We start from the raw sequence: 72,089 nt of genomic DNA on the forward strand, positions 1-72,089 counted from the left end.
AAACAAGAATCAGACAATTCCTAAGGAAAGATATGAATAATGACCACTATTAAGATGATATAAGACATCACGTAAAATCATTTTAAGGTTCAAAGTAAATTTTTAAGAGAGATTCAAACCTGTTCCTGTTTCCCTCTTTCCCCTGCTGAAAATCCCGATACTCTGTTCCCCGAGTAGCTTAGTTTTGTTGCAATGGAGATAGTTGGCTTCAAAAGGGACCAAACACTAAGCAGGAAACCACTGAATGAGTATTAAGTGCTTTGCTGCAAAAGTGACAGAAAATTAATATAAAATATAGTAGTCGAGCACTATTTTATCTTCTTTCTCATGTTTTCTGTAACTGGAGGAATAAGCTATTCTTTCCTACCAGGCTATGAAAAAAATTGAATGAAGAGATTTAGCGCATCCACTGAACAGACTGCCATCAGCAAAATAGTCAGTAGCCAACGTTACACTATTTTTGATACTGAAACAACTCAATTTCAAAATGCTTACAGTAACTGTACTACAACACAATTGCACTTTATTTTACTATTTTAATCATGACCACAATTATTTTACAAACACCTGAAATGTAAGGAAAGGAAGCTGAAAGCGATAGCAGGAGTGCATAGTAAAACTTTTATTGCACACTACATCTTGCTTGACTTGCTAATAAAAACCATGAAAATCACCCACAAAGGTTGTGGCCACATAAATCCTCCTTATTCAGTTTATAATCCTGACGATTTTTCTTTTTTTTTTTCTTCTTTAATAAAATAAACATGAAGATAATATGTAATAGGTAGTAAAAGTCTGATTAATTAAAAAAAGCAATGGCAAAACTGTTTTGACTTCATGTTCGGGGCTAGTGTATTCATGCAGCTCTTCAGACAGTTCGTGAACTGGTGCTAACAGTAAATTTAAACTCAAAACTCCTCTTGACAATGTCAGTTTTAAGGATCTGCCAAATGAAATCTTCCTAGCGCCGTTGCCTATGCAATAAAGAACTAGAAAGCAGCGCTAGTATAAATGCATAACTATATCACAGACACTTGATATCTTTTTGACCAGAGCTCTTGTTAGTACTTATTGGTAAATTTACAGAAATTATTTGTCTACAATAAGATGGATAAGTTTGAAGATGGAAAGCTGCTGCACTTCACTAGTGTTTTGTTTCTTTTATTGTGACTATTGAAACCATATTTCTCAATGGTTAATAATCGGAGAGACTTGAAGAATAAGAGGAAGCTAGCAATTATAAAAATAACCATCACTGAAAAGCAGTATCATCCAGTTTTTAGCACCACAGCTTCTTTTCTTGCCACTATTTCAGAAGGTAAAGGTATAAAAGGAAAAAATTCTATGAAAACCATATTGCCCAACCCTACAGAAAGAAAACAACTGTAACGTTTTCGCTTCTACTAGAACTTAAAAACTTCTCAGCAAACAGCGGAATAAAGCACGTTTACCAGTTCAAAGCAACAACATTGAGGATGATGCCATTAAGGATAAACATGCCACTCAAATGTGGAGACTACAGCATAATCTGTACACTAGAGACGCATGCCCGACAAGCTGCGGAGCTGCTCAGAGGACGGAGAGTGTGGAGTCTCAGGGCCAAGAGCTGAGAGCCACAGAAAGGCTCCTCGAGCTCGCTCAAGATTGACCACGGAACGATTAGGAGACTTAAGGTGCTCTGCACCCACACTGAAAGCAAAACAAATATTTAAGCTTTATAAAGATGAACAGATTGTTCTTCCAGAGAAGGAACAGTCCTCAAAATAAATTATTCATTGAAACCCTGTTCTGTCTTAGAAAGGATATCCATGCTGTGCAGAAATACCACATACAGCTTCTTCTGTCACTTCTACATCCCAGCTACCTCATCAAATGTATTTTTAACTCCTTCTTTTGATTAATCTAGTCTGTTACAGAGTGTACATAGCACGACCAATGATCTCTGTTGAGTCAATAAGGCGAGGAGTCACAGTGAAATATTCTAGTATGTGAACGTAGTAATAATTCTGAGTGATAAATTCAGTTACAGTCTCAATAAAGTGATATAATGATCATCCAACTTTTAATTTACTACTCCTTGATGGTGGGAATTTAACTTAATACATGCAATTAAAATTAATTTCTTAAATTAAAATTATGCAATTCGATATTACAACTCTAAGACACAATGTCTGTACCGGTACCGATATGCCTGGATTTTAAATATCTACTTCTGATTACCATTAAGAGGAATCATGAATGTAAAATCATGACACGTAAAAGAATAAACTCAGTACTACCTTACTGGTAGCAATTCTGAATGTGTTGACCCGATTCCTGTCATCACAGCATCACCACAGAATAACAATAGAATATGCTCCTGTTTGTTTTGCAAAATAGTATTATATGTCATGGAGATAATCAACCTTTTACAAGGCACAAAACAAAATCTATATTCATACAATACAGCCGTACAGCACAGCTACACATATAACTTATGCTTCCATAAACAAGTGAAAACACTGTTACAAAACTCAGCTTGATCATTTGCCAAGGAGAAGTAAAATAACATTAATGAAAATGCTGCAATAAATTATGATGATACAAGGCTTGCATTTGGTTGCCTGGATTTTCGTAGCAGTTCTCTAAGTCACAAATAACCATTTGCTGTTCCCAGAGATGTGCCCCATCCCTTCCTTTAAAAGGCCTATTCTTGAAAAAGCTACTATGTTTATGATAAATGTTAAAACAAACAATGATGCAATAAAACTTAGAACCTTCTATCAATTATAATTTTATTTTGTAGACTTAAATTTTTATTATGGTGCAATTAAACTTCAGCAATATTTTCAGTTACAGCAGCGCATGCTGCATATGCCATACAATTCAATTAGGCACGTTAAAGAGGTAACGCTGATTATATGATAGACATCAAAAATATGATGCAGTATCATCTTTTTCTATATATTTTTTTTAAATTGTTCATAGTGGATTAATATCAATTTTCTCTACTACAGATGTATCCATAGTAGAGTCAATTAACAAATTTAAATGCTTCCTTCAAACAAGTTGTCCAATTTCTGTTTGCTTCCTTGAAGCAGCCAAGTGAATACAGAGGTTAGTTATTAAATATCACATATTCAGATCTAAATGTATAGAGTCCCCTAGATCATACACACTGATGCACGGTATGGGATCATGGACGCCATTGTATCGTTTTTATTAAATCGCAACCTATATCAAATCCGTACTTCATGTCTGATTCTTCCCGTTGCAGTACTCAAACTGATTTAAGGCCGGAGTTAGTAACAGCTAGGTTGCTGCCCACTGTTTGGGAACATTAAAAGAATAAAAATATTCAACAAACGTGAATAAAGACACACTCAAATTCAGTACACATTAGGCAATAAGTTACCATCAAACATTTGTATTGCTAACCTGAGGTCCAAGTGAAAAAGAAAACATACCTAACAAAAACAGCCTTCTCACATGCTTAAAGGAACTGTGTTCCATCCCAGCTCTGTATTTGAAAAACACTTTTTTGCATGCCATTCTAGCACAGCATAGCTTTGCTATGAAAACAAAACGTATCCAACATCACCACCAAAACAAAGCACGCCCTTACCTTTCCTGGGAATGGGTTGCATTACAAGCCACATGGGCTGTCTGTCCCCCATGATACAGCCCTGGCAGCAGTGCTTGGCTGCATTACGTTTACGGTCGGATTCGATGATCTTGGAGCTCTTTTTCAACCTAAATTATGATTCTATGATAACTACATACCTGCCTTCTTGCTGACACTGTTCAAGAAAGGCCTTTGTCTCTGGTGGGGAAGTAAGGAGGCTTCACATGTGTAACCTGTTAAGGAGGCTTCACATGTGTAAGAAGCCCCTCACACACCCATCACCAACGAGCACCAGGTGCCAGGCTGCTGCCGCCTTGTCTCCCATGCCGTGGGAGATAATGTTGCTGCTCAGCCCTCAGCCCCGGTGCCATCATCCTCTCTCAGCAGCGGACATTGTTTTTTCCCCTTTGATATCACACGAAACGGGGGCTGTGGCTATGCCCTGGGCTGAGGCAAGGACGGGTTTGGCCCACTCAGAGAGCGCAGAAGGTACAAGCTCCCCATGGCCTGAATCATGGCTACGGACGGCGACGGCAAACACACCAGCTTGCAGAAGTAAACAACACAAATAAGCTGTTTTCTTCTTAAGGTATAGTGTTAACAAGTAGCTATCACATCCATAAACCATCTTCAGGAGAGAGACTTTGGCCGAAATTTTGCCTTAATGATTCTTAATTAAACTAGGTGTTTTTAAACAGCTTTAGGAGTTTAGCTTGCATCTATCTCCGTTACAAGTACTAAGCAACAAAGTAATTTTAAACTTTTAATAGTTTAAAGACATAAAATTACTATTTTTACACAGTATAATATAAATGTCAGCATGACGTTTCTATGGAATTACCAGGTTATTTCTTCCATATTGCCTTTCCACTCAAATATTTAATTTTGAAAAGTTCGTCCCGACTGTTACCAGTTCTGTTTGGGGTTTTTTTTTCTGGTTGGTTGGTTTGGGTGAGGTTTCTTTTGGGAAGGGGTTCCCCTTTCTACTGGTTGAGAAATATACAGGACCTCTGAATACCTGATAATATGAAATCTACCTCCATGTCTACAGGATCCCAATGCGCGTTAGAAAAACAATTCTGTCATTGCACAGTAGGCTGGAAGACGAGAGATTTACATAGGCAAACTTGGTCTTTTAAACATTGCAAGACCACACTAAAGTATCTCTGAATGCAGTTTATAGAAATAGGCTCATTTGTTGTAACAGTAGGACTAATGCATTGCTCTATAATAAATATCAAATGTTTTAATTGTCTCATAGCTACTAAAGACTATATGTGTTGCACACATACAGAATATAGGTATATCATTTCATACACACATGTACCTTTATGTCCATATATAAAACCAGGGTGCAAGATGCAAAGCAGGAGGAAGAATGTGAATTTACCAATTATAAGTATGGCTGCATGTAGTGGATGTTGTTTTTCGTCAAACTAGAAAATCAAAACAATTTATTCTCTGAAAAAAAACCTGTTGCTACTTGACATAAGCACTGATTAAAAGAAACAGAAAATGAAAAGACTCCTACCCATACAGGTCCTGTCACGCTTGAGGCTGGTGTGTCAAATACTGATTTATAATTATTAAAATTAACTTATCATATTTTCCCAACACAGGCTTGTTAAATCATTATGAAGTTTAGTCCAAAAGATCATCGTTAAAACGAACATCAGTTTTATGAGCTATCAAAATGTTTTGATGCTACAAAATACTGCCAAGTGTTTCTTCACTAATTCCTTCCGCCAGCATGTGCTTTGTCTTTTGTAAAAAGTGTCTTCCCATTGATCAAGACAGCAAACTCACAAGCCTACGACTTCTGAAATAATAGTGAGATCTTCATCAGGATGATTTTCCTAGCATGTAAACTGTTGGACAGATTTGCCATGAAACTGAAACCCCGTGCAAACAAAGATAGCTACGTTCTTCTATTTTACATGCAGTTTTCCCAGGGTCACCCGCAATTTTAGAGAGACTTTTTACATAGATTGTCTGTTTAAGCGAAGCAGCAGCAATTACACACGGTCCCAGAACTGTAAGCACCATCCCTACAAATTCTGTGCAAAATAAGGAGGATGAAAAAGCGCCAGGTAAACCCCCCCAAAACATCATGTGTGTGCAAGTGGAAAACTTTACGGGAACAGCAGTGCTGAAATAGAGGACAACATTCCTTAGAAACTGGTACAAGATCATACATTCATTTATGGATGTTCCAAAGTACAGTTCATCTGAACTAATTTTGATTTTATTTCTAACACATGCACTGTAAAAAAGTGTGGAAATACTCTATCATTTTTTGGATTGTTTAGTTTGAGACGATCCTATCTTGCATTTGTAATAAGAGAAAAAGGTATCTTCTCCTAAAGATTCTCTTACCACTACTCATGTTCAAATATTGATGCCAGAGGTTCAAGTAAGTTTCAAATTTTGCCCACTTTTATTACATTTCCAAATATTAACAAATAAGTTTTTTTTTTCCTCAAATGAATACTCCACTTCTAAGGCGTTTTCAGGAACCTCAAAAATTGCATTTATATTCTCAGTATCCAGTATACACGAATTTCTCATATGACTAAAGTACATGTTGTCATCATCTCAATAACTGTTATAAGGCACACAGGGTTTACAGAGGTCCATCTATCACTACAATGAACTAGTGAACACATTCAGGGACCGTTAGTTATTGATTTATTTGCAATTATCCTTTATTTGCAATATGTCCCTATTACTCCCCTTTGCATTTAATCATACTGATTCAGTTTCAGGACAGGTAGTGACCATCATTCCCAGCTCCACATAATGATAAATAATGAAAACAAACCTGTAAGAGTACTTTGACATGCAGGTACAAAGCACTCCACTTGCCAATGCTGGAGAGTAATGGATTCTGTATAATAAAAAGCTAATTAATGGATTACAGTAGTTGCTAGCAATAAGTACTATATCCAATAGTGATATTATTGATTATTTATCACTGTAAATCAGCATAAATATTTTCAGCACTGCAGGAAGCGGATCCTACAGAATGTGGGAGTGAGGTGCTGCCGGACTGGCTTCCCCGGCATGCCGGTGGTGAAACAGCCATCTCCAGGAAAGTCAGGCTCCATCACGTGTAACGGCCACTTGGGAAGACAAACGCCATAACTCTGGACGTCCCCCATTCCTTCTTCTTCCCCCAGCTTTATACACTGAGCATGACATGATATGGCATGGAACATCCCTTTGGTCAGTTGGGGTCAGCTGTCCCGGCTGTGTCTCCTCCCAGTGTTTTATGTGCTCCCAGCCCACTCGCTGGCGGCGCGGTGTGAGGAGCAGAAGAGGCCTTGACTGCTTAGCAACGACCAGGAACCCCAGTGCACTAACAGGAGTATTCCTACCCCAAACAAAACATAGGACTATACCAGCTGAACCACAACAAAGTCCTACTCCAATTGGCATTTATTTCAAAGTGTTCTTACAGTGAAAACAACAACATAAGGACAGGAGCAGTTTCAGAAAAACAGCATTTCTGGAAAATGGCTTTGGGATCTTGGTATAAAATCCATTTCTGCTGGCGGGTCTTCTTCAGTTTCTCATTTCTGATCTGGAGTGCATGATTGCAAACTTCCGTTTGTTGGTATTGAAGCAAACGTAGAATGGTTACAGCTCACCTTTCATCTGCAACACAAGATTCACAGTCACTTGTTTGCCTCTGTGCTTCCCCAAGTTTACATTAATTTCTGCATTACGTTGCGAATTGCCTTTTATTTCCAACTCCCCAAAGATCTAGTCATCTTACTCGTACGGCTGCCTTGTCTTCCTCATGTCGTTTCATTCTTTTAACTTTCATTTCTACCCTCAGCTGTCACACCAACACCTTAAATTGTTTTATTTTTTGTTGTGCTTCTGCCTTCAATCTGCATGCACTGAAGGCAATATTTGGCAAGAGCTTTCACACAGTAAAACTGGAAAAAAACCAACACAATTTTTACTCAAAGGAACTGCAGTTACTAAAGGCATTTAATATGTTTTTAAAGATCTTTTTTTCTATGTGATCAGAGCCATTGCTGCACATCAGATAAAAGGCCTGTAATGTTTCAGCCATAAACTGTATCTCTGGACCCCTTTGTATTTGCCCTGAAGGAAATCCTAACAAAATCTCCAACTTCCAGCCCTTAACTGATGAAAAATTCTGTAATACTCTGCCTCCTGATCAGACTCAGAAATTTAGCGGAATCACACTGGCAATTTTTTAGCTATTATAGAGATCATTTTTCTATGCTATGGAGAAAAACAAAGGACACGTTCAGGACTGCAGTTCAATTACGTAAAGTAATGCTCACTGAGACGTATCAAACGTCATTCCTCTCTCAATTTCTCTCATTCCCACAATTAAACACATACTCATCCTTTTTCTGGAGTCGAAAAAACGTTATGTTAAATATATATATATATAGGTGATAAATTTCAATAAAAAGATAAGGGCATCCCTGATTCTGTTCTCTCAGGATTATCAGGATTATAGCTTGTTAAAAGAATATCTTATTTATTCAGAACAGAAACATTTAAAAGAAAACTCATTTTAAAATTAAGAGACATCTTACACAAACACCTACTCTACATTCAATTATCAATACACCATCCAGAAAGGCTGGCAAGTCGAAAATAGTTCCAGTCCTTTCACTGGTGCCAAGTCTCCTACTGGAACCCAGACGCATTAGTGCCCTGAGGGGACCCTGTAGAGAAATTCAAGTTTTTTGATGCCTCATCTTTTGAGTCAGGTCATAGTACTCCCTTCTCCATCCTGTCAGTGAAGTGAAAACTCAACTTGATGCCTGAAGCATTTCAGTATTGTCATCAATGTCTAGGATACACAGTGAGGACAGCTTCCATGGGAAATACCTTCTATGGCAGACAACCACATTTTCATGAAAAGAGGAAGAAAAAAATGTGCTGCAGGAGCATAATTAAAACAGGCTACATAATCATGTTTGAGAAGCAGGATCCTAACTCTACATTTCCATGACTAAATTAAGTTCTGTGGGATTTTTTTTCATCCAAGGTTTTACTGCTAATACAAACTCACACTATTTGTATGTGTCTGTGACCTTAATACTGCCTTAATCACATTTTTTGGAGGCTTCTATCAAATTCATGAGTACATTATCACAAAAAATTTCCTTTTCTGGCTCGGAATCTAAAGAGAATGTAAAGAACAAAGCTGAAGATAAATTGCTATCACTACAGAAACTCAAAAGAGTAAAACTTAAATATTTCAGGTTTTTTTTCTTTTTAATGTAAGACTTAAAATTTTTAAGTTATAATACTACATAAAGGACAGGGGGATAAACCAGCACAGAATTACCTGGCTATTCCTCAGGGGGTGGGGGAAAAGAGGGGGGAAGGGGAAGAAACAACCACGAAAAGCAGCCTTCAAAGTAACAGCTGAAAGCAGAGCTTATATGTATTGGGTGTGCAGCTAAAGTATATTAAGATGATATAAACACAAGTAGATCAACCTTTCATTCCTAAAACAGAGGCATGCTCTTGTGTAGCTAAAAATAATAGCCAAATCAGAGTTGATGCAGACTCATCAAAAAGATAGCACTAATAAAATCAAAGCTCAGCTGTGTCATTAATATACTGACTAGAACAATCCAATGACATACTGAAGCGATACTCATACGTGTTTGACTGGGAAGAGAAACAAAAAGGTTACCCTTTTGTTTCCTCTCATTACTTTTTTTTACAGTAACTTACTTCTGACACCAAATTCATGATGAATGAATTCAATTAGTAAAAAGAGTTTTAAAAGTAATAAAACCAGGATTTGTAACATTAGGAACAACATTTATAGCTCCAGAGTCTCCGATTTAAAAGCTGTCCCGATGTTCATAAATTATTTAAGAAAACAAACTTTCTATTCCAAAGGAACAGAAAGGGATTGTTTCAAAAGGTATTAAATTTAAGACAACCTAAAGCACCGCTGAGTGGCTGATGTAGCTGAATACGAACCGTCTCCTGCAGAGGTTGGCGTGTTGGGACTAAGCTCCCCACCATGCTGTCTCACTGCTGCCGAGGCTGCCCGCTTGTACTGATTACCAGATGCTGGCTAGAAGCTTACTCTGTGCGTATTCTGATGAAAATGGAAATAAACTACACAGAGATTGTTAAGAGCTCCTTGCTATGATTCTCAGACCCCAAATCAGTTAAATTAGCACCAAGGTTAAGAACAGATCTGAGTACATTAGTTGGGTTGGTTGTGTTTTTGGAGAGAAAACAGGAGTTATGGAATACAACACAGGATATCTCCAATTAACCTTAAATGTATTCCAAATATTGTCAGCCTTCCCCTCTCATTCTTTTTATGTTTACACAGTTTCTAAAATACTTAATTTGTACATAATAGGCTGTTTTCCATTAAAATAAAACAAAACTCTACAAATAAACAATAGTGCCAACAAAGCCCTCTCAGCTCCTCTTCATTGTTATTTCCAAAACTATTTTAGCCCATGCAGATATTTGAGACGAAAGTAAGTCTACATACCCTGGTTGTTATAAGCTTTGGTGGCAGGCAAAAATTGGCCATGAACTATCAGTTTGCAAAACAGAAGAGAAGCTGGAGTCGCAAAACCAGAAGAGGGGAAGTTTAGTCAACATCAGAGAACAGGAGCAGCAGAAGAAAAAGCTGCCAAAGCCTCATATCCTGGAACTCAAGAGAACATCTTTTGCAAATTACTACCAACCAAATGGTTGGACAAAACCAACCATTTCATGACTATATATCAAAAATTCCAAATACGATGCACGTAAAATGAGTATTTTTTTTTCCAAAGGATCATCTTTAAAAGTAAAGAGATTAAACAGCAGCTATCTATCTTCATTACTGTTTTTCTTGTTTGTAATAATGCAAAACTAAGGACTACATCTTGACGTTAACCAACCCTATGATCTATGCTGAAATACGTAACCGGTATTTTCCTTAACTATTACATTAACACGGATATGTGCTGCTCTTTCTGATTATTTTATCTGCCAGGTTCGAGCTAGGGCATGTAGACCCTACAGCAGAGCAACAATTTTTTGAATGAAGTGTGAAGAAGGAGGCTTATGAATTTCTTTACTCTTTCCAGCTTCCTTTTACATCCATTTGCTTAGGCTATGGGCATGAAAAATGCAGACATAAACAGCTGAGACCGACGTCACAGCTACGTGCATTGTTCCTAAATTATCTACAAGAGTTAAGTATTCTAAACAAAATTTTAAAAAATAATAATCATTATACCTCAGAAGTGTGGAAATACAGCACACACAAAGAATTCTCACATTAACAGGTACCACTGCTACAGATGACTAAATTTTTTAAAAAATTATGTATAGTGATTTTTTTTCTTGTTTATTTGTTCTCTTACTTTTTAACCTATAAAAATCAGTAGAAATTTCTCTTGACAGATTTAAAATCACAGCAAACAATCTCAGTTTTGCTTCAAGAGAACAATTTCTTTACAGGTGCTACAGAAATTGGGTAGGTTTGCTTTCTACCATGAGTGAAGCATTCCTGCAAAAATAAAAGCAGCTTCAGATGTGTAGTAAATTTAATGTCTGATTGGCTGGCCCGCTTTGGATGAGGTACAATACATAGCCTTCTACACTAGCCTTTCAGACTTGTGGAAATAACTTTTTAATTCAGTACCTTAGTCGAAAGAATTTAGAATTTTTACAGAGAGAGCAGAAGGAGGGAAGAGAAGGGTAGCTGTTAGGGAGGAGAAAGGAGGGCAAAGGAAAGAGGAAGAAAAGCATTCTTTTAGATGAGATATAAAACCACTTGAGTACAAAAAAAATACATTGTGCTTGTTCCCCCAAAGACAAAGCTCTGAGAGATCACGGCCAAACTCCACAGTAAGACATTAGGCTGCACTAATATAAAAACAAATACTTTTGCAACATAATATGAAAACATCGTTAAGGCGCCTACAAAATTGTTTCCTGTTGTAGAGTGCGTGATGTTTAACAGCTGTGGTTTGGACAAGTGATTGCCTTTAGCAGCAGCAGATTTGATCCACCTTTATTGTCTGATCATCACTCTGACATTACTTCTGTTCCCCTGGCGTAAACCCCCCACCTGTATATCCATCATTACAGGTTGGTTTCCAGCCGAAATCCGGGAGTGAAGGTGTTGCCATTTGACAAGGGCTCAGTGATCTGTATAAAATGAGCTGGTGTTAAGGACAAAGAAAGTAGGAATGGGGGTGGAGGGCAGCAATCCCAAAGGATCTCAGACAATGCAGAAAGGCCAACAATAGCTCCTCTCCATCCCAGCCATGTTTCTCCTGAAAACTGAGGAGATTATAAATTTTCAGTACTCCATCAGACCTCAGTCTCCCTGCTGACAGATTGCACTTTGGTTATTGCATGTAAGAGAAGGTAAGATCAACAAGTCCACCATTATACAACAACTAGTTTTAATCATGATCAAAGCTGTCAGGCCTAGATTTGAACCGGAAATCCAATTATGAAAAGTCCTGTGCCCTATTAACATCATCTTCATAGTATGTGACACTCCAATGAAAAACAATTACATTTTCCGGAGGAAATAGTCTGATTATTAATTCATAAACTGTTTGGAATACAGTCTTAGCATTTTATTTCATTTAATTGAATTCAAGCAAAAACAATTAAGACTTTACTTTCTACTCCCAGAAGTACTGTTGGAATATGCAAGACAAACAAGCCTGAGCACGATGAGCAGTGTGTGTTCCTGCCCGCGTACTTACGGCGTCTTAGAGAGATCCGTTACCATGAAAACTAAATGCTAATGTTGAATTTCATTTTCCTTAAAGTGATGTTTACATATGCAAAGGCTTTGTTTAAATATTGGAAAAAAAGACTGAAACTCCAAAATCCGTAACTTAGTATAGGATAGTTAATTTAAAATACAAATACCACAGTTAGCGAGCACCTGAGCCCTTCCTTCCAGATTTTAGGGGTCTGAGTGATTACTTCGTATTTCAATCACATTTCAGTAATTGGAAAGGGATCCAGTTTCATGCATGAGTAGTTTAAGATGAACTACACCAAAAATGGAAAACCAAAAAACAATTAGTATTGTTAACTTTGGGCTCATTCAATCTACTGGGTTTTGCGTAAGTACATCACGCGGTAGTTCACATATCGCCCTGCCTTTTACCCACACCCCTGAACACCAGCGTAAGTGAACAGCTAAATTTTTTATTGCAAACGTTTCTTCTGGAAGTATATTTCGTTAAAAATAAAGTGGTGATTATTCCCCCAGTTCGAATACATTTACCAGTCTGAACATTTCGACTTGCAATTGTATATCAATTACAAGTAACTAATTAATATTTTACATGTATTTTATCAATACCCAAAAATACCAAACCAGATGATTGCTCTGTTGTACTGGAAACTAAAACTATGTATATAGGGTTCCAAAGTTATTACATAACTCTTTCCATTTCTTACATGATAAATTTTTTATTATGAAACTGACCTTAAGTAACAGAAGAATTATAATCTGAAATAGACTTCCATGGAATTTAGTTTTCACACACACACACACACACACAAAAAATCCCTTCTTAAAAATAATCGACGTTTTTCAAGTGTAATGAACTTTGCATCAATGACATCGTACCCAAGCAAGGGTGGACTGCTATATAAAAGGAAATAGGTTCTGTTTTACCTCAAACCAGGACAGTCTTGTGCAGTGCATTGCAATGATACTTGGTGATTTCTCTTTCCTTTAAAAGAACAGACACCTTGGCAAAAGCTAAACATTCAAAAGAGAATTATGATTGCGCAGTTCCAGCAAGAAGTTGTACTGGCAGAATCCCTCGTGGTGGGATTTCCCCTGAGCTTGTTTCAAAAACTGTGCTGTACGCACCGTATACATTTCATAGTGAAGGACGAAGCACAACTGAACCATTCTCCTCCTTGACCCCTCCAAAATACACAGATGATTTCCAAGACAAATTTTAAGGCCTTGACACTTTAATGAAAGGGAAAACAAAGCGTTAGTCCAGAGTTAATGAAATTACTCAATTATGGTCTCAAATGCCAAACAATGCTGATGTTACTGATAGTTGTACAGGCATCATTCCACCACCTGCTGTGTGTGCTTCGTATGGAGGCTCTTGTTCTGTTGTCAAGTTGCCTCTTAAATCAGACAAATCAATATTTATAGAAATTCTTTTTTTTTTTTTTTTTACATTTTCTCAGCAACATTCAAAGGTTTCTTCTTAGATTAAATATAATTTCAGTAGCTCCCTTTTCCAGGAAATCGAAGCACATGCATATAAAAAATTAACAATTTTATTATCAGCAGTTTTTGCAAATAATTGTAGCAAGAGTGAGATTCAGTCTCACAGAAGACGGGCTATTATTCTAAAATCTGTTATTATTTACACTCAACTACAGAAAGAAATATATGAATATGCAAAGCATATCTACAATTAGAATTGGATCAAATGCATCTTACTTTCCAACATTCTTCTTTGTTTTGTTTTCAGTCTCAGGGGCCTCTTATTTTATTATTCTTAGCAGCATGTAATGACTCAAAATAAGCAATGTTCTTTAGCACACAGAAACCCTTTGGACGCTCTGCAAAGTAATTTTATCAAGGACTAACGCCTTCAAATATCAAACAACTTATTTCTAAAAATGCACAGCTTTGGGTGTCTTGATTTAACAAAGCTGCAGTGATGGATGGAAAATTATATCTATGTTGTCCTTTATAAATTTTTGTTACAGATGTATGAATATTTTTTTACAGATAGCTTGATTTGTAGCTAACATTCTTAAACAGTTTCCTGTTTTCTCCATGCAGGTCTGTCATTTAAAAACACATTTTTAGGCAAAGCCTAAAACTAACGCCATCACCACATGATGTATTACATACAGAATATCACGCACATATCAAAAATAAAGTGCAGATTTCATCTAAAATGTTTTTTCTTTCTACCATTTTCAAGTCTATAGTAGTTTTTAAAAAACAGTATCGTCTAACAAAATGTAATTCTTTTAAATTAAATTGCACCAAAATCAACTAGAGAACACTTTTTAGCTTACATTCAGTTAAGCTTGGATCACGTTCTTAACATTTGAGTTGCAGAACATTAATTCCATAAGCAGAAGAGGCATCATATTGTACAGATACATATTCTTTGCTGGTTAACACCCACTATCACCCCAGTAAGACCCAGCTCCCACTGTGGATCTGATGACAGTCCCACCAGAGCAACAGCTGCTTGTACTTGTTCTAGAGCTATAGCCACGCTCATCAGCGCACAAATACACATTTGCTGGCTGGCAGATCTTCCGAATGCTTTTCCAAGCACTAATGTTGAGTCTTTCCCCTTTCCCCAGTCATCTAGTCTAACGGGAATTATAACAACTTATTTAGATATTACTATTCTTCAATAGAAAGTTGGAAGTGGGCTGCTATTTTAGGACAAGGCAGAAAGTTTCTTCCCTTAAGTACAACTTTTTTTTGGGAAATCAGACTAATAATGAGAGCTAGAGAGCTAAACAGATCCTGTGCTTGTCAATCGGTACAGCTCCTTTCCCAAGGGGACAACTGCACCTATGTTATTCCTCAGAAAAATCTGTCTATCCTATTCCAGTAACACAAACTCCCTAAGCAATCTACTCCAGTCTTCACTATATTTACCACCATAAATTTTGTTTAATATATAATCCGAACCTTTCTTATTGGATTTCTACTTTATTACTTCTCGTTTTAACAGGCTGTTTTGTTGGGTTTTTTTAAAACAGAATTCTTTTAGCTTTTAAGGATGCATCCTCTCTCCCGACAGTGTTCTTTGCTGTAGACCACACAATTTCACTTTTCACCTTTTTGTTGACAGTTGTGTTTCATAGCCTTCTCATCATTCTTATTGTTCTATTGTAGATGCTCCGCTTGTCTCCTGAAGAGCTGTGATCAAACCGAACACAATACTGCAGCCAAAGCTACATGCCACCCGAACAAAGCAAGAATATTCCACATCCCCCATACAATATTCCTGTTTACACTGCAGTATGGCGTTCAGCTATTCTGCAATATCATGTCCTCGTTGACTCATGCTAAGCTTGTTTTATACAACAAACCCTAGAGCCTATTCTAAATAAAAGCTATTTTATCAAAAATATTTTATCAACTGTTTCTTATCTTCTTGTTCTGTATTTGTACATTTGATCATTTCTTAAAGTAGAGTGTTGTAACTTTTTCTTGCATTGCATGTTATTTCTTCAGATCAGTTCTCCAATAGGTCAAGTTTGGGATTGTACTCCTGTCCTCAACTGCGCTTGAAGTTCCAGCCCCACCAAACCCAGTTCACTTGGTCTGCAAATTTAGTCAGCATATTTTCTGTTTCATTTTTCAGATCATCAGTGACAACATATCCTGGCAAAAGCCTATTCAATATACCTGTGAATTTACAATCTGTTTTCCATTAATTTAGGAAAGTTTCCATCAGGCTAGATTTCATCTCATTTGAAATACAGACAACGTATTTTCTTTTCCCTTCTCTAAACTGCAGTCTTATATCTTTGTAACTGGTATTAATTTTCTTAGCTACCTGTCTGGAGTTTTACTATACTAGTGAGGGACCACAGAAATAAGTATTCCCAGTATTATCTGTCAGTCATCTTCTCTCTACTGAATATCTGATCAGTGCTGCTTTCTTAGTAACCTTACTACAAACACAGAATGATTGCCTATTTCATTTATGACCCTTCCTAACTATTTTGGGACCTCATCTTTCCAATTCTGTCCAAATATGCCTGTCCTCATTTATATTCAAGCTCAATAATCTGATTAAGTAATCATTTGGGTTTAGCTTCCCTTCTGTTTGAGAGCACAGAACCAGCAGCTCTTCTGAATTTGCAGGGTTCCTTCCATAGAACTGAGGAGAAACACGGGTTTTTATGCATGTATAAATGGGATACTTCGACCCAAAGTCTTACTAGTTACAAAAGCTATTATGTTTGTACCAGCATTGGATTTTACTTTTGTATTTTTTTTAATATACCATTGGTGATAATTTCAAAATCTGTTCCACAGGAACAGACAGTGCGTTCAAGTCCAGAAATGTCCAATGCACCTTTTGATAAAGTTTTACACCAAATAAAACTTCAGAAAATGAAATAGGGTTGTAATACATTATATGTGGAAATAGACTTTACTCTACATAAAGAAGCTGCAATCACCCAGCTAATAACTAATAAAAGCAATCAAACATTGAATGTACTCTGTGAGTACCTGAGAGAATAAAAATATAAAAATAGGAAAAGTATATTTCAACAGGATAATGGAAGTCACATTATCAAAGGTCCCCTACAATTTTAATGACCTCTGTGTGCATTTTAATTAATTTAAGTGTTTAAAGCAGTACTCCATGCACATTTTTAAGAATATTTAAGCTATTGATACTGGCTTACTAAGAGCTAGATTTGTAAACAGTTTAGCCTAATTGACTGTTACTGTATAATTTAATTGAGTCTTGTACCAAAGATTTTAAAATCAAGAGAATACATTCTCTCTCAGAAAAATTCCAGTTGCTTTTTCACTGTTCCAGTGATAAACTTCATACCAAAGGGACCTTAGGTTTTAAATTACGTGTCAGCTTTTACAGGATATTACAATAACACAATATATGTCTGCCCTTGAAGTAAATGTTCTAGCTCAGCTATGAGTCATATTTGCACCTACTTAAAAGTAAGCACAGGCATTTGTTAGATCACTATTTAGCTACAAGACACAGAAAAGATTTTAAATCATTTTCATCACCATAGTTCACTCCTCTGTAACATTACAGTTAATACAAACATTTATAATTTTGTCCCAAGGATACAATTTCATGACAATATATTTGCTTTTTACTGAACCTGATGTAATCCAAATGCCTGAATTTTAAAACTGTTCACTCTGAACTTTTGGAAGTTTGAAACGTTCACTTACATTTACTGAAAAGAGCTAAGCAATACTTTTTCTCTTACTTTTTCATAAATGCCCTGTTTGAATACAGGATTTTTATTTCTTCTGTATATTCCTCACCTGAACTCCATGGAACTGATCAATTTATGCTCTGACTCTTACTTCTTTTGTGGTACAAAGAGAATTTAAATGAACCGCAATATTAATCCAAATAAGGGGTAAGTCAATTTTACTCCCTCCTCCCCCCCTACCCCCCCCCCCCCCAAAAAAAAAAGTAAAGTGTTATTCCAATTATTGTAAATGAGAACAAGACTATTATTTATGGTATGCTCTTCAATAAAGATATTGCCATGTTGAATCATTGTATGGAAGAATGTAAGTCACACAAGACATGGCAGATTTAAAAGATCTTTTCATACAGGTCAAAGGAGATGAGGCACCACACGGAAGTTTGATTCCAAGTATCACATAAAGTGATCTAAGGAAAGCAAGGCACTCATTTATACTTAATTCTTTTGACTGGAACAATACTCAGACAACTACATTGTTGAGTAAGAATGCACTATTTTTAAAAAATAACCTAGATTCGAAATGTAGTTCAACAGATGCGCAATACAGGACAGAGTATCTTTGTTTAAAACACAATTTTAACTCACCCCTTCGCCCTCTACAGACTCATCATTCCCTCTGCCATTTATTTCTAACAGCTTAAGAAACAAGACAATTCACACGCAGTATCCAAGGTAATATCCTTTGTTAGGAGAAAGGCAATATTTAGAAATAATTGATCCAGGAAATTTGAAGTGAAAAAAAGTTATTTTTTCCACTGAAGTGAAAAAAAGTTATCTTTTCCATTGTTAGGTGTCTCACACCTAAAGTTTTAGATTATTGCTTAGCCATAGCAAAATCTAGCATATTCAAACATGCTCAGATTTTCCGATGTCTTATTTCTGGAGCTACTCCAGTTTTCTAATCCATTGATTAAATAAAGACATCAGGGCCGCCGGCAGGACTCATTTGGGAAACATAAGATCCACAGAAACACAGATGCTTGCCAGAACCAGTCAACTAACAGTGCTCATGAATTTCAAAGAACAAGAAAGAGCCAGACAGGCTGCATACGACCTGCACAGAGTTTATGTATTCTGGGGGTGAAACATAACTCCACTGAAGTTTACTATAAAAATCCTGATGACTTCAGTAGAAACAGGATTAAAAAAATAAGATTTCATAAGCCCAGAAATACTTACCTGTAAACAAGTCAAAATAAAGAGATACCTATAAGAGTCTAAGATGGAACTTTCTAAACACTGAATGACAAACACGGAAAGTGGAGCTGGACTGACTGGCAGGTGCCTCAGTAATTGGTCAGATACCAATAGGTGGGGAGACAGCACAAAGAATTATTTCCAATATGTGGTGAGAAGTGTTTTAGAAAGCAACACAATATTTATTTATTTATTTATTTATTTATTTATTTATTTATTGGGAGGTTCAGGAGAATGAGAAGGGATGAAAACAGAACTAAAATGGTATGTTTGTCAGAGAGGTACACTGCCAGAGTCAGACAGAAGAAATGCCTTTGCAAAAACAGACAGAAACATATGAAAGAATAAATAACCATGGACATATTCTTGTGGAGACAGGGAAAGGAAAGACTGTAGCCAATTCCGATTACATCAAGGTAAACTAAAGCTTTTTTTTCTTCTCAAAAAACACAGTTTAAACTCTAACTGTGGTTCCCAGACAAAAATAGGCCAGTATAACAGTTTTAAGAGGTTAACAAATTTTAAATATTACAATGTTTACCTTCATTTGGAAAAATAAAAAGCATTGTTATATAGTCCCAAAATGCAACCTCAATAAACAAACCAAGTACAATAAAGTAAGTAAACAAATTCCTTTCAAAAATTAAAAAAAAAAAATCAATCAGTAATTAATTTTGATTTTGCACAACTTCTAAACTGAAACAGCAACACACTTTGAGTATGCTCAAGTTTAGAAACTTTCACTGACTGCTAAGAAATCACCAATTTTTTGCCCTTAGTCTCCCAGATGTTATAACTTTTAGACCCAGCTGAAACAGACAGGTTGAAATGCTGGAGAAGTTTGCAAGCACTACAGAATAGGTCAGGATTTCTCCAGTTACAAAAAAACATAACAGAGAACCAAGGATTTATAGCCAGTGCTCCTCCTCTGCAGGGTGATTACATCAGGCTCTTGAAAACTAGCTTGCCAGCTTCAACTAATCAAAGTCCCCATTATTCCCTGAAAAATTAGTTGCAACAGGAACTCATATTAAAAATAAAAAAGTCTCTTACCTACCTGTCCTATTTACTTTTACTAAGCATTTGTCACTACGTGACAGACTTCTTTCAGTCGTGTTGGACAAGTGTTTCACCACAGATTAGTAAAAATTTAAAGTATACTTTGCATTAGACACTGAAGAGCTGCAAAGAATGCTGCATACCTTTGGGTATCTCTTGCCTACCTTCTTTGCATCTTTGACTGGATCATATGAAGAGCTTTCACCATCAAGGATTTTTTGCTGCCTGGTTGCCTGAAGAGCCTTCTGGGTGGGACCTTCCAACCCTTTCTTTCTTTGACATTCGTGGCCTGCTATAAAATAAAACCAACAAAAATATCATCCAAATGCATTTTTCACTTACTCTTCTGGAATATATATCTCTTAATATTAGCTACACATGTGAAATTCTAAAAGAAACACCACTTCAAATAAAAAGTTATTCAGGTTACTGTGCCATCCATATAAAGTATTCCAAGACTACATATAACTCTGCCCCACAAATTATTTTAGTGTGATCTATTTCAGCTTATCTAACAGTACCCTAGATTTTGCCTCCAAAATGCAGCAATGATTTTAAATCCTGCAGTACATGACAGAGTCACAGCAAAACGGATGCAATTCTTCACTTCCCTCAGAGACAGAGGAAACATCATCTCACTGCATCCTATCCTATCTACCACCAATGCATTACTCTCATTTACAGCTTGCATTCCTTTTTCATAGGATGGCTAGAGTTGGAAGGGACCTTAGAGATCATCTAGTTCCACCCCCCTGCCCTGGGCAGGGACAACTCCCACCAGACCAGGTTGCTCCAAGCCCCGTCCAACCTGGCCTTGAACCCCTCCAGGGATGGGGCAGCCACAGCTTCTCTGGGCAACCTGGGCCAGGGGCTCACCACCTTCAAAGTGCCTCCCTGCACTTCCCCCAACCCACCTTTCAAACTATGAATTACTTATGAATAGGTAACATGGCAAAGAAATCCTAAGCCAGTAGCATAACTCTAAATCATCACATTCCTGAAAGGAATATGAGGAACAGTATAACACATGTGGATTATTGTAGAATGCATCTGCCATGACCTGTCAGAAAGCAAACTATTCTCTGACAGCCTTTGTATTGGCAGCTCACAAACATCCGAGCGCAGTCCCTTGTGATCCCTGTGTCTTGTTGCAATGCTCTGTAGCGTGTCTACTGCAAAAAGAATGGAACACTGAATTCCAACATGATTTGGGTACTTACATCCCAAGTTTTTTCTTTGAAAAAATCTCTGATTGAAAAACACATTATACAGCTAAAATCCAGACTGAAATAAATGTACTTCACACTACGCATTCATAAATGTTTGCTCGTGTAAAATAGTTTTATTAAGACCTTGACACCAAAATGCAAACTTTCTGACTTAAAGGGGAAAAAAACACCCCCTCTACTCTTGAGGCAAAAAAAGCAGATCAAGCAAACACAAATCCATCCTGTGTACCCAATCTGAGTAAAGCTGTAATTGATAAAAAGAAATGTGCCTGGTCTAAAATAACGTCTGTATTCTCGCTGCTTTAAAAGTTAAAGCTACTGTCACAGATACCCTGAATAATAACTTTCTCTGAGGAATGGTATACAGCAAAATTGGTTTATATGTCAAACACTACACTCACTCAGTAACTGCTACCCAATAGCCTGTTGCTCACAGAGTATTTGGTGTGTTGGTGCTTTTGAAATACACATACTTACGAACCAACAGAGTTATGACAGTCGAAGGGCTTAAAATGTCAGTAACCATTAAAAAAAAAGAAGGAAGAAATTCTAAAGAACTGTTGTGATTGCACTATGTCAACAGCTTGTGTTTACAGATTTTCTATTCTGATTGCATTGAAGACGGAATGGGGACAGCCAGGTTTAAGTACTTTAACTGGTGCATTTTAAATTTTTTGCATGACCTTCTAACAGCAATTACATCAGATCAAGGAAAGGAAAAGCACACTTAACAGTCTTAGCAATGAGTTAATTCAACCATGAGTAAAGAAACTCATTGAGTTCAATTTTGGAATATAATTGGGTAATAAATAAGCAGCTGTTGTTTTTAGAGAATAGAAGAAATGTACCGAGCAAGTAACAGTTTTATATCATGTTTTTAGAACCAGCTGTTATAGCAGCGTTCACTTAGGTTTATAAGCAAGCCACAATCAACGTTGCTTCACTCCTTCAGGCAAAAGTGGTCTTTTTTCAGAGCACAACTTAACACTGGGTCTTCATCCGTAAGTAAGGGTGCAAGTGCTCTGCAAATATTCACCAATAACCTAAATAAAAAAACAGTTCTTTCTCTCTGATAATTAGATCCCTCCATGTATGATCTTGCTACCACATCAGGAAGGAGCAGATTTAAAACAAAGCCAAAACCAGCTCTTAATGCAAATCTTCTTACACAAAACATCCAATGTTTGTTTTTTTTCAGAGCTGACTTCTGAGAGAGCACAGCAGGGACAGAGAAACAGTCTACAAGAGGACTGTATCCTAATTCTAACTGTTAACTAGTTCCCCTCCAACTAGGCAAGTAGTTGAGGCACCATCCCTGGAGGTATTTAAAAGCCGGGCAGACACAGTGCTTAGAGATATGGTTTAGTGATGGGTTTGTCAGAGTTAGGTCGATGGTTGGACTCGATGATCTGAAAGGTCCCTTCCAACCTGGGCAATTCTATGATTCAATTAAATGTCCTTCATACCAACTTTAACAAGCAAGGTAAGTAAAAGAGGCAATAAAAACTAAGAGTTCTCATAATTTTTAAGACACTTGAAGAGAACATTCTCTTGAAGTATTTGTGTACAAAGCACTGTTTGCAAAGCTGAACAGCAGTCTGGCAGTGGGATAGCAAAAAACCCTAATAAATACATTACATTCTTGTGGATGCTATCCTTCTCAACTTTTTGAAATGCATCAGGCTGAAAGCTGCTACACCAAGTGCCTAAGTAATAAATCCGGAACAGTGGTCCTGAAATTAACACTAACTACTGTTAATTTTTCTTTCTACCTAGCCACCAGACACAAATTTACAATGCAAACTCATTGTGAATGCTACAAAGCTTCCCTTTGCTCTTCATTATGTACTATGACACCCTCAAAAAACCCCCACAAAACAATCAAAAACCAAATCCACACTGGATTGGATGTGCAGGACCTCACTGCCACCATTCAAAACCTCAAACACTTCAGCAGCCCCAAAACTAATTAAAAGCCACTCTCAAAGCCCTGTAGCCAAAGGCAGCATCCCAGGCGTTCTGCGGTCAAGACAGGCTGTGGGCCAGAGCAGCATGAGGAGCACTGACGGGCAATCTGGGAACAGCCACTCCCCTTCCCTCATGCACTGTAGTGAAAGCAGACAGCTGGCCAGAAAAGGCGTCTTAGCTTGGCAAATGATAACTTGCCAATCTGAATGTTCGTTACCTTATAATGACAATGTACCAATGTACTAATGCATAAAAGTCAGCCCCCAAGAGACAGCAACTGAAAAAATGCAGCTGTAGGTCTCCTTACAGCAGAGACTTGCAAGTCCAACAGCACTGGTTCCTTCCAAACTAAGAACTTTACATTTAGAGAAAAATGCAGCAAACGTTTCTCCAGTATCTCTGCACTGCTTGCTTCTCAAGGTTGCATTTATAGGGTCTCAGGAATAAGAATTCAAGAGGCAACGGAACATGACCATCTTTCAAGAGGCAGCAGAAAATATCTGAATGAGAAACAGTATCACCCACTAAGACATGAGTCTGACCTACAGAGGGCAATAAAAATTATGTAGTATTAGAGGACAAAGCACTGGAAAGAACTGAACTGAAATATCACTTAATTTATAATACACAGGGTATGAAGCAAATTAAGGCTTGTACAAGCAAGTGGGTGGCTGATGAGCTTAATAATTTCTGTTGGAGACTAAGTGATTTATTTTTTTTTACTATTATTATTCATAAAGTCCTCCCCTGCCTGTCAATTTTTTGCTATTACAAATTGCTCTCAAGATTTTTGGAGAATAAACAAGTACCGCGAACAGCCAGAGAGTGTTTTTTAGAACCACACAAACAACAAATGAAAGTCTGTGAGATACAAAGAGACATAGAGGGCATCTATACTGCAAAACACTGGCATGGAGGGAGAATCCACACTATATATCCCCCAGCCAGCGTATAATGAAACGTTGAATGCTATATGCCCTAAACTAACATAAAATAAAAAGCCTTTCTCTATCTCCCTATCTGAAGTGGGATGAAATGAGCACTATGCTCTTTAGGGCAGAGGTTTATACTTTTAGTTGTAACAAGGTTTAAAAACTTCAGCAGAGCATAACCAGTACATAGAGCCAGGTATTTTGTGGGCCTGAACTGTGCCTTGCTGAGAAGCACGATACTAATTCATACAAAAAAAAAGGCATCAGAATCCAAAACGAGAAAGATACCATGAACACTGAAGAGGCTTGCTGCCAGTACTTCAGTACTCCACCATATTAATGCATCTGAAGTCTGCGTTTACAGAAGTTATTAGTTTAGTAGCTATTTGCTTCTATATAGCATTAAAATCATAGCTTAGTTTATACTGGGTAAGATTACAGAACCCTTCCAGGTTCTTCCAGAACTGAAAGCAGCTATGTTCTTAACTACAGTAGTTTAGAAGAGGAGTGGTGTGTACTCCAAGGGGCTCCTCAGCTACGTAAGCCTCCCACCGCTGCACGGAAAGCAAGACCTGAGCTAAGATGAGGGGCATCTTTCAGATAATTAGATCTCAGTCCAAGTCTTCGTAGCAATTCACAACAATTTACGAGACCAACTGCCTCAACTTACATTAGAATTTGAAGGAAAAAAATTAAATTGAGTGTGCTATACTCATAATAGGCAGGCAGTAGCAAAGATCTAGATGGTAGCTGAAATGTCTGCATTAATAATAAACCATCTTAATAGTCAAGGAAATGCTTGCTATCCTCCTCGCTCAACTACAAATCCAAAAAGAAACCAAAAAAGCTCATGTGGCTACTATTCTTCTTAGTCTTGTCTTTTCTACAGGCATTTTTTACAATGGAAGTAACTCCATGAATGTGGAAACTAATGAAGCTTGACTATCAAAGGCTAGGGTAACTCCGTGGCTTTGTACCCGGGGTATGTTACCAGTGAAAGAAGAAGGTTAGGCCTTTAACACACTGGGGAAAAAAACACAAAAGAAACAGATATAAGAAATGTCCCAATTGCAACAAATGCTTTACCTGAAAGTTGTACAATATTTAATACCTGGTCATCTATGTGACAGAAAACTTTGGGGTTCTCTAATGTCAAATAAACTGCAATCTCTGATTGTTCTCAAATTCTGCTCATGACTAAGGCAAGTGCAACATCCCCTTCTCAAGTGAATATTCTGTTGTCAAAGAAGGTAGAGCTCACTGTTTCCCTTTTTCAACATCTTATTTGTTTTCAAGGGTCTTTTAGAGATCTGATTTATTTGAGAATTATCTAACATCAAATGTAGCTGAAATTGGAAAATAGGAAAATAGGAAAATCACCAAGTATGTGATAGCACGGGCCTCATTTACTTAGGAAACCAGAGGTGCTCGGTTTTCTGATGGAGTTAGAGAAATAATTTAATAATTATGCATTTATTCAAAACACCAGGGAAGTAGTGTAGTACCATACAGATAAAGATATTATTCCAGCAGGTATTATAACTTTAGCAGCCTCCTGTAAAAATGAGACATGCTAAAAAAAGAGGCTGGATTTCATAATGCCGGTATTATCAAAATGTTTCCAGACGACTATATATACCTTCTTATAGTGAGTAGAAAAAGAACACTTGTGTGAAAAAAATATTAGTGGATAAAATAAAATCAGACACAAAGTAGATTTCTAGGACAAAGTCACAGAATGGTTTAGGCTGGAAGGGACCTTAAAGCCCACCCAGTGCCACCCCCTGCCCTGGGCAGGGACACCTCCCACCAGACCAGGCTGCTCCAAGCCCCGTCCAACCTGGCCTTGAACCCCTCCAGGGATGGGGCAGCCACAGCTTCTCTGGGCAACCTGGGCCAGGGGCTCACCACCCTCACAGCAAAGAATTTCTTCCTGAGATCTAATCTAAATCTCCCCTCTTTCAGTTCGAAGCCATTACCCCTCGTCCTATCACTACATGCCCTTCTAAAAAGTCCCCCTCCAGCTTTCTTGTAGACCCCCCTTCAGGTACTGGAAGGCCACTGTAAGGCCTTCCCGGAGCCTTCTCTTCTCCAGGCTGAACAACCCCAACTCTCTCAGCCTGTCTTCAATAGGAGTGATGCTCCAGCCCTCTCATCATCTTCATGGACTTGCTCCAACAGCTCCATGTCCTTCTTATGTTGGGGGCCCCAGAGCTGGACACAGTACTCCATGTGGGTGTCTCACCAGAGCAGAGTTGAGGGGCAGAATCACATCCCTCAACCTGCTGGCCACGCTTCTTTTGATGCAGCCAAGGACGCAGTTGGCTTTATTCAAATGATAAATGATATTGAATGGTATTCAAATGATAAAATTGCTGCTCTGTCACCAAGACAACTGATAAAATGTTTATGGTGCAAGTATTTTTGATTTACTGTTACTGAATTTTGAAATGCATCAGAACAACAAAAAGCCCATAATCAGTCTGAGCTTGGTGGTGGGAATATTTTACCTTTTGTCACAGGAATCTGAATAGCACGTCCCGACTCTAAATTTTGTAATGTGGCTTGCAAACCTGTGACCTAATTTTAAAAAGGAGAGAACAAGAGCTAATATGAAAACATTGCTTTTGAACTGTCTGTTCACGACACACAGCATTTATGTCTGCCTATTTAAGTAATAAATTCCATCTATAATATTTTACTTTTCTGATTATTTCCTCTAAATTATAAACATTACTCCTAATTTGAGATATTGGAACGGCCCAGTGAAACAATGCAATAAAATACAAGCCATCCAGAATATCTCAAAATATTTTTACAGGTTTCTTAAAACAATGCAGACGTACAGAATACTACGGATCTTACTGCACCATCAACTTTTAACCACTGCTATCACTGCACTGATCTTTAACTTAATGGCACAATACGACATACAGCTTTGTCAGAAGCAAATGGCACAAAATACCGTGTTATGTGTTACAAAAAAAGCCATCATTCCAGAATGCTTACAGTTCATAACCAGATAGGTCTTACATATATTCCTGAAATTTCATGACATGGCAACTGTTCTATGCTTTGTACTCCTGATTCAGCATAACTGCATATGGACATTATGGACATTAACCTTTCTTTTTCTTTAGGACATTTTTTTTTTTACTTATTGAAATTTCAAACATATAATCCTCAGGTTTTTAAAAGTAAGCTCTCAGTTGACCTGAGAAAAATGGGAGGCAGAGGAATGGAGGAAACAAGAGATGAGGACTATTAGAAGAGAATGCAACCATGGTAGATTCCGTTCATGTTACACATATATAATTGATGCTACTGCTGAAATGCAATGCGTTTTGGGAGCCCTTTTCTGTCTTTTTTTTTTTCCTCCTCTGTTTTGAACAAACAACCTATTGGTAAAACACATGTGAAATAATTTTCTGTTCTTCATCCATTCTATCTGTGCTTACGGTAGCTCCTGATAAAAGGGCAGAATATGATGTATACCAACCTATACATGAGATAAGATTCTAGAAGTAAAATACTACTCTATTATTCCACTCACAATACAGAAAAACTGTGTCTGATATCTTAATGTCTCTTTTACTAAACTAGTAGGTCATTCCTGGATATATTTAGGAAAAAATAAAATAGTAAATAGTAATAAAGAAAGTTAAAATAAGAGATTTCTAAAGACATAGCTGGAAGCATATGAATCTGTGGAAATAACACGTCTTTCCTCAAGTTGTTGAGACTGAAAGTATAACAGGGTCTGCACACTGCTGACTCGTGTGGGGCAGCACGGAGCAAGTACAGACTGAGAACTACTACTTTGTGGCACTAAGGTTCATATACTTTCAATATTAACATTTCACCAAATGTAATGTAGCTTCAAACTGCTACATAAGTGAGCTGCTTTAACGGAAACATCCTATGTATTTACCAAAGTAAACACCAAAAGCATTCCTTACGGCGTTGCAAGTGGTGTTCACCATAGTTTTACCTGCCCAACTGCTCTGTCTCTCTCCAAACTAGTTAACATTTTCTGTCTCAGTGTAGTCTGGTATTTTTCAGTCAACTGCTTCAGCACTGGTTCATACGATGCATAATGTGCCTTCAGCCTGTGAACAAGAAGACGACAGATGATTCCTCAAAGATGACTTGAATCAGAGATTTATGTCTGTGTAAATTTTTTCCTCCACAAATAAAAGAACAGAAGTGCCAAAAGGTCAACATAGAGGGGGCAGCAAAGGTATTTAGTATGTAACCACACAACTGGAATACCACAAGAAAAAAACAAAAAGAAGTAGTCAGATCAATGAGGTTTCCTAGTTTGTTTAGTCTTTTAAAACAATCCACCCAGTTTTGACCTGTTCTCAATCCTTCATATACATATTGCACACTAATTTTTCTTAATTTCTGTTTTCTTGCAGATGGATGATATTTCATTGGAAGAAAGAGAATTACAACTATTATCCACCTACCAACTAAAATCCTAATCTAGATAAAACAGTCGTAATATGATTACTACTTCTTTCTTCACTGCACATTACATTTAGAATACCTAACCACTTTGATTCTTCAACTAAAAGTTAGATATATAATCTCTCAAGAGAAACACAGGATACTAACTTTAAAAATACCGCATTTTTCAAAAAAGCTGACACAGAGAGGGTAAGTCAGTGAATAGCGCTCTCTTGCACTAGTATGTATGTATTTCAAGGTTAAAGATATAAAATATGTAGTTGCTATTACATGCATTTACACGCTTAAATAAGCCAAATTTCTGTGACTTGTTTGTAGCTGCAGATATAAGCCACTCCTCAATGTTATTTTGAAACAAGTACTGGCACAAACATGTGCAAAGGAAAGATTCTAATTTCAACTCTATCGCCTGGCCCAATAATCTTCAGATGGACAATATAAAAGTTCTGCTCATGGAGGGAAAGAACCACAACAGTTAATAGAAAACTTACAGAATTCCAGAACGACAAAATTATGGAATTAAATATTATAAAATAAACTATTACAATTCAGTACCAATGGACTAGTTTGGGCTTATTTGCAACCAAAGTAACATAGCAAATTTCATACAGGAAGTTCAAGGTGTAAAAGAACGGAAAATACCAGCTACAGGAATCATGAATGCAAAGGTTCCGAACTCAGTGTGACACCAGTTACCCTTAACATGGATAAAGGATCTAAACCCAGAAATCACTACATGCTTATGGAAAAAGATCTGGGTAAAAGAAAATCTCATTTGTATTTTTAACTATCAGAAATACTATGTGTTATTAATGCCACATTGCTTCATAGAAAATATATATAAAAAAATCATTAGAAATTGTTTAAGAGACATGGCAGAATGGTCAGATGGAACTTCCATTTACCAGGACACTAACTAAATGCAGCTAGCTTTACTTTAGCACTTCAAATTCCACAATGTTATCCCATTACCAGGCAACAATTGAAGACGTTACCTTTAACATTAAATGTACAGTAATTAAAATAATTTTTTACCTTTTAATGTCACAAAGCAGCCTGTTTTTCTCCTGGACCACTCGCTTGTGATGCATTCGATGGAAGTCACGTTCTTTCTGCATTTTTAGGAAAGCCTCTTTTGCTTTGCTATATGTTAACAGAAAATGTAAGAGAGAAGTATTAGTCTCCTCCTATTAATTGCTCATCAGATTACGCTGAATACACAAAGACTTCATATAATGGTACATTATATTAATTATGGCCCAACATAATGGTACATGCTAGAAGGACACACACAGAAGGGTAACTTGCAAATAGATGTATTTAGAGAGATTCTGGAAAAAATTGTGCTAGCGAAGTTCTAGGCTCTACTCAGTCATGTTTGCAGCCTGTCCCCAAGCGTCCCCTGTATGTGACAGCAGGAAGGAAAAGGAATCCATTTCAAAATTAATTGCAAACATACCTATAACCTCTCTAAGCACATTCTATACACAGCCATGGGACACCCTGACATATTCTGCTCCATAAACATAAAAGAAAATACTCTGTATATATTCCGTACGTTTTCTCCTTGCCTTTACTAATATGGATTTGTCAGGAAAGATTAGTAGACGAATCGTTTAATTGAAAAGGAGGCTTGAAATTACCTTGCACAGAAATTAGATATTTACTCTTTGCAAATAAAGCTCATTTCCTCTCCAACAGGAGTTGAACAGGCAGGAAAACCACTATGACAGTGCGGAGTATGCCAAAATCACAGGTCCAGGAAGAAGACACACAACTGCCAGTGCATTACATTTAATTGTACAAATAATTTATATTTACTATATATGCATTTGCTATATTTATTACCTATACAAACTACATATTTATATGTGTACATTTATATGTGAATTGTTGCTTGTAGCAGGAATGGTTAGGAAGACCTGAAGAAGAGCACAAGTGAATTAATGGTACTATGAATCAATCAAAGCTGAGAAAAAGCTGGCAGGGAAATGGAAACAGAGAGGGCTGCCCCTACGGTAACACTGTGAGAAACTCAAAGGAGCTGTGGGCATGCACATAGTTTTGTGTATGCACATGCACCAGAAGTTGCGAAACAGAGTAATTTAGGATATTGGCACTGGGATATAAAGTACAGATTATGATTCTGCTCAAGCTCCTATGAACAGGGAGATTGGAAACGTGAATGAATCAGTGGTCTCAGGATAGTTCTGTGAAACAACTCCATCATGACACCACTCACAAGATCTGACTTGCCATAAGATCTTGATTATAAAACCCGCCCCTTCAGAGCCAAGCAGAAGGCTTCTTCAAAAAGAGTAAAAGATGTTGCTACAGTCACAGCAAAACCAATATCCATTTCTTTTAGTTAAGATATACTGCTGGTGTCTCCATTTAAACTCTCCTCAAGCAAGCAGTTTGATAAAAATAGCAGAAGGCGGCAAGGTCCAACCAAAACCAAGTAGGGATTTTCAAAAGTGAGTTACATGCCCCATTCTCACTGAATTTAGGTGGGACTTTATTCCCCAACACGCTGCAAGTTGTAGTCCTAAAATTTTAGCTGAAGACAAGACAGTTTTAGAGAACATATACTCTCATGCTTTTACTCTATCTAGTTTATATAGTATTTAGTAGCAAGGATAATAGATGTATCGTGTAATTAAACAGATGCATTTAAATGTGGCACACAGTACAAAAAGTGTGCAGTTTATTTTTTTTCATAGTGTAAGTGGAGAAATAAGTGCAAGAATGGTTAGATTTTGGCAGAGGAACAGGAGATCAGCTGAGGATTATTTTGCTGGTGATAGCACTAACAGTAATAATAAGTATTGTTTCCAGGATTGCTTTATATTTTGACTATTACTGTGGCTGTAAACTGGGTGTATATTTGTGAGCATTCTTCCAAAAATCAGGACAGAAAAATACCTGCAAATATTTAAACTTCCTAACTCGTGTTTGTGAGCAGAGTTACAAACCTCAGACAACAGCTGTACACAGCTTTCATTCCATTTACCTAATAAATTCCTAAATGTTTAAAGAACTTACAAATATCACAGCTAGCAGTTTCTGTGATTAACACAATCTTAAACCTGGTATCCCATTTTGTTGTCTACCTACATCTTCAAAGGCCATACAGCAATACAAAGAGTCTGGCTATAGAAAAACACCAAAATATATGGGATTCAAGCTATTTTAAATCACCAGATAGACACAGTTTAATATCGCTATGAAATTACAACCTATTATTCAACTCACAAGCAAATTTTAATAGAATATTAAATGCTTGAATGATACAAATCATCACTGAAGACAATGAATTAAACTTAACTAATCTCCTGTAAGAGTTAACAATTTTCAGAGATGTTGTTTTCAAATTTTTCTTGCCTATTGGTAAGAAAATCTATGCTTTTATTGAAGAAATATTGCAGCAGATAACAACATCCCTGACCAATCAATCAGGGCTCAACTATAGCCTTCAAGATAAAAGACAGAGAAAGGGAGCACACACTTAAGATCTATTTTAACTACTGGCACATGGCAAACCAACATAAAATTAGTTTTGATTTCTATCACAACACAACGTCTGTTTTTAGAAATAATCTGAATAAAGATTAGTAGCGTATCTAAACTTTACGGTGATAACTATCACTAGCTTTAGAGTAAATAATTTATTTCTTTAACTTAGGCATTCAGGGATGTTGTCACATCTCAAGATGTCTTCAGACACGGACGACCTACTAAAAATACATACTCATTATATACAGCAAGTCTTTAAATAATGAAACATCACAGTGAAATGCAACCAACATCCTGCAATCTCCTCTATTTGCCCACCCGCTTGCCATGCAATCATGTAAACACTGTATTAAAATACCCAAAATACAATTACAGTTAGCTTCTAGACACTGAATCTCTTCCACCAATTGCTAAACAACATTAAAGCAGGAAGTAATTGGTTTACAGTCATTTATCCTGGGCCCCCATACTGCCTAAGTCCCAAGTAGCATCTCTCTTCTCCAAGATGGTTGTCAAGAGTACCAACTCAGAAATACCAAACGTAATTAAAAGCTTTCTTCAAATACACTTCACAGCACTGTAGCTCACAATTAAAGGAGACTTGCTTTGCTCAGAAATCCTTAGTTTCTAAGTAGTCAAATCAGCATTTCTTCAGGGCTCACAGGCATTCTGTCTTCACTGTAAGCTGGTGAATTCTCTCTCACAATACTTGAAAACTCAAATTGTTCTCCAGGTAGTTTGGGCTCCTGCTGGAATATTCGCTTTATCATAGCAAGGGTACTGACTACAGTTTCTGAGTGTCTGAACAAGGAAAAATGCCATTAACAGTCACTACAGTAAAGGGAGTTCCTATAGGGTACTATGAACAGGGTTTATCCAAAAGACACAAGGGAACACTAACTCATGGTACGTACAGCAGAAATGCTCAATTTCACCTATTATTCCAGAAACAATAGTTTTGATTCATAAATTATTAAAACTAAAATAAATGAAATGAACATCACAGAAGTGCCGAACTTTTAACATCAGTTAGTACCAATGAAAACTTTCACAGTTATTTGAAATAAAAAGTCTGAAAAATGAAGTAGTGAACATTAGCAAAAACCACATCTTATATCTACATAGACTCCCTGTTCTAATATTAGCAGAAAGACTAAGAAAATAAAGCTCTCCCTACAAGTAGAGAAAGAAGGACTGATTTTAATAGTGTTTTAACAAGGTACATGCAGAATAAGTGCAGTATTTAACAGTAAATACCAATGAATAGAATTTACTTCTAATTTGTGTCATATAGAATTGCCCTATGTCTCACCCAAACAGGTGACCTGACTCGCTTGTTTACCATCAGAGAATTGCTATTTTAGTTTTCATCAAACACTAGAATGTGAAAATGCAGGCCATGGCTTCAGTTCATGGATCTATTAATTTTTTTAGCACAGTTCACTTCAGTGAGTGTTGGTAGTTTTATTTAACAGATAATCTGCAGGCACCTAGCATATTGGTGCCTGGTGCCTGGAAAATGTCTTTTCCCTCTCCTGCTTTCTTCCTGTTGCACAATATTATGTTGTCTTGCAGCCTTTTAACTAGACATCTGCTGTAAAAGAAATTTTCTGGCACCCCACGGAGTATATAGACATTCCTATGGGAAAAACCCAACTCATGACCACGGTGAAATGGTTTTGAGCTACATGTTCTTAAACAACCATGTAGCAATGCAACAAACCCAGGAAAACTTTTACCAAGTCACAATCCACTCATCTTGTTATAGAATGTTCTGATGTATACAGGGGGGAAGAAAGACAGAAAGAAGATGGGTGAAAAAAAAGAAAGGAAAGCCTGTTAAAATTACTACTGACATTAATAAATTTCAGAAGGGCCAGATTTTGTCTTTCCTTCTTTTATTATGCATTACCGCTTCTTACTCTCCTACTCAAATGAGACACACAATCCCTAACCATCCATTGTCCAAAGAAACTGCAGTTTAAAATAAAGAAATGTTCTTTATATGGCCCATCTCCCAGTGCAACAGTATATTTAGACCACACAATGTTTGATTTGATCATTAAGCTGTTTACTTAACTATTAGACTATGGACAATTAATTTATTAATTTAAAATGTGATACATCATTATCATTGGAAAATAACTTGATTATCGTTATTATCAGCAGCGATTATTTACAATCGGAGTAGCTTTTTTTCATATAAAGGAACAATCTAAATGAAAATTAGTAGCTTGAGCAATCTTGAAGAAAATCAAAGAGATGGAGTTAACATTTTACTACAGCTTCATATTTTAAAACTGTGCACTGGCAGAACTCAAGTGAGTGGATTTTTAAGTCTCAGGGTAAATTCACAATGAACACATGCATGTGCCATTCTTCAGAAAAGGCTATGTTACATGTAGTTCATTATTGCACCTCTCCATTCTAACAGCTAAATATTTTAACTCCCTTGTGACTGAAGTACAAGTGACTTGTAAGATCAGCTACTACCCACAAGTATAATCAATGATGGTAATTTACACTGAAATACCACTTACCACTAGGGCCAGAGTGATAGATTTTTTGCAATTAAAAAATGAAGAATAAATGTATACTGATTTTGTTCCTATGGTGATGTTTTGTGGTAGCTGTAATTTATAGTACTGTATTTTAATACAAAATGCACATAACCATTTATTTTCTAGTTCTACATATTATACTGTCATGATTCTTTGTAGTAATTTGTTTTGATTACTGGATATTGAAAATTATTTTCTATAGCCCAGTAAATACAAATAAAGGAAATTAAGATTTAGGTTTCTAATAGAGCTCAGAGAAAATTGAACTTTAATTACAAATGTCACCTAGCAGTAAAAATATGCACAGCCAGCATAACAAACAGGAACAACTTATTTCCATTAAGTACTTGGGTTTACTTTATTTGGCCATTTACTTTTATATCAAAGTTTCATTAAGACCAAATAACATACTTTGCAGCAAGTTTGTAGTTTTCCAAATCTTTCCTCAGACGCATATTCTCAGCCTCAAGTTGCTGGTTGCAGGTATACACAGTTGGAACCAATCCAGTATCTTTGGGTGTGAACACACCTCTCTGTATGAATTCATACCTAGTAGAAAAGAAATGGAGAGATATTTTATTACAGGTTTCCTTTTTCTCACTTCTCTGATCTCTCCCTTCTCATGCTAGCATTTACCTAAACTAAAATCACAAAGATATTTATCATCTCATCGACAATTAGCAACAAGTACTATCCCATCACGCTGTGTTCTGTTTTACTGCTTTTCATTCTAAAATGTATTATTTTTCATAAGTCAAAAGATAGGTCCTGTATAACACAGTACTTCAATTTAAACAATTGTTCTTTTCCTTTCTTTCTTCCAAATACCTTAAATAAAAGACAGAAAAAAATATTCTTGTGCAAATAGCATTTGTATATACTCACAGTCTTTTTTATCTCATATGCTGAAATATATGCAAGAATTTTTTTTTGTTTTTGAGGACTCAAATAAGATGACAAAACTTTGGATAACCATGAATAATTCTATGAGCTATCTTCAACATGGAATACAGAGCTCACCTAGAGAGATGTCTTTATTCCTTCCTGTTTACCTACATTGCCCTCTCCTTATTTAATTACATTAACCAATATTTACTTATTTTACCAGCCCCCAAGAAAACATGATTCCATGATGTAGAAGCCTGAAGGCTGCTTTAGTTAAATAAACATACAGACTAACTTGCACTTTGAGAAGTAAAAGGAATCTGGAGCAGCACATAATGCTGTGTAGCAACCCAGGAATCTCAACAGCCCCGGCAATAAAGTTTGCTCAGTCTGTTCTCATATCTTTTAGGACTTCCATCCTTTGGTAGGTTGTCAATGAAAGCTAAAAACACTCTAACAGGCAGTAAAAAGGACGTAGGTATTGACAGTATTCATTTTCAGCTTAATTTAAAAGTGTTTAAAGACAGAGCAACTTAAAGTACCAAGTATCTTCTATCAAAAAAAAAAAAAAAGAGAGCGGTGATATCAGAAAGGATTCAAAAGCTAGATTTGATCAAAAAAGTGTGACCATCACCACATTAAAGAAATGCTTTTGCAGAATCATGCGTGCTCAAGGAATGATTATAAGCTATCAGTATTTGCCAAATTATTTCAAAAGACATCAGGATTCCAGTCTACATATACAAGCATAATATAGTTCTGTGCAAGCAGACATTGCAGAGGTGACTGCAGAATCCAGTACATGTATGTACAAAACACCTATTTCTTTGTTTACTTCTGCCCTGGAAGACAGAAGAGCAAGACCTTCAGTTGGTACAAACTTTAATAGACCTACTAAAGACAAAGCCATTGTGCACTATTGTAGCCACGATATCAGTTCAGCATGGGTTCACTGGAGCTATAAATAATTTATATCAAATAAAGACTATAGGCCCACAGTCTTCTTCCCTGGTAATCTTGACTGCAGCTGGAGGATGTTCTGGATGAGAACTCACTAGAAGGAATAATATGAACAGATATTAATATGTTCATATTTTTGAGGACTCAGATGACAAAACTCTGGATAACCATGAATAATTCCATGAGCTACCTTCAACATGGAATACAGAGCTCACATATTAATATATGTTCATATTGAATGTTCAACATACTGAATCTGTGCAATTTTTTTTCCCCCAGTAATAAGGAAGTATGAAAAGAACTGCAGTAATTAGAGATAAAAGTTACACTAAATGCTATTTCCTGCACTTGAACAAAAGCAGATTTGAAACTTGAAGAGAGCAAGCACAGCATTCCTAGATCAATAGAACACGTTGCAGAAACAAAAAGTGTTTGTAGAATAAGGGATTCTTGCTTGACAAGCAACTCTTCCTTAACATCCTCTCAAAAAAATCAAGGGCAATGTTAGAAACTCTTATGTCCAAATGACTTCCTACGGTCAGCTACTGTCTGCAGTCTGTGGATACCTCCTAGGAATGCTCATCCCTATGAATTAAGCTGTCACTCACACTCACCACCAGTAGATGAAAGGTTTTTGAAAAGTTAAACAGTCATGTCCAAAGCAAAATTCATTCTACCATCACTCCATTTTCTTAAGCAAATTACAGTAGCAACAGGCTTTAATACTAAGCAAGAAACTTAAGTCTTTATTTTTTTCCTTTTTTTTTTTTTCTTCAAATAAACACTGACTGATGAGCAGGTAGAATTCTTATTGGAATTATTGAAAATAAGGGCACTTCTCATTGCAAATGATCACAATTCTACGTACTCCTTTATTTGCCAGAAAACATTCTCCACTGAATGCCCTAACTGCATCTCATGAAACCCATCAAATTTCTGCAGGAAGACACATCAAACATGGACAATTGACGACATTAGCCCCCAGGAGAGCTAAGAACTCTGAAAGACAATTTTAATGAAATACAATTAATACAATAAATTCACTATGCCCTTGTCTAAGAACACTACTGAAAATGAAGACTTTTGTGTATGTATTAGAAATGGAATAGAAAATTACAGCACAAAATTGCATTGTGAAATCTCATTATCTTTCATCAGCCCAGTCCTGTAAAACTTATAGAACTTCTACATACCTAACCAACTGCCAAATAGCTATTGTTCTCACTTCTTTCCATTACAGAAGAGAACTGTGATGCAAATTAGTTAGTTGCATGCACACACAAGCTAAACTTTTCAGAACAATTGAGATACCATTCTTGAATGGCTATTTAAAATTAACCAAGAATCTGGAAACCTAAGGAACAGATGGTCAACTATGATTTTATGATCAAAGCCCAGTGCAGACTGACTAAAAAGAATACATTATTACTATATACATCACATTGAAATCAAACTTCTAAGAGTTTTAAAGGAATCAGGTTGCAGAGAGGCCCTGCAATAAACGAACACGTAGCTCAGGATAATCCCTTACCAAGGGATAACTCACCTAGAGATGCACTCAGGGATTAAAATTTCAAGTTTTAGCTTTTACAAGAACTTCTTACTGAAAATTATAATTCCAATTCATAACCTCTTAAACAGTTTCAACAGAGGCTAAGAAAGGAATAAGCACGGAAAAATAAAACATATTTTTGCCCTAGCGTACTCCTCCAATCTGTTACGGCATATAAATAGAAAACTCATATTATCATATTATGCTTGTTCTGTAGGCAAGAAAGTAGGTATGTCCATGTGGCTTTTTGCAAATCAAACTTGAGGTTACTTCGCTTGTGTTCTGAGCCAGTTCTAGTACATAAATTGTATCCGTTTTAGTGGGATGCTGTCCTGGAACTGATAACCCTTGTTTCTCTCAGGATTTATGAACTTAAAGCACAACACACATTAATGTGACCATATGATTTCCAGGCCAAAGAAGACAGGGAGCAGAGGAAACAGGTCTGTGTGAAATAAACAGATTGTTTCCACTGTCTTCAGGGAGTTGTGACATGGAGGATTACAACCTATATCCATTTTCTTCATTGTGCAAAAAGGATTTTTTTTGGTAATCATTCTATCTTTATGCTCAAAGAAGACATAGTAGCTTTGTTGCATGTGCTCTGTTATGCACAACCCGAGCAATCTTTTCAAGGCATACACAAGACAGACATGACTTATAACCTTGTTTCATCATGGAAGTTTATTCATAGTTTTAACCACATCAAAGAGAAAAGAATTTTCAAATCATGTTTCCATAATTCGTCTGCAGCTCTTCTTTTACTCACATGCTGAAACACTGCGAGGTCTCTAGGAACACTCAGAGATTACCAGTCCAATGAGTGTACTAATCACAGCGATAGCTCCGTGCGTATGTGTGAACAGCAAATGATTCATCTGCTCATCAGACTGGCAACATGCTGCCAGCAGCAGTGAACTCTTTGGGACTAGGAGGTATAGACTGTCAGATGCATGAATTTACAGTTGATCAGCCCCTGCACTTCATGCTCTAAAGCTGTCAATCCAATATCTTTAATAAGCAGCAAAAGCACTATAAAGTCTTGTATCAAAGAACAGAAAATTTAATGCGTAAATTAGATATTCTAAAAATCATTTAAGTCTATAATTTTAAGTTCCTTAAAGTATAACTGGAAGAAAAAAGTGTACGTACAAAAAAAAACTACGTAAGTTTAAAAAAAAGTCACTACTAGTGTGGTAAATTTATTCGTTACATCAAAGAAAAAGAGGTGGTTTGACTTAAAATAAAACATAATCACATCATGACATTTTATACAGCTGGAGAGAATAACAATGTTTTCTCAAACTCTGAAATAAACACAGATAATTTGGTCCAAATTAAGTGACCTTTAGATCTCAGACAGACAATTATTTCAAAGCAAGCCTTTTGATAAATTTTCTCTACGTTAATTAATTTTTCATTTTAAATTCCATTAGTACTTGATCACCACAGCATGAGAGCGAGAGCGTCGTCCCAATACATAATGAGGAACCTGAGTACACTAATCTGCTCCCACTTTCATTAATATTGTAAATTATCTATTTCAAACCAACATGAAACATTTTGAAATAAGGTATTAATGCAGAAAAAGTCTCAATACAGTAAGATTAGATCCTGACATGCTGAGCTCATTTGTAATGCCACCAGAATTAAAATTATTACTTAGGAAAAAAAAAATATATGTACAGCTAAGGATTTAAAAGATAAGGCCTGCTAAGACCTGCACTTACTCTGTTAAAAAGCAATCTGAATTTTGCCATTGATATAAATTCAAACTCCAAGTGCTTCAAAGAAAGCTGTAGTTTCATAAAAAGGTCATTATTTATATCTGTCTAGCATTAATTATCTTTTTCCATAAAAACTGTTAAACTTCTTCAAACTTAATACTATTCCTATCAGTTCTTTTGTTCAAAAAGAATACAGAACTATAGCGCTCCTTCTCTAAGGAATCATTTAAGTCACATTGTTATGCTATCAAAAACCACATCATTATTAATTCCAAAGGCAATGCCTGATTGGTGAGCTCCACACTAGTAAGACCACAGCCTTGCAAACGACAGCAATGACTCCCCATTAGAGAATATTTCTAAGAAAATTTAAAAGCTTCAAGGCTTTTGTAGGGAAAAAGTAAGATGTTTCTAACTTTTCAAATCTACTCATTTTCAAATTAAACAATTTCAAAAGACCTTATTAAAAAAATCTCTGAACATCTCATGTTTAAAGACTGTCTACAAGGTAATTCAGAGAGAGGTGTTTCCACTTCTCAGAATCTTTCCAATTAACTTGTAGATTCAAAGCAAGCTTGTAACTGAAAGTACTTCAATAGAACTTCATGACAGGTGTCATCTTTTGCTCCAAAATAATTCAGCTCTCCTCTCAAGCTTTGCAGCATTCCTGGCACATCATTCTTAATCAATATTAAAAAAATTATACATCCTGTGGTATTCCATATACGAAGAGAGTGGCAGAGGAAGTGGAGCATTTAGACAAAGCTGCATGTTTAAACTTCTGCACAAAGTATGGACAAAATCCCTGCAACCCATAAAAGCTGGGAAAAAGAAGACAGCAACAGCTGAAGAGTCTACTCTTATTACTACATGAATTAAATTTAAAAAAAAAAAAAACACAAACCAACCATATTATTTTGACTGGTGTACCAGAAATCAACAAGTATCAAAAATTTTGATTATTCTACTTAAAATACAAGGCAGCTATGACGAATATCCAAACCTATCCAAACAATCAAGATGCAAATACTATAGCATACTACAAAATATTCAGTTTTTAAGCAGGCACCCACATCCTGGAAAGCAAAAAAATAACAAAACCACATGATTTCTCAGCACTGCTGAAATGAAATGCTGATCATTTTTCATTGGACTCATTTGATCCATCGATAACTTCTGCAGTGTGGCTGATTTCTAGTTTTCATCTGTAGCCAGTGGAGAGCAGAAAATACTTGAAAAAAAAATAATTGAATTCATTTCTCCTTAAAGGAGATGGCTTAAACAACTCATGTGAGTTGCATCCTGAAAACGAGTATTTTTCTTCAATGGTCACAGAAGAGGCCTACGGTGACCACTTCAGGCTAGTAATGTCTGGAGTTAGGTGAAATGCATACAGTGCTTCAAAGGTACCCATTTAGGAGCTCCCTGGAGTCAGCTTTCTTGAAAGTCTGTCCTTAAAACAATGGTTTGTGGCCTTGTTCTCAAGATGAATATATTTATTTGGTAAAACACCTTGTTATTTAAGAATGACTCCTGCTCAGAAGAGTTTTCTGGAAGTATATCCTGATATACTGGAAATATCTGAATCCTGAGCATCTACTTCCTAACTCTCAAAGTAACACGGTCACTGAAAATATTTTACCATTCTGTTTGGAAGCAGTCAAGGGTTCTGGACATTCCCAATCTGACCAGGAAATTGCAGAAGAAGTCATCCATCGTTTCAGGTATTTCAGACACTGATTTCTCAGAAGTCAGAACAGGCTGCAAAGCCTGAAATTAAAATTTGATAATTGTTATTAAACCTGTAAGAGAAATATAATTATGTTACCTTCTATTTCTGAAGTCATCTAAAGTCACAGATCTGCTAGAGTACAGCTGAATGTTTCCTTGTCTTTATTGATCAGATCTGTAATCACTGATCCTTCTAATGTCAAGGTCTGTGAAAGGTTACAGAGAAATAACTCGAAAATCACATGATTTAAGCAAGTATTCTGAACCTGACATACTCTCATGTAGACTTGAAACTATTTAAACTCTAGTTTATCTGGAAGATAAACGATCTCCTATCTCTGAGAAAATGTTAGTTCTCATACTTCTGCACCCATCAGGAACCTTCAGAACTACCGATAAGAAAAATCCGTACTTCATCTAATGAAAAATACAAGAGTCCAAGGTGACAGTAAAAAGGCTTATATTCTTCTTGTAATGACGCGTACAAGAGACTCAAAGAACTGCATCTCCATCATTAGATCTCTTACGAAGTTTCACAAAGATCAATTCTCCCTTTTCTTCTCAACATCCATATGCAGACATGGAAGGAAGCTGCCAGACAACATTGCTACAAGCGTTAGCACAATGCAGATGGTGCACCGAGGCTTCATATGCAGCTCCCTTCAGTGCCATCAAGATAGACAGCTATTCAGATAAGATCAGCTCCTGGGTCAAGCACAGTTGCCAAAAGCAGAATCAAAACAAAACAGAGCAATCGACTACTGAGAAAAAAAACAGATCCCTTTCACAGCTTTTTGTTGCAATGCAGATTTTTTTCCTTCACCCAATCCCATTCAGCCCACACAGAGCATAGCTTGATATTAAGCTCTCCTAGAGAAATTTCAAGATGCAAGGAGGTATGAAAAAAGTAAAATATGACCCAGTCTGAGACTACCCACCCTGCCCCAAAATACATTTAAAGATAACCAGATGAGAGAGACGACTGCGACTTGGCAGCCAAAGAGACGGCCTTAATTCCTTCAGACTTCAAATGGATTACAGCAACTTGACATAGCTAAGTGTGAAGCTCTCAGCGTTTGGGAACTCTACATGGGGCACAATGCTACAACGCACTTGCTCAACACCACAAGCTACTAAGATACTGCACTACGCGCGCCTACCTCCCGGTGAGAGGATGACAGAACAAATCTGGGCTTGACAACTATCACTTCGAGCGCTCTTGAAATAAACTCAGATTCTATGATATCATGTGCTACCTCTTAAAAAAAAAAAAAAAAACAAAACCAAAAAACCCCAACAAACACTGTAGAGAACTGATGAGAAGCAGAAACAGCTTCCACTGATACCTACCTTCTTTTCCTTTCAATACTAACAAAACTGAAAAAAAAAAATTCCAGGGAGATATTCATCAAGACACGCTAAAGGCTGCGACTGCAAATTATTTCCTCCATCCATTTAAAAAAGAATCTGTAGGCCAGGGATTTTTGATAACTCCATCCATTTATGGCTTATTCATGTCCTTAGTGGGAGCGCTATTAACACGACTACATAAATTACCTGGAGACAAAGGCATTTCTCTTGATAAAATAAAAACACTGGGAAAATCTCATAGCCATTTTGTATAATACAGAAAATGTTGTGTTTAATTCAAGCAATCTACCTAATATAAACAGAAAGAAATGTACATGTACGATCGAGGCCATGTTAACACTGTGTTATGAATAAAACAATATGCCAAGTGCAATGTAATATTTAGCATATTTTCATTACTAGAGATACAGTACATCAGACAGGTCTATTTTCTAATTGTGGTAATACAAAACCCAAAGAGAGTACATCTGCAGACATCCAGCTGCAGCCCTTTTCTTGCTTCTTTTCTTTCTTTATTCTAAGTGAGGGAAATGTCTAATATTGTTGCTTGTAGTTTCCCAAACACATCTATAAAGGCAGTCTTCAGAAGAAATGACACGGTTTGATTCCCTTAATAAATGGAAATATGATAGGAATTCATTTCATCCGTGCAGAAGGGCATTTGTTAGCTAGATACTAGCACTGAGAATCATTTCAGGAACCGACGCTCGAGCAGGGAACAATATAGGGAAAAACGAATGCAGTCTAACAGGCACAGTATTGGAACAGGGCCTCAGGAAACCAGAATTAAATTCCTAGCTCTTCTGCAGACTTTGTGATTGATATTAGGCTAACCACTTTCTTTAACTTAATCTTAACCTTGGATGACTACCCATAAAATGACATAACAGTAATTTTTGTATATAGTTACCTATTTAAAAATGAGAAAAATACAATCTACTAATTGATATGGTACAGAAACCCTATAGTAGCTACATAGACAAAAACATCTTATTAAAGGATTCTGACCATTAAGTCAAAATAAACAGACTAAGTATTTGTTTCATTAAATATATCTTCGTTAATTTTTTTTAATTAAAATCTTCAAAACATTTTGAGTCTATGGATTGCAAGTATGGCCAGTAAAATAAGTTAACTGCTAACAGCTTAACTTTAAGGACTTCCACAATACTCATAAAAATTTATGTGCAATGAAGAAATTAATACCAACGTCAAATAACACTAAATAAATTAATAATTTCTCTGTAAAACAAAATGAGATGTTTTGCAAAACTTATAAAACTAAAAAAGAATACAAAGGGAATTAAAAGATTTTTAACAGTCAGACAAATCAGGCCTACATAAAATATAAGGTCATTGTGAATTCAGATTATCATTTGTGACATTAAGAAAATAAAGATCCTAGAATTGAAGCGTAACAACTGTAACTACTGAAGAAAGTAATTCAGACGGCTTTCGTGTGTGTCGTTTCAGAGAACTTCTGCATCCTTTTCCTAGGGTCCCTATCAGCTTAAGATTTTACTTTATATGCAAAATATTCTATTGCTTGTGTTTAAAAATACTTTATGTTACTTTACACTGTCTCAAAACAAGGACAACAGAAAAAATATCATGAGTTGTAACTGAAAAGGGCAAATTATGACTAGAACAGGAACAGCAGGCAGAATCACTGCTACCCAAAGCACGCATTGCCCAGCCCAGCTGTATTTTGAATCAGCTGCCATTTCACCACCACACTACAGGGAAGTGATACTTAGAAATTAGAGCTCCATCACCCTCATTTCCATGTTGGGACCCAAACAAAAACATGAACTCTAGTTGTTGAAGGATCCCCTTAAAGACCAGTGGTTTCACTGCACGCATGCAGAGATCCAGAAGGAAAGAAAACATGTCTCATTACCGCCTGTAGAAACACAGCCTTAATTCCTACACACTTTTTTTTTTTTAAAAAGGTGAATAGCACCCTCTCTCATTTGCTTGTGTTTGCTCTTCTTCATTTAGTAATTAGCATTAATTACTTTGGAAGAAAGTTTGAAAATAAGTATTTTTCTTAGCTTTTCCTGGCTATACTTGACCTTTTTAACAGAGCGTAAAAGAAACTGTAGTTACTCAATTTAGAAACTGTGGATATTTATAGTATCTGCATTTGGCAAATCAGTTAAATATTTTTGGATGCTCACTTGATTTGTGCCTTCTCCATATAATTTGTTTTCCATTACAAAAAGATTTTTATCTAGTATTGAAATCCAAACTTTAATATGGGATTAGGTATACAAGTTACTATGACCACCAAATACACACAATCACTTAAAACTGTTTATCACAGATTAGCTATTTCAGGATATGCTTGTTACCTAATTTAACTTATTTTAGCCAAGATTAGAAACTAATAATTGAAAAAGTGTACCAATTATTAATCATGTGAAGACAGCTTTCTACTGTGCTTCTTAGCTCAGAGTTTGGATATTGATTCAATATTAATTCACAGGAAACAGCGCTTCTAACTTGGGTCACCAAAAGTATTCACTGCAGCACTTGGTTTTTTCCAGTGAATTGGCATCAAACAATCTAGTCACTGAGCCTCATAAAATATACAGAAAATCTTTATGAAACCTGTCAAAGAACTAGCAACTGTATTAAAAGTTTTCTACTGATGTCTTTCCATCTAAAGGCTGAAAATATTATTTCAGTTTCAAAATTATGGAAAAATATTAAGTCTTCAAATAATGAGTCAAAAAGCAAGAAGGCAGACATCTATTAGCAGAAGCACAAAATCAAAGAGAATCTGAGTTAAGCACCCACATTCTTCTTCTGTTTTAAGGAAAGGTAACACTTTCTTCAGTTTGATAAAATGGGATAGATATTAGCATATTGTTTCCTACCATGCAATGTTCAGTCAACAAAGAAATAAAAGGTTATTTAATTACAGCACCGTCAAAAGATCAATAGATTAAAAATATCCTTCCTTGTTTCACTTGTCATTTGAATGTCAACTCACACAGTAAAACAGACATAACTTTGGTTATCCCTAAAGAACATTAAGAATTTCCACTACTTGGTTACTGTTAAGCATGTTCAGTCTTAAAATCTTCTGCCATCTTTCTCTTCATTTTCAGGTATATTCAGCTTCAAAACATGAAAGACTCCAGTATTGTCAGTTTTCATTCAAAGTTTGATCTAAAATACAAAACTGATCTGTTGATACACACTAGTGCAGAACAAAATGCAAAAGTTAAAGGAAGGTGAAACCCAGGAAACATAAATTGCCTTTTCCACTGTGGCGTATGTTTACCTCTAGAAAGTTCTAAAGAACAAGAGACAACCTTTTCCTTACAAATATTTCATAATTAAAATAAATTATGATTTGTAAATTTTAAGCCACTAATGCCAACTGAACTACAGACAGAGTCTTAGAACGTTTAGGAAGTTCTTACTAAAATTTGGGCATCTTCAGCCTGCTCTTGAACAGTCTGCAAAGCCTTTGTCAGATCCTCCTCATCTTCCTGAAGACTAAATTCATCATCTGCTGGAACCTAAATGAAATTATTTAAAATTAGGTATCAACATATTTTATACATCTTTCCACTCCCAATACAACTGCTGAAAATAATCTTGTTCTTGTTAAAGTAGTATTTTGCTACATTTAAATAGAATTTATATTACTGAAATATTTGTTATAAATAAACTGAAACATATAAATAGAAATATCTGTATCCTTAAAAAAATATTTAACATTCAAATAAAAGTAAAACATAACAAATCAACTGATATTAATCTTCTCTTGAAAAATATGCCTAACATCATCACACTTTATAAAAGGCGGTTCGTGTTATTTCTCCTAAGATGGTTTTGTGACTGATGAAGTAAAATAAAAGAATGAAACATGAATATTCTACCACATATATAAGAAGATTATCAATTTAGTAAATTACCTCTTCATACTGATAATCATCTTTAGAGTCATCTGTTATGGTAAATTCTGCAGATTTTGTTAAGTCTGACACAGCTGATGAATGTGATGAGTTACAACTTAAAAAAATGTATCATAAACCAGCTATCTATAAATCTGTTATCACCACCTTCACCCTCCTTTATGACAAAAGACTTCATGCTTTCAAGGCTTCTTTAAGTCTTTAGGTGAACATGCCCAACTCCAGTGAAAATTACGTACAGAGATTCAAAGTTTTCATAACAGGCTTAAACACCATCATAATTTGCCTCATCAGATCTGTCAAAGTTAGAAGTCAAGCACTGTCATGAATTAAACAGTAGCTAAATTCTGCTCTCACCCACACAATCATCAGTTTTCATAGAGGTCTTACTGCACTGAGACTTCCAGAGACTTTACGCTTCTAAGCATAAACCTCATGCTCTCAGAAAATGGCTTTTTTTTTTAATCAAATTCAGATGTACAAGTTCAAACACAAACATCTGAGATCAAACACTGAGTACTAGAAGACCATTTACTGAAGCTGATACAAGTGCCTTAATAATTACAACACAGCAACAATGAAAAGATAAGGAACTTTCAAAATGTAAAAATTCATTTGGTAATTATCTACAGTTCCTCCAAATGCTTTAGAGTCAAACTTTCCATTAAAAATAACTACAAATGGTGTAAAATGAAACCCAAATAAACATTTTTCATCCACTAGCCTCACAGCCCATGGAAGTATAACATAAATGTTTTTAGCAAGATGGTCTGTTGACAGTTTCCCCAGGAAATCAGTTAGCCTACAAATGACCCATGTAAATAAACCAGAAATTAACTTCTGAAGAAAAGCTGGCAACTCAGTACTTCACATACAATAAAATTTAAATGGTAACTTTAATATATACAAAGAAAAAAAAAGATGCATGATTTTACAGCTTTGCATCAAGTTTCCCAAGTCTGAATTATTCTCTTTAAAAATAGGCCTTTTGCTACAGTTCTCACAATACAATATACATATAAAAGTATCATCTGCATTCAAGACCCCAGCATCACAGCATCAACCAAACTAAAAGTTGAATTGTAACCATCTGGAAGGCTAACAGCTGAAGATCATGCCCCAAAAAAGGACCATCATCTGTTTTAGATATGTGAGGTTTGAGAGAAAAGTTGGAAAGATGTCATTTCCTATTGTAAACCAAAAACAAACAAACAGGGAAGTCACGGAGTGAACAAAGGCCTAACTTTCAGTAATCAAGTCAAAGCACATCTGTGTACCTCCAACTGTCCAATTAAACTACATGCTTACTATGAAAATTGTACATATAAATAGGAAACTGGCATGAACACTTCATAAGAACCTCCTATCTAGACTTAGTACATGAAAGCAAATGCCTGCAATACATATGCCCCCAAATTTGCTTCTCAAATTACTGCATCACAAACTGCAGACGTGGAACACAGGACTTGAATTCAAGTCACCACCTCTTTGCGTCTCAAATTTTGCTCTCTGCAAAAGCTTCATTTTGCTTCATCCAGCACAAGAAGAACGTTTTGGTCCTTGCATCAGGGTCTGACAACGCCCTCATGAAACAACTCCTAACTCCCGGACTTCGTTCCTTCAACTCAGAGGGAGAAAAGTTCACCTGAACTGCTCATTACATAAGAAAAGGAAAGAACAGCAAGGCGGGCCTGTAAAGCAGGAGGAATAGGTTTTCTTTATTGTTTGAAAAAGCAAGAAGGATATTGCAGCAGGCAAGTCAAGATAAAAGACACAGTAGTACTGACTAATAGTTAGGGTAATGTTCTAAAAAACCTCTTTTTTAAATTAGATTACGATATCCTAGCACTAGCTAGCTGACTACACATTCTCTCTTTAAAGAATGAGACTTTAAAAAATGAAGTCACGTTTGTATAGCGTGAATACTTGGGTACAACGTTCCTTGTATGAAGTAAGGGACAATTTCCATGTATATATAGTAATTCTATGTACAAACTAAATATCTGGATACTTCTCTGGAACCCCAAAGCCTCCTCATTAATTTACAGCAGTATTTATCAACTTTAAATTAATTTAAATATAGTACGTTTAAATAAAATACTGTACCTAGCAATTTGATCAGAGGCTACTTTTTCTAAAGCTGTCTTTTCTATGGGCTACAAATGACCCTTCCCCCATCTTGACTATTTCTTTCTACATTTATCAAAACTTTCAATGCAGATAGAAGTGTCACTGCAGTATACCCTTGATAAGTAAAACACTTTCAAACACTGTTTTTTTCCTGAATCTTCTACTGACCTGACTATCCTTGCAATCCATTATGGTCTAAACTAACGCATCACGGCAACCACTGTGCACAGACTAAAATATTACTTTTAAAATACGGGGGTTTTCCTTCTTTTTTTCCAAAAGCCATATCCAGAAGCAAAATAAAACAAAGGAATTTATTTTCAAAACTATTGTATTTTCCCAATGAACACCTTTTTTTTTTTTTTTAAACACATGTCCTGATGCAGTGCTTTTTTAAGCACACCACATAGTGTGAAAACAGCTGTGCAGTTTCAAGGAGACAGAAACTGAGGCACAAGCTCACAAAGGACAATCTTCCACTTTTTAAATTGTTTTTATATTGGCTTACATCTTAATTCTAGCAAAGCAGGAAAACTAAGGTACTGGTAGGGCCTAACACTTAAGCTCTAATTATTTAGCCTCTAAAACAAAGCTCACAAGATATTCTTGATTTTGCAGCTCACAGTTACAAAACAGAATGCAGAGAGCTCATCTGACCTAGGGAAAAAACTAGAATTTGGGTCACCTAACCAAAAAATACACGCTCAAAAGCTATAAACTCCTAACTTAACTTGCCACAACTCAATCGTGAAAAGAAGTCAAACTGATTTTTTGCCTCTAAAAGCCACGGCAAACAAAATTATGTCTAGGTTATTACATCCTAATCTTTATAGCTTGGTCATACCCAGTACTAAACAAAAACACAATTACCTAGCCCGTTACCGTGCGTGGCAGGCATTGGGAATGTCAATTTTACAACAGCACATGGGGACCGTGAGTCTTAATGACAAGTCTTGTCACTCCTCCAAAGATATTTTGCACTGACAGATCAACAACTAAAGCAAAAAGGGCGACAGGACACTTTCAGTTCAGAATTTGAACTCTTGCTTAGACTGCCCCTATCAGAGGCATGGGGGGGATATAATTACCTCAGATTTTCTAGGCGTCACTCAGGGACTCATCAGCAATGAAAAAAGCACCTCTCAAGCACGCAAGTCCCCACCACTTCTTCAGGAAAACCCCCGGGGGCAATAACCAACAAAAAGCAGCGACAAGACCGTGGGGTTTGGGGTTTTTTTGGCTTTCTGTCCCCCTTACTCTGTGAAATAACTTGGCAACCCCGCGGGTCTCCTGCTGGTTGGGCCCTGCCCCGGCTCCCTGCCCCGGCTCCCAGCCCCCAGCCGGCGGCAGAGGCAGGGCCGCACGCCGCCGGAGCCCTGCCCGAGCCCTCCCCTCCAGCGCCCGGGGTCCGCGGAGCGCTGAGGAGACGAGCCCGTTCGCGCCGCTCTCCCCCTGAGGCGGGGAACCGGCGGAACCCCGAGGGCACCCCGCAGCCGCCCGCCTCAGGCGGGCAGGAAGAGAACCGGCGGGACGCCGAGGGCACCCCGCAGCCGCCCGCCTCAGGCGGGGAGGAGGAGAACACTCCGGGGAGGAAGGATACTCTGCAGGCAGAAGGACACCTCAGAGCCCGCCGCCTCCCCCGCCATGGCCGTTCGCTCCCCGCCGCCGCGTCGGGCCGTTGCCAGGGGCGGCCTCTCGCGAGAGGGAGCAGCCGCCGCGGGGCGGGGGCGGGAACAGCCTCGCCCCAGCGGCCATTTGATTGAGTTTAGTCTAATTTAGAGTCAGTCACGCTTCATTTTCTTGCTCCCGGAGGTGCTGTGTTGAAGTCGAGGCGAAGTTCCTCAGTGTTTTACCAGGGAGGGAGCGGCCCCGCGGGGGCCGTGAGGGGATGTGCTGGGGGGCGAGGAGATCTCTGGAGGGTTCCAGGGTGGTTGCTGGCAAAGCTGGGAACCAGCCTCAGTGTTGCCTCAGGGTCCTTCCCACTGGCTTCTGTGGCGTTTCTGACTAGGAAATACTGCATTATATTAAACAGAATGAAAAACAACAGGAGAAGGGAGGGGAAAAAGGCTCCGGTCTCTTACGAAGGGACTCTTTTCTTCTCCAGAGGAAACATTTTTGTAGGTGAAACAGGTGTTTGCTGGTTCACCTGAGCTCAGTGCTGTGGGACTGATAGCTTAAATTAAGTTCATAGAATGGTTTAGGTTGGAAGGGATCTTAAAGATCATCCAGTGCCACCCCCTGCCCTGGGCAGGGACACCTCCCACCAGACCAGGTTGCTCCAAGCCCCGTCCAACCCGGCCTTGAACCCCTCCAGGGATGGGGCAGCCACAGCTTCTCTGGGCAACCTGGGCCAGGGGCTCACCACCCTCACAGGAAAGAATTTCTTCCTAATATCTAATCTAAATCTCCCCTCTTCCAGTTTGAAGCCGTTATCCCTCATCCTATCACTACGTGTCCTTGTAAAAAGTCTCCCTCCAGCTTTCCTGTAGGCCCCCTTCAGATAATGGAAGGCCACTATAAGGTCTCCCCAGAGCCTCCTCTTCCCCAGGCTGAACAACCCCAACTCTCTCTGTCTGTCTTCAAGAGCAGAGATGCTCCAGCCCTCTCATCATCTTGGTGGCCCTCCTCTGGACCCACTGCAACAGGTCCATGTCAAGTCCAGAGGTTGGTCAGGTCCAGCAGGTCCTTCTTGCGTTGGGGGCCCCAGAGCTGGACATGGTACTGCAGGTGGGATCTCACCAGAGCAGAGTTGAGGGGCAGAATTACCTCCCTCGACCTGCTGGCCACGCTTCTTTTGATGCGGCCCAGGCAGTATGTTCTAGTTTAATTAAGAGCAGGAGTTTTCCCAGGAAAAAGTTTAGGAAAGAAGCATACTATGTCCTATACATTTGTGGAGATTATGTGTAATGGCTCTTTGGAGTTTGAGAAAAGGTTGCAGGAGTCAAGAGAAAATTTTCAGTACCTTTTCTTTGTTTCCTTTTAAAATAAGCTTAGAGGTCCCAGTCCTACATTTCCATTGAGTTAGTGGGCTTTGTAGGCAGTAGGAATTCAGAATCAGTGCTTGAATTCATATAAAGTAACTGAAAATAAATGCCCAAAGTCTCTGAAAAAAACAAAAATCAAAAAAGAAGTACTAATAGCTGGTCTGAAAGGAGAGGTGCCAGTTTTGCTTGAAGCTTTAAAAAAAATAAAAATCTAGCAATTGAAATACAGTCTGAATATCAGAGAAGATGGAAGCAGGTGAAACTGAATTATAACATTCAATCCAGTCTTTAGCCTGAAAAAAACCAAGATGCAATCCTGCAAGAGGGCCTGTTACTTAGGAAACTATTATTTTAGCATTTTTTTTTCCAGACTGTCACACAGCAAAGAATAAGACTGGAAAACAATTCATAGTGAAGTACAAAAGGATTTGTGTCTTCTTGGTTTATTAAATAGTTAAAACAGCTTGATCAAAGTACACAGGTGATAGATTTGATAAGAAAGGCTATGCAAAGATAGAAACATATGCAACCATATTGAGAATTAAATCCAAATAAATTACAGCTAAAAACAAAGAGCAAATTTTAAACAAATAACTATTTGACTGCTTTTCAAGTATAATGGAAACTATTCCTGGTGGATTTTATCAGTGACAGAGTTCTTCATAAAAGTTACGTTCTACATTCAGATATCAGCAAGTTCAGGATGTCTCAGGGCTTGTGTTTTCAGAAAATTCAGATATGGTCATTGCAATGGTACTTTCTATGAAAAAAGGTTGAAATGAGAAGATAAATGGTTCTACCATACGTGGAGATTTGCCAGTATCCTAAAGGACCCATAGAGTTTATTTGTTTGCCTTTAAAGAAGAATCGGTTGGTCACTGATTGTTATTTCCCAAAGGTTTAAAGCTTTGTTTGGAAACAGTGTTTGGTTGGCAACTTCCAAACCATTTATATCATCCCGTTGTAACTATATAAATGACCTGACAGTACAACCATTTTCCTTCAAAAGGCGTAACAAGCCAACTTGTTTCTCTCTACCTTGTTGAGAGCCACCTACCATAAATACATTATATTTGGTTATTGCTAAGCTGAATTCCAAGCACGCGATTCACCCTGCTTTATAGCCTCATAACAGTCTGTGTTATAAATGATTATCATCTCCCAAATGGCAATAACCAATGTTGTTACTATATCCCGTAACTTCTCATGAGAAAGACACGGAAGCAGCATCTGCTGTGGCTTGAGCGTTTCATTAGACAGACTGTTTACTTTTCTCACTTAGCAAAGACTAAGCCATGCACCTTGGCCAGATACATCAGCCAGACAAGTTACAGTATTTGAAAAACATCATTCGTGAAAACTGGCTGAACTGGACTGCTCCAAAAGTTGCACGTGCTCCCAAGCCCTAAGGGCCAGATCCTTTTCCAGCTCTATACCACCAACTGAAGGATTGTGAGACTATGCCCTCATTCAGAGCGAAATATCCCTGCCTACTGAATTCCACAAGCAAACTGACTACAGTTCTGACAGGCTGAGTTAAAAAAACAGAATATCCATCCAAGCCACTTTCAGTGACTCTTCCTCCCCTGCAGGAAGACATCCAAAACGTCCAGTTTACGCACTTCTTCACAACAGAGAAGCAGCCAGCAAAGAATTATCTGCCCCACTGACTTTTACACACACATTTCTGATTGTTCTTCAGTGCAGCTTTCGGGGAGAGGGGACAAGGGAATGTCATCAATTCAGCTTTTTGAGTGAGCACATAATGTGGCCAGGAACACTGTACAGACAGTATCATGGTGACAGTCAAGAGGCCATTGTCCACATGGCCATGGTGGAGCATGGGACCACAGCTGGAAGCCAGAACGAGTTGGCAAACATCTAATTCCAACTTCTGCTGTGCCATCTGGCTTCCAGTTAGGTGACTGACATTAAATGTATTTTTTCCGTATAACCACCTGGCAGCTGCTTGTACAACAACAGAGTAACACGCAGAATTTGGCTAACGGTATCCTTAGAATCATAGCAAGGATACTTGCAACACTGAGATTCTGAAATAAAAAAAAGTCCTACAAAGAAAGTTTCTTTAAGAGATGGCATTACATGCACAGAGTATTGCAGGTGGGGAACAGGGAGCGGGAAGTTATACAGCCTTATATTTTTGCATGTATTTTTTTTTACAGAGGTCCTGTAAAAGTTTCCGGGGAGTAGAGAGCACCCGTACAGTTTTCCACAGGATGTGAACATTGCATCCAATTAAATGTTTGTTCTTGAAAAGTATCAGCACTTCTGCCATGCTACGGGAATACATTCACTTTTCCAGAATTAGAGGAGCAGGGCTTTTTTTTTTTTTTTCCGCGCCTTTTTTTCCCCCCCCTCTATAACGATGTATACCAAAGGTTGTTTTGATCAAGGAAACAAATTAAAGGACTTGATTAGTACAAACAACACAAAGCATCAAAAAGATGGAACTTTAACAAAAATTTGATCTAAAAATGTAAATATTACCAAAAGCAGTGTAAGTGCAGCATGAAGTACAGTGCTATAGCTGTAATGCCAGGTCTTCATATTTATAAAGGTCACATTTGCAAAGCTTAGAGGCCATAGTAACCTTGCTGGGCTTTAAATGTGACAGAATGGGGTGCTTTAAATTAAAAAAAAAGGAGTAGGATTTTCAATAAATACAATCCCATGACAGCTTAAATCAATAAATCTTCTACTCTATCTCCTGCTGTGCTCCTGTGCTGGTGCTCATATGATTCTCAAATAATTTAAACCAGAAAAAACCTAACCCAGAAAAAAAAAGGTTTTTTTGAATGCTAGGAAAAGCAATACTAAAATGCTAGAGGTTTGGTATTCAGACTTAAGCTGAAGTTATCAAATGTAGTACTGTTTTGTGTCCACTCTGCAGAAGAACATTCAATGTATAAGCTTCTACTATGTTTCCAGATATTTCTATAGATTAGATCTAGGATATATTAAGTCTCTGAAAAGAAGGTGTTGAGTTGAGATTGTATTGGAACAAGAATGTCTTTTTCCCAATGCATCATCACTACTGCTGATGTTCATTCTCCTAAACCTTATTAAAAGCATAACTAGCATTGGTTGGAATACTAGTTGTACTATTTATTCGCCTAATCCAAAAGCTGTTTTTCTTTGATAAATTTCTAAAGTTTAGCCTGGCTTCAACTTCACACATCTTTTACACAGGACAGAAATGGTAAGACAGTGCTCTGCTGAAAACCCAACGATAGGGGTGCAAACAGAAGTATGAAGAGGTTTGACTCCACTTACAGAAAAAAAAAATCAGGATTGAACAGTCAAGCATTGTGTCAATGATACGGAGTGACATTGGTACAGTGGGATGACACAGCATAGGTTTCACAGGGCACAGTACTGTGAAGGGCAGGTGTCCCACTGCAGACACTGGAGCTGTAATGTATATAGTCTAGTCTGTACACTGTAATGTATTATAAAAGAGTTATTCTATCCACACTGCTGCTGCTGTTTCCAAGAACTACAGCCTCCACATCTTCTGCTGTTGTTGCCTTTGAAAATTCTCAGGAGCATTGGACAGATGGTACATTTTGGCTCTCCATGTACTAAATTTGCGAGTATTTCTGCATCACAGACAAGAATAAATTGCGCTAAGAAAGAGAAGAGAGGTGGCATATAGTCATTTATTATTTTAGAAGTGTAAGTGACCCATGTTCTCTCTAAACTCCAGCTTTATGAACACGAAGTTATTTATGCCGCTTATAGGAACTAATGATCATCTGTTCCTGATAATTAGAGGCTTTTCATTTCATATGTTCTTCTCTTCAAAATTAAATTTAGTTAATATGCTTTTCAAGTTTAGGTAACTGACCACAACGCAGCTAACAACCTCCTACTACAAGCTAAAAAAAAAGTTTAGAACTATTTATGACAGTTGTAACAAGGAAAGCCACCATCCTTAACACAAAAGGCCAGAGAAAACAAAGTGCTGTGTTGCCCTAATATGTGCTTAGTAAGAGGCAAGAATTAAGGTGCTGTCATGTCAGAAGACAAAAAGTTAAAGGATAAGCAACAGAAAAGCTAGCAGAAATTATTACCTTTTTTTAATTTTACCATGCTTCCAAGTAAAGCACTATTTGTTACCCAGGTAGTGCATCTTGGAAGTCTGAGTCTCATACTAATTAGCACATGCCAGAATAATTTCAGCTGGTTTCTGGCATGATTTTTTTTCTTTTTCAAAGAGAGTACATGTGTGCCCACATTAAGGCCTGACATGAGCGAGACTTTATAGCAGCCTTCCAGTACCTAAAGGGGGCCTACAGGAGAGATGGGGAGGGACTCTTTTATCAGGGAGTGTGGTGATAGGGTGAGGGTAATGGCTTCAAACTGGAAGAGGGGAGATTTAGATGAGATCTCAGGAAGAAATTCTTTGCTGTGAGGGCAGTGAGCCCCTGGCCCAGGTTGCCCAGAGAAGCTGTGGCTGCCCCATCCCTGGAGGGGTTCAAGGCCGGGTTGGATGGGGCTTGGAGTAACCTGGTCTGGTGGGAGGTGTCCCTGGATGATCTTTAAGGTCCCTTCCAGCACAGACCATCCTACGATTCTATGAAATTGTCAAAGTCAGATTAAGAACCTACATAAATTAATATTTCTAGCAAACCCATAAATTATTCAAAACTGTTGGGTGCTTCCACAAAATTAACTTTTCTCCCTGCAACCAGTCCTGTGTTATCTGTATTGTAATCAGCTCAGCACAGAAGACTGCTTCTTTTCACCCTTGTTGCCCCAAAACATGTTTGCCTGCTCTTTGCTGCTTTCCTTAGACTCATTGCTGCTTTTTTCACTTCAGTTTTTCCTATTCTGTTCAACCTCCTTTGAAATCCGATCATTTCCGTTTGTGTTTCTAATAGGTTTCTTCAACATGTATCTTTTCAGAGATACACGTAGAAGATACTGTATATTCCTGTTCCAGGAAAGCAACCAGGAATTAAAAAAAAATAAAAAATTGGTCTGAGGGGTCACAAAATTTCACACAAGATGGGCAGGGACTAGCAGGGGATTTGTAGCCAAAAGCAACATTTGCTACCAGAGTATTTAGCCAAGCCTTCCCTAACTGCCTAAAGCCAGCTGCGTGGATCAAGACCGAGGATGGAATTTTAACTTCCTCTCTATTATTTTGTTTGTTCTTAGTGCAGCATCACTTTCTCACATACAGAATGTGAAGATATAAATAATTAGAAGTCAAGTCATCCACCTCTAATCTGTTTTACCTCAGCTGAGGGTGACAGTGTACACTAGTTTCTTTATATTAATATATGGAGACTGCACAGTCTTTATGTCCTTCTTTTTGCTTTGTTATTAACAGAGATACAGGACTTCAGGCAACAATTCTGTAAAAAAGCAACATTTTGGATAAGAGGTGATTTTTTTAAAAAAAGTCTTTTTATTTATATCCAATACTGATTGCAATTTGTGATATGAAGGAAGCATTTTATGGTTTTCATTTTCACGTGTCTGATGAAAGCAGTAGTACAATATTGACACCCAATACTTAAATGTCAAAGCTTTGCTTCCTGGTTTTTGTAATATTTTGTTTAAATATTGAAGTGCCACAAAATTGAAGTCTAAAAATCCTATGTTTAAGTTCTTTGCTTTTACCTTCACATTGCTTATAGCACAGCCATAACTTTTGCTATCAAGCCATTTGCCCATTTTGGTACAGAACAGAATGAGCAAATATTGGTAATTCAGCTTCTCATAGAATCACAGAATTGCCCAGGTTGGAAGGGACCTTTCAGATCATCGAGTCCAACCATCGACCTAACTCTGACAAACCCATCACTAAACCATATCTCTAAGCACTGTGTCTGCCCGGCTTTTAAATACCTCCAGGGATGGTGCCTCAACCACTGCCCTGGGCAGCCTGTTCTCAACAATAGCTAAATCTAGGGCACCCTGCATTGCATTTGAAGGTGCCCAAACTGGTTTAAAACTTTCTAGCTCACACATTAGAAGCTTAACTTAATATAAAGTCTTACTATAGTTCCTGCTACTTTTTACTTCATGTATGTTCCCAGTAATTTAGAGCCAAATCCTTAATATAATCTGCAAACCAAGAGAGGCCTAAGGGCATCCAGACACCTGAAACCAAGAGGAAAATCCTCTAGATTTTCACTGACTCCGTCAGCTTTGTCCCCTTTCTGAAAAGAGCAATTGCAGTGCCAGCATCCAAAAGAGACTTGCTGTATGTGGGCCCCCACTCTTCTCCAGTGCACTCCTTGCAGTCAGGGCTGAGGTACCCAAGCCCTCGAGAAGGATATCATTTCAGATACAGCTCTTTCCAGCACTGTGTTTTGACCAGATGAGACAGTTCCTTGCTCTGTGTGTTGATTATGATACAACCATCCCCAGGCAGACAGCTGTCCAAAACGTGCATTTACAAGGCAGTCTGGGGGCTGCCAATTCCTCTCCGCTGGTCAGGAACAGAGAGAAGTGTAGCCTTACTTTTAGTAGTAGTTTATTGCAGTGGAAGTTAAAATGATCTATCTATATAAGGACTACAAAATTTATGTTTAAATTAACCAGATTTTTTAACAAATACCTCCCCTGTAAAGGCATTCTGACCCTTCAAAATATACAGCTGTATCAAAAGAGAAGAATGAGAATTCCCTCACCTAAATTCATCTCTGGTAAGTTCTGAACACATATTTGTACTTTGCTGGGACATAATACAAGTATCTTTATAGACCAACATAAGCATCTGTCTGACCATCTTCTCCCTTACAGAAGATCCACAACTGTCCTTGCTGTGCTTTGTAGAGTTGATCACTCTTGAAATGGTTCCGTTCAGAAATGACTGTTCAATACCCGCTCGACAATGTTCAGTTCCACATCTATTGCCCTTGTCCAGGGCCAGAATCAATTCCAACCCCACATCAGAGCGTAGCTCCTCATAGTCCATTCCATATGATAGTGGGAAATCTGAAACAAGGTATGGAAAGAAAAGGAAAGTAGGCTGAGTAGCTGCCCTGGATTGAGGTAAAACAGAGCCAATTTCCTTTTCAGTAATTTTACTTTTTGGCTAAGCTTCTTCTAACTAACTGAATGCTCTGAAATTAAAGACGTATTTGTCACACGCTGTTGGCCTCTAGCAGACCTGATTATTTCTAATTTATACTAAGGAGTTGTACGCAGAGAGGCTCCTGCTTATACTTACTGCTATAACAGCCAAGGCCAGCTTACTTTGTTATTTGCCTATTGGAGGGTTGGAAGAAGAAAAGCGTAGAGGGGTCGCAGAGCGGACAGAAGGGGTGACCCCAAACTGACCAAAAGGGTATTCCATCCCATCTGCATCCTACTGGTTCCCAATCCAGGAATCGAACATAGGCTGCCTGGGTTTTAGTGTCATTTGTTTTAGTGACCAGCCCAAGCCACAACAGCAGCCCATACGTATCCCTTTTAATGTTTCCATCACAGATGTGCAATTTTCACTTTCTACGCCTTTTTTTTTTTTAAAAAGTTTTTTAAAGCAGAAGGAAACATTACAGTTTTCACAAGTTAGGGACTACAGATCAGAATTTTTGTAAGTATGACAAGTGACTACATTTGTAATTCCCACGCTTGCAGAAGATAAGATCACTTGCTTAAACAAAACACACCACCATACCTTTGCGGACAAAAATCATCTTTACACATGAAGTTGGGTTCTGAGTGAACTGGAGTTGTTGCAGTACATATCTGTCCAGACCCAAATTCCTTCTCCCTCTCTCTGTCTCTGCTCAGGAAGGAGCATGCATATATGGCACAAAGCAAAGTGTATGTCTGTCTATAGCTGTCCTAGCAGACTTCAAGACTTCACGTGGACCCATTAGCTGGAACATTTCTAAACCTGGACGCTCCCCTCGCCAAGGCTTCACCCTCCTTAGCCCATGCCAGGTGATTTCACAGGGAGACAGCAATTACTCAGACTGGCATGTGGTCAGGTCATGTGTCAAAGACATTTATCTCATTTACAAGCAGAAGATTCCCCAATGAATAATTCAGGAAAAAAAAAAAAAAATCACTATTTTTCCAACCCAAGGCTCTGTCAACAAGCACCCACTGAACATAGTGAGACATGTTGACTACAGAATTAACAATTTAAAAATCATTGCGTATACCATGCACGTAGACATCAGCCAGTGATTTTTACTTACTGCTAAAGGCAAAAAGTAATCTGTTGGCCCAACCCTCAGTGAAATCAGATTAGGTTTCCTACCAATTTAGGACAGAGCTGGACTGGACCTAAGAAAACTGAACCCATGATGTCCATCGTTCACAAGCTCTTGTCATCACAAGTTAAGTCACCAGCTTTTTAGAAGCTATGTTCTTTTCAACAGCCACAGGGCACATTGATTTACACAAAGCTCATAAAAATAGTAATAGGTACAATATGATATTGCCTAGCAAATCTAAGGCTAAGGAAGGTAAAATTGATGTCAGCAATGTTTTCTTCATCCCTCCATTTTTTTTAAATGAGATTTGCCATGCTTCATAAACACATGGCTAAGACTGTTTTCTCCTAATTTGTGCATGAATCTATTATATATTAAGACAGTGCAGAGGACCTATTTCTTACATCTGTATAATATCCCATGGGTTACCTTACTTTGTGCAAATGAAACAGCTGAAGTTTTGGTAATTAGATTACACAGGAAAAAGATAATTTGTGTTAAACAGCAGCTCTGATGAAAAAAGTATAAAAACAAAGCCTTTCTCCTCCCATCTTTTTTCATGCTGAGAATGGCCAGCAAGATTGGTGTAATCGTGATGTCTAGCCCAAATCCTCATATCTGAAGGAGAACAGGTAGGACCGAAAAAAGTGCATTTTTTTTAACTACATGATCTCATCTTATTCAAAAATATTATCATTCCTCTCAGCTGTTCCTAAAGAACAGCAGTTTTAAACACAGGAGGAACACAGGAATAACCCCTAAACTTTGGGCACTAAATCATGTTACAGGCAAAATAGCCCTATAGATTTTGTCTTTATGGCAAGTGGCCTAACACTTGGTTGTCTATACAACTCTGAGCTGGTTAACTGAACATTTTCAGATTTGACATCTCACTTGCCTCAGTTTCCAGAATCCACCACGCATGAGAGTCCCTGTATGAAGCTAGGCTCACAGCACGATGGCACCTGAACACAACAAAATGGGTGGCATCTTGAGCTGCAGCCCTGCCGCTGCGCTCATTGCCCAACTCTAGAATGTAGGCGAATGTCCTTTAGCCAGCTTCAGCCTTTCTCCGATACCCGAGCACAGTCCAGATATGAGAAATATTGTGACCATTAACTTTGCCTGTTTCTTCATCACGCAGAACCCAATGTCTTAATTAACATTTGGTTAACACTACCATTAGTGTAAATTGATATTAACAAGTAACAATGATTCTTAACATTGAGAAAACATTGATGAAATTGGTCCCCGTGTCTGCGTACGACAGCAGTACCGATACACACAGACCAAAAGCTTCATTCTGAAAATCCAGTCTGAACTGGCACTGAAAGCTGGAAACCAGCTCTGGTCTGGGTTTCACAGATGGACTTTGTAAAGTTAGCCAAAGACTCCATGTCTGAATGTTTCTTTTTGCACATGTGTGTAAATCTAGACCTCAGCTTTGCAGCTTAGTCTGCCTTGGAGTTATCAAGCAAGATGACATTTCATTGCAAATGCCGAGAGCCACCGGTTGTTAGGATGCAGCTTAGTTCACCACAGTTAACCAAACCGTCTCAATTCATCATGCACCCACCGTACCATAATTTGTTAATTAGAGAGACTCATCTTCTACTACAGTATTTTTGTAACAGCCGTCCTCCTAGGCAGGTATTCCATTATGTTTCTGTCACTGTACGGTATCAACTTTATGTTTCCACTGGTCATAGCTAATTAGGACTGAGTGAGCTATGCTATTGTGGATCTAAAGTGTTGCTGTTATAAGCAGCTCATACCCACCTCCTGCCTATCTCCCCAGTGTGAGAGGAACCTCCCGAAGAAGCAGGACCCTCCGTGGCAGCCTCCCTGCTCTCCCAGCCACAGCCACCGCTTTCTGCAGCCCCCTTAAAACTGCCCCGGAGGAAAGATGATGCAAAACTTGGACCAGGCTCTGCTGGTTTCAACACCAAAGCTTGTCCCCAGCTGCTGTGAAGCCAAGCCCACGTCCAGTGGATCAGGCATGAAAAAGAGAGCAGAGGGTCTCCACAACCAAATGCTTACAGAAGGGACCATTTGACTTGGTAACCATTAAACTATGCGCCATTATCAATGCTGAAAGCCTGTACGAGGAGCTCATAATTTGCCCATAAGAGTTCCCTGCTTCTTCTGTAATTATATGGGTGAAAATGAGGGCCCTTAATGAGGATATCTATAATCTTTGTCTGAACCATCCTCTTTACTCTTTAGCCATTATTGTATAAAAATCTTTACGTCTGCCGAGGGAATTTATATTCCAACTGTGTCAATTCCTCTAACAGCGTATTGGCTGTTCCTTTATTAGAGGGAAAATTCAAGATCTGTTAAAATAAAAGATCCCATGGGGGTGAACAGTTGTTGGATTAGGTCCTTGTGGAAACTCCTGACAAAGCAGAGTAAGTTTCCACAGACCTAGCATTATTGAGGCAACTCATTAATAGCCAAAAAAAAAAAATCAAACAATTGCAATCTTCTTCCCTTCTCATCTTCGCAGGTGTTGTCACATCAGGTTGTGTCCTGTGGCAGTGATAAACCATGGCCACTGAGGACACAGGTATGTTATCCACAACTAGAGAGACAGCGAACCTGTAACAAGATGTTTCTTTCCTCCAAAGCAGATAAGCAGTGCACATAGGAAAGATGTAGATAGAAGAGAATTATAGAATAGCTTGGGTTGGAAGGGACTTTGCATGATAGTTAAATTGGGCATTAAGGCACACAGTACCCCTCCTCCCCATGGCACTTATCCTCTAGAGAAAGGAGAGCATCACTGGCAGAGGCAGGATGCCTGCCAGGCAGAACCACTTTGGTTTCTCACCTGTCCCAGGGAGCTGTCAGGGTGACTACCACACTATTTTATTAGTGCCATGCCAATACAGGTAGAGGGTCTTGAAACACTTTCCCTGAACAGCCCCCAGATCCTCATCCTCTGGTTACCTTCTGCAAGCACAGACAGACCTAAAAATTCCTTTTCCTTACCTCAGCTTTCAGTGCACTGGCTCGCATAATAAGGTCTTTTCAAATTATCTCCATGCATCACAAATCGTCGCTCTAGTTAACAGGAAAAATATTTTGTAGTGTTTAGAAAAAGCAAGGCACTTTTGAATTATCAGATATTTGGGTCTTAAGTGGGAGGCCATTTTGTAGCTCACGCCTTGAATTAGTTGTGGTATTTCCCCAAGGATGTTGTGCTACCCAGTTTCTTTCCCAACCAGCAACTTTACAAATTGACAAACTATAAGAAGGGCTTCTGCTACAGAATGAAGAATCAATAGCTGTCTACTTGGATAGCCTCAAAAAGTGCTTAACTTTTAATTGAACACTGGAAAAGAAATGGCAAAGCACAAGAGCTCAAAACAGCATGAAGCCTGTATAATTATCTTTCTCCTTGCAGTTCCTTATGCAGACTAGAGACTAATTAAACACATGTGCAGGCTAGAAAATGATTTGCGAAGATCTGTGTTTTGTCAGTTTGCAAGGGGACCTAACCAGAAGGGAAGTACCAGCAAGGATCAGGAGCCATTGCCACCTGTCTTGCACTATCACGTTCACTAGTACCTTGGTTTCTAATTTCACCACCTAGTGCAAAGACAAATTAGATTTCACATCGGCTTTGTGATGAGACAAACAAGGTCCAGGACAATAGTGAACTCAGGCCCCAGGATTCAAGAGTAATATATATACAGGGGTTTTAAAGTATTTAGTGCTGCCTTCATGCACTATACAAATATATTTTTCATTCTAAAGCTACCTATCCTAACATGACCCATTCATAACATCAAAGGAAATAATTTCTTTTTCCTTCCTTCTGTTGCAGAAGGGCAAAAACCAAGTAAAGCTTTCAATCTTAAAATTCATTACTTAGTATTTATCATGCCAACAAAAAAGGCAAAAAAACCATATTTGGTAAGGTATTTCTCCAACACATAATCACTACCTACCTCTCCTCACCTCTTTCCAGGAGAGGAAAAAAACATCTCAGGCTGCTCACCAGGGCCTTAAATCATGTCTCTTCTCATGTCCAAAGTGAAAGCACCTGCTCAGGCTGGCGCTCAGCTGGCAGGATTGAATTAGAGCCCAGCAACCGTTGCCCTAATAGGAGGCAATATTATTAACTTTAATTCATTCACATCAGCATTGATCAGAAGCAGTTACTGAGTATCAGGAAGACATTGGGATGTCAGTACATGGTGTTCAAGGCCAGTGTAATTACCACAGAAACGAAGGATGCTGCGATCAGTCCAAACAATTGTGTGTAATTATAATGGGAAATTCTCCTCTTCTGCCGTTTTCATCCCACATGCACCATCTGAAGCCTCATGTTGTTCAAAGGCTTGTGGGTTTTGTGAGTCTGGACTCGAAAAAAAAAAAGCGTCAGCTGCTTTAAAAACTGTAGCTGGGGAGTACATTTTTAAGGTGATGATAAGAGTCTTCAAATGATACTTCCTACCAGTGAACCACTGTAGGGCAAGAGAAAGGAGACTACGCTGCTCATAAATGGTGCTGCTCCAGACTTTCAAACCCCTGCACAAATTAAAATGAAATTTTAAGTACGCTATAGCACTGCGCGGCTCTGGCAGAATAGTTCAATGCCACTTTCAGATCCCAAGAGGGTTGGTGGAATAAAACTGCAAGACTTTGGATATGTCAGTCTCTCATAAAGCGTTGGGTTTAGATACCCAAAGGCCTGAAATGCCAGGTGCAGAGGGAAGCCTTCCTGAAAACATGTTTGCTGCGAGAGGGGCTGTGGTAGAAGTTGGGAGGGGAGAAATCTTCCAAGATGAATGTCGCTTTCTCATCTTTACCAGCTATTGCACTCCATCATCATTTTAAAACCTCCCATGTAAATAAATGCACCGCTTTATCCTGTCTTCGGTTCTCCTCCATTTCTCCGGCTCCTCTCCTCCAACCAGCTGTCCCCTTTCTCCCTCCGTGCCTGGGGAAGCACAGGGAGGGTTGGGGGGGATGCAGTGTTGGCAGACGACTGGTGTCTTTTGCTCGCACTCAAGTGCCCTCCAGACGAAATCCCTTTCATCAGCATCACGGCCCCACACCCCAGCGGGAACTTTCTGTCCCTAAACCCCATCCATCCTCTTTCCAAAATCCTGAAAGCAGGAGGGGACAGCGAGGACAAGAAGGCTGGTTGCTCGCATGTGTCCTGGCTACGGCAAATACCACGCTCACACTCAGCTTGGTGAGCACCAGCTGGCCACACATGGGCTGCCTGGGGCCACTTCATGCTATAAAATATCCCGCAGCTGTCAGAGAGTGACACTTCTCATTTCAGCATGGTGAAACATCAGCTCTGGAGGAGCTTTGCGGGGCCTGGTGGTGCTTCGTGTCCTCAGGCAGAGCCAGCCCTGCGCTGCCCTGCTGCGCTCCCCTTACAGCTCAGCACCTACAGCTTGTGCAGGACGCATGGCTCCTGCCAGGCCCCATCGCGTGGCCAATGCTGCCACCCTAATGCAAAGCAAAGAATATATCTGCAAAAGCAAAGAATTAACAACCCCATGCAGTGCTACAGGCTTGGGGCCGAGTGGCTGGAGAGCTGCCTGGTGGAAAAGGACCTGGGGGTGTTGGTTGACAGCTGGCTGAATAAGAGCCAGCAGTGTGCCCAGGCGGCCAAGAAGGCCAGCAGCATCCTGGCCTGTGTCAGGAAGAGTGTGGCCAGCAGGACTGGGGCAGTGATGGTCCCCCTGTAGTCGGCGCTGGTGAGGCCCCACCTCGAGGGCTGTGTCCAGTTTTGGGCCCCTCACCACAAAAAAGACACCGAGGGGCTGGAGCGTGTCCAGAGAAGGACGACGGAGCTGGTGAGGGGTCTGGAGCACGAGTCTTGTGAGGAGCGGCTGAGGGAGCTGGGGGTGTTCAGCCTGGAGAAAAGGAGGCTGAGGGGAGACCTCCTCGCTCTCTGCAACCCCCTGAAAGGAGTGGGTAGCCAGGGGGGGTCGGTCTCTTCCCCCAAGGAGCAGGCAATGGGACAAGAGGAAACGTCCTCAAGTTGCGCCAGGGGAGGGTTAGACTGGATATTAGGAAAAATGTTTACACCGAAAGGGTTATTAAGCATTGGGACAGGCTGCCCAGGGCAGTGGTTGAGGCACCATCCCTGGAGGTATTTAAAAGCCGGGCAGACACAGTGCTTAGAGATATGGTTTAGTGATGGGTTTGTCAGAGTTAGGTCAATGGTTGGACTCAATGATCTGAAAGGTCCCTTCCGACCTGGGCAATTCTATGATTCTAATATGTCTGCACCAGGCAGAGAGCCTCTGTCCCCGTCCCTGCACCCCCGCCACGCAGCCCTGTGTGTACGCACAGAGCTCATCAGGGAACCAAGCTGGGGGCACAGACCTGAGGGCTGGTTTATCTGCTGATTTGCAGAGTTTCAAGAATGGGCGCAGTCAGCCTCCTGCAAGGGGTGGGAGTTCATGGGAAAGCCATCCCGGGCTGGTAAAACGGATGCCAAGCACTGGAGGAGCGTCCCTCGCTGATGGAGAGGGGGCAGAAGGGGCCACTTGCCCTCCTCAGAGCCTGTGCGGCCAAATGAAGGAATAATAATTCTCTTTCCCACAGCCGGATGATGTGAAAAATCGTTAAAAAGAAACCTTACAAGAGTATCTGGCAGAACATTAAACTGATGGAAAAAGACTTAGCGCTGTCATTTTTATCCATCTTAAGACATTAGGTAATGTGAATATTTTAAAAAAGCATAGAAATGTGCAGAATAGCTAAAACAAATGCTCTTGCCTACTAGCTTAATATTTTCTCTATGTGAATATTTCACTAATTTCTGCTCCGATGAGAGTTTCCCCCCGCGCTGGCGGGGAGGCTGCCCGGGGTCGCGCTGCCGCCAGGGAAATGGCAATGCTGACATCTACTGTCCGAGCTCGGCATCGCCCGCTCCCTCTGCCCGCGCACGGCTCGTCCCGGGGCCGGCTCTGCTCAGTAACCAGTCCGGCTGAGGGCGGACGCACAGACCAATAAACTGGGGAAACGTCACGAATGCCGCGGTGCTGCAGCCCCAGAGAACCGTCTGAAGGGCAAATATTTATAGAAGGCTGAATTGCGCTCATCTCATTTTTGTTATGGGCTAAGGTACCTTCAAAATATACATACGCGCTGCAGGTAAACATTCGCTCTCTTTAGGAGACCCACAGGATTTTTATGCATTAATTCTCTCCACCTTCTAGATTTATTTTCTCTATTAAGTTTTACACTGTTCCTTTCATCCAATTAGTACTAAAATCTTTTTTTCATCACAGTGCAGATAGGAAACATGCTTTATTTCCTGCAGCAAGAAAGAATAAACTGCCAAAAAAAGCGCCTTAAAGATTACAAATGAAGCTTATAACAGTGTTTGTGCCTCTGCTGCAGTGTTTGGATGCTGCGTCTCTAATAACATTTAAGTGACATTCGGGAGCCCCTTGTTGTGTACATTATAGGAACCGTCAATGCGGGGAGGGATAAACCTTGAAGCTGCAAACCAAATGCAATACTGAGAGACGCCGGCAATTAATAGGAACAGAAAAATTGTGTACGGCTGTGCATACATTAGGGACGATAAGCAGAATCCACCGTTTCTGCACGCCACAAAGCAGGCAAAGTGGCTTTCAGTTGTGCATCAGAAAGTTGCCGAAGTTTATTGTAGGATGAGCTATTCCTAATCGCATTTTAAAGAATGCCCTTATCAGAACATTCCCAATTATAAGCAATTAATTTATTTATAACCTGGTACTACAGCCCTTCCCGCTGGCACCTCCTCGACACATTATGCACAACAAGCAGCTATTGGTGCAAAGTACAGCAGTCTTCTGAAATGATCCTGCCCTTTCTGACGTATCTCATCAAAAGCCACTTGAAAATAACAGCGGCGTGAGGCTTGTCTCTCCTCTGGCATCCTTATCGATATTCAGCGCTGGCATGTACGAGGCCCAGCTGTGGTGCGTTGGCATGAAACTATGTCAAATCAACACCTGATGAGCATTTTAACTATAATACAAGGTGTATTTAAGCAGGGATGGTGGTTTTGGTGAGGCTCTTGGGAGGAAGACAAGAGGGCTGGTCAGAAGTTGTTTGACAAAAGACCTCATCAAGAAGAGGAACTCCTCAGGCAGGTTGGTGATGGTGGGGCTCTCTGGTATGCTGAAGAGCTTGAGCCAAGCCCTGCTGTTGCTCAATTTGAGCTCAGATCTTCCTGCTTCCTTTGGTGTTGGCTAAACTGGAGGAGCAGTGTTTTCCCCCCCTGCTTTGATGATGTTGCACTCCCCTCAATCAGAAAGGGAGAACCTCAAAAAAAGCCCCCTTTTTGCAAGATTAAAAAAATGGTATCTTACTGAGCTGTTTTCTATCCTGGTATTTACACTGCAACACCATCTGCCTCTTGCAGCATGTTTGCTGTAGTATGTAGCACAAGGAGTTGTTTGCTTGGTGGATGGATGTGGGAAGACCAGCAAGGTCATTAATCTGCTTCTTTCCCAGTTGTCTTTTTGTGATAGCTCAGATTGTTCTCCTTGTGGGGGGCTCCCATGTCCCTCCTGCGCAAGAGCACAATGTCTCCTGTGATGGTGCTCACTTGTCTAAGGGGAGCATTTGCAGATCCTCACTAGGGTGGAGGACTTTATGATCTGGGCACTGAGCACAGAAGAGCTCCCAGGAAAGCAGCAGGAAGGATGGCAGGAGCCAGTGAGGTGGGGGCTGGCAGCCTGTGGGATGCTGGTAGCCACAGGCCACTCTGCCACCACCCAGCAATGGGGACTTGAGCTAATACTTCATCATCTTGGCTGAAGGCCCCTGGGGAAAAAAGGGATTTGGACAGTCTCCTGGAAACTCCAGCCCTTTCCCTGCAGCACAGAAGGTCCCACCTGCAACCCCTAAGCTAGGGGAGACTAGGGGCTGTGGGGAAAAGCTGCTTGGAGGGAGAGGTAGTCCTTTCCAGCAAATTAAACCCCAGCTGTCTCTAAATGGAAAGAGGAAGAAAGCATGGAGAGCAATGCTCTTCTGCCCTAATTCAGAGTATTCTGCCTTACCTGCATGCCAGGGTGCTAAAACCAGTGGTGCATCAGTGGAGTGCAGACAATGTGGCGGTGCTGGACTGGGGCTGGCTGCTCCAAGTCTGAGATCTCCATGGGGTTTGGGGGTCCCTACAGCCAGCACCTTCTAACTTTACTGGGGAAAGATAGAGGAAAGTATTTTGAAGCGATGATATAATCCCACTCTCTTTTTTTCAGTGTATGAGGTAATGAGCATTTTTAGTGCTTAAAGGTGCTGTGAGAAGCTGCAGGGCATGTGTGAATGCCAACGTTTTATGGAAGGGGTGGTTTTACTGCCAGCAGACTTTAAAAAAAAAATCCCTGCAGTTTATATTAATAAGACTGGATGTTATTGCGTGTCAGGAGTTATTGTGATTTATAAAGTGCTTCTTACTTGGTGTGTAATGAAAACACTTGGCGCTCAGTCCCAGTTAGTAAACGGGAGATGATGGTAGCTTTATCTGCAATAGCCAACTTGACCTGGAACCTTCTATCACTTTTAATGATATTTTAGTGCTGCCTTTTGCTTTCACCTCAGTTTAGAGTAGCCTCAACTTTCCTAATGTGAATAAATAATAGAATCCTTTTTATGAAAGAAGGAATTTAAGAAGAAAAGGGAGACAAGTGCACTGCTTGGTATTAATACCCCAAGCAGGCCTGCTCCGTGAGGGCAGATCCTTATTGTGCAACACTGCGGAGTTGGTCCTTTAGTAACCGGCTCCGCTTGCTGTTCCCAAGCATATTGTTCAGGACTATTATTCTTCTGTTGAGAATTTGACATGCATTAAAGATGCCAAAAATATAACAGGGGGAAAGGGGTGGAGATGGGTGTAAATAGATGGATGGGTCCAGAGCTAAATAATTGTTCCCAAGTGTGCTGCTTTGAAAAACCACCCTGTATTTAGCACCGAAAGTGTATTACTGCAAAATAGCTGTGAGTGAGAAGGCAAAAAGGCAAATTCAGAAGGGGACTCCTCAGGACCGCACTGGATTATTCTTTGCCCCCAAAGTGTGTGCAGAGATATATAAATTTTAAAAAGCAAGAGAGCTGACATGCGCAGGGCTACCTTTGCTACTACTCTGTTCAGCTGTTCTTTAAATGACATGGTAAGGTATGGCTGTATCTTGATAACTGGGGATGGCTAGCCCTGCAAAGGTACGGCTGGATCCTAAGATAATGCGTTCCTTATCACTGGTTCCTAGCATGATAATACAACCCAGTATAAAATATTCTACCTGTGCATCATCTTTGCAACGTGAGCTCTTTCAGTACAGTCCTGTGGCATCCCCAGGGTTAGAGCAAGTGGGAATGACTGGGAAGGCAAAGAGCTTGGCAAGCTCCCTGCATGGAGGAAGGCGTCAGAAGTAGTGCGCACTGGAGCTTTGCTCAGGCTGGAGCTAATACTGCACTGCCTCCATCTAGCTGCAGGGAAAGTTTTATTTAAAAAAAAAAGAAAGGATGTAGCTAGTGCATCCTGCTGGCCTAAATGCAACGAGGCTTCTGCCACCTTTCCCAGGGAAACTGGGCATGGAGACCCTCCTGCATGTGGCTGCAGGGGCAGGGGGACCCCTGCCTGTCTGTCCTGCGGTGCCTGTGGTGACTCGGTGCCTGCAAGAAGCCTGGCCCGCCTGGCAGCAAAAAACATCATGCCTGGGATGCTTGTTAAGTTGGATGCTGGAATGAAGTACAATATAATTCTTTTCCAGACTAGGGAAAAGAACTTCCCCCTTGGAAGGCTGAAAAAAATCTCATAAATATCCAGAAATGTGGTCATTTTTGGCCAGGAAGATGGGTGATGTCACCTGATTGGCTTTGGAGCTCTTGTCCCTGAAGCAAGGCTGGCCCCATCCAGCCCCACTTGACGTGGAAAAAGCTGCCATCAGCCTCTTGCTGAATTTCCACACCTACAAAACCCCCTGAGCCATTTCACTGGCAGCGGGGATATGTGATAGGGCCAAATCAAGAAGCTGGGAAAAGCTGGGTGAAAGGAATTGCTACTAGATATCTTGCCATTGTACTTGTCAATCCAGTTTTTTAGGTTGTGCTTATTTTATAACTAAGTTCAAGGCAGAAATACGATGTAAAAGGAGAATAAAGATAAAATATACTTAGCTTTGGGTGATGAGTGCTGTCCTCCTTTGAGATAGGAAGATGCGTCAGGAAAATGGCAAGGAATAGTCTTCTATAGAATCACTGTAGCAGCCACAAGAGGCAAGTTCAAGGGACAGTACAATTACCTTGTAGAACGGCAAATATTTTACAGGCAGCCTCCCTTGGAAATGCGGGTGGAGAATGACCACAGATGCTTACAGGAGACTTAATTGTCCTTGCCAGCAAGGCTCATTATCCATACATAAACATATGGGCTGTTTCTTAACAGCAAAGTGCATTTTTTTTTTCAAGAGAATATTTTAAATCTGAGCTGCTTGATTGTCAAATTAGTTGAGTCTGGCTTCAGTTTAATTACACCAGCCATTGGATTGCGCGGGAGGCTGAGGGACGTGCTACTTCTGTAGGCAGAAAAAGATATGTTTGCAAAATTACTACCTATAAAACATTGCTTTAGTGTTCAGCATTGCCACAGGAGCGATGTTAGAGGTCAGTAATGAGTCTTAATGCCTGTTGCAGTGGGGTTTTGCTTGGAGCGTCAGCCAGGGTTACCTTTTTAAGAGGTTTCTGCCTCTCGTTGATTGAAACGATGTAAAGTGAGAGCTGCACCTTGGGCCTGTTGCCCTACACCTCCTGCAGTCCCTTATACTGGAGCAGGCAGGTGGAAAACACAGCCAGGTTAGACTAATAACTTTTTTAATCCTCATTCCGCATTTGTGTAAGGCACTGGAGAGCTGGACCCGAGGGAGGCAGGCAATTTCCTGCAGGTATTTAACAAGGTGCGGCAGGAAAATGGGGAGAGGGCAGCGGCTCCAGGGGCGGAATTGCCAAGAAAGCAGTTTTATCTCCTCAGGCTCTGTTTATAAGCGCCGTGCTGGTGAGGAAGATGAGGGCCAGGTACTTCAAAGCATGTGTAATG

The 72,089-nt window shown here is 38.9% G+C and overlaps 1 protein-coding gene across 1 annotated transcript; it reads right to left on the reverse strand.

Annotated features, from left to right (window-relative positions):
* Window positions 1-6,019: 6,019 nt before the first annotated feature.
* SPAG16 (sperm associated antigen 16) lies at window positions 6,020-50,545 on the reverse strand. Its single transcript, XM_074594134.1, has 10 exons — window positions 50,432-50,545; window positions 46,702-46,748; window positions 46,204-46,302; window positions 41,310-41,437; window positions 34,955-35,092; window positions 29,502-29,609; window positions 27,985-28,102; window positions 26,504-26,573; window positions 20,029-20,156; window positions 6,020-7,261 (listed from the first exon to the last, which is right to left on the reverse strand). Exons 1-10 carry the CDS (start codon window positions 50,475-50,477, stop codon window positions 7,244-7,246), a joined length of 900 nt encoding a protein of 299 aa, XP_074450235.1. The 5' UTR covers window positions 50,478-50,545; the 3' UTR covers window positions 6,020-7,243.
* Window positions 50,546-72,089: the final 21,544 nt, after the last annotated feature.

This window comes from Larus michahellis, chromosome 7 (genome assembly GCF_964199755.1).
Source record: "Larus michahellis chromosome 7, bLarMic1.1, whole genome shotgun sequence".
In the NCBI taxonomy this organism is placed as follows: domain Eukaryota; kingdom Metazoa; phylum Chordata; class Aves; order Charadriiformes; family Laridae; genus Larus; species Larus michahellis.

Coding starts and splice junctions, on each gene's coding strand:
- SPAG16 (XM_074594134.1), bottom strand. CDS start 50,477: ATGGCGGGGGAGGCGGCGGGCTCTGAGGTGTCCTTCTGCCTGCAGA. Junction 46,749..50,431: donor GGTGTCCTTCTGCCTGCAGA/GTATCCTTCCTC, acceptor CAAAATCTGCAG/AATTTACCATAACAGATGAC. Junction 29,610..34,954: donor AACTACAAACTTGCTGCAAA/GTATGTTATTTG, acceptor GTTAACATATAG/CAAAGCAAAAGAGGCTTTCC.